Genomic DNA, 72,089 nt, shown 5'->3' on the forward strand with positions numbered 1-72,089 from the left:
CTTAATTCTGTAGCTGTCTACCTGAAGACAACCAGCTTTGTCATCTGTGCTTCTGGCTAGTGAGCTATAAATCAGAGGTTCCCAGGACTTCCTCCTAGGGTTCAATTAGTTTGATCACTGAACTTATGGAATCACTTATTTACATCTACCAATTTATTAAAAGGATATGAGATACAGATGACCAGTGAGATAAAGAGATAGGGTGAGGTCTGGAGGGTCCTGAGCACAGAGGCTTCTGTCCAGGGTGGAATTGGGGTGCATCACCCTCCCAGCAAGTTCACCAACTTGCAAGCTCTCTGACCACCACACTTGGGATTTTAAGACTTTCTCACATAGGTATAATAAAAAACTCCATTTCCAGCTCCTCTCCCCTTTCTGGAGAATGGAGAGTGGGGATCAAAATTCCAAGCTTCTAATCATGGCTTGGTGTTTCTGGTGACCAGTCCCCCACCACCCAGGAGCCCTCCAGAGTCACCTCATTGAATAAAAGATGCTCTTGAATGATCCTCTCACTTAGGAATTTTCAAGGATAAATTCAGGGGCAGAAGCCAATATATATTTTCTATGATCTTACAGCTCTTAACCATTGTTATTCCTCCTTCTTCAAGTTAGATATAATAATTGTACTATACGCATAAAATAAGTCAGACATCAAGTAATTAACTCAAAACCACCCTAGTAAGTTAACTCCAAAACCTGCAGGTTTTTGTTGTTTTCAGAGAAAGGAGAGATAGAAATGATGAGAACCATCGATTGGCCCGCATCCTGCACACCCCACACTGGGGATCGAGTTCACAACTCAGGCATGCACCCTGACAGGAATCAAACCCGGAACCCTTTAGTCCACAGGCCAATGTTCTATCCACTGAGCAAAACTGGCGAGGGCCCTGCAATTTTTATATATCAGAACAGGATAGGGCTTTGCCACTTAATAGCTATAGACCTTGATAAAGTTACTTAACTTTGTCACAGTTTCCTCATCTTTATAATATGGATAATAGAATTTGCCACACAAGAGTAGTTTTGAGGAAATAAGTACAAAGTGCACCTTAGCGCGCATTGAGTGTTAATTTTACTTCCAACCTACCTCTTTTGTTTATAAAACAAAAGATAAACTAATTTGACATCTGTACTACTCTAAGGAAGCAGAAGTAAGCCAGAGGTTAAGAGAATGAAGGCTCAAAAACAGCTGGCTTGGGCCCAAACCCCAGGCATGTGCTCTTTAGAAGCTTAACCTTTACGAATTTCAGGATCATCTCTGATATAAAGGTATTACCTCACAAAGTTATTGCAAAGATTGAATACTTGGTACATGGTATTTAATAAATATTAACTGCTGTGCATCTTTAGCAGCTAGCCCAATGTTTGATGACAACAGTGACAATTAAGGCATCTTTTGTGCTTTTCTTTACTGGTCTCTCCTTTTCTTCCCTGGCATCATCCTAAAAGTTCACAATATCAATCTCTCTCTCCAACTATAAATACCAGAGTAACTAAAGAAAACTGTAACTTTGTTTTTTTAAAAAAATATATATATTTTATTGATTTTTCACAGAGAGGAAGGGAGAGGGACAGAGAGCTAGAAACATCGATGAGAAACATCGACCATCTGCCTCCTGCACACCCCTCACTGGGGATGTGCCCGCAGCCAATGTACATGCCCTTGACCGGAATCGAACCTGGGACCCTTCAGTCTGCAGACCCACTGAGCCAAACCGGTTTTGGCAGAAAACTGTAACTTTGTTATCAATTGAAGTTGGCACTTACCTAGTGGTAATCAGACCAAATTTTCAGCAAACGGAATATACAAACAGCAACCACTGCAAGTCAGCAGTACAGAAGGGGAGATGGAATTTTTTTCCTTATTTCCCACATTCAGGACTATTAGAAAACATCACAATTAATGTAATCAAGGAATATCTCTTTCTACTTTTAACCAAAGTTCCATTTTACTCCTAAGCTTTTACCACACAAAATGTACAAAACCCTTAACATTATAAACCTATTAACAAGTATCCTGGCTCAAGAATTATATTTAGGTAAATGAAATAATGTCAGAACTATTTCATAGGTTATTTTACAAATGACTGCCAAGGTGTATTCTCTTCAATTTATGCGAAAAATTACAAAGTTTGACTTTTGCTCCTTAACTAGGTGTGAAATTTTCCTAGATAATACTTGACAGGTTACTGAAGAACTTTTTTCAGAACCAGCTCTTTTCCCAAGCATCTGCATATAGCCCCCACAGTTCTTGTATGACTTGAACATAAACTAAAGGACAAATAAATTGAGCAGTAACCCAAATGAATTTCCCTGTTGACAAGAATTTTTAAAAGGTTAGGAATTATATATTGAAACAATCACTTCACTAGTCAAAATTAAATTTATTGATATAAAACTTGCAAAAACAAAACTTTACTTAAGCTTAATGCTCTTTTTAACTCCCGCACGAATTCCAGATAGTTCACCACTGTAACGTTGCTCTTCCCTGCGAACTTCGCGAACCTGGCCTCTCCTGCGGATTTTGGCTCTCCTGAACTTCTCCCTGTGTTTCACTCTGGGATTTCGATCAATCTTCTTTCTCCTCGGTGTAAGTCCCTTATTTTTAGCAATCTGATAGGTAATGGCTCTCTTTGCATTTTTATCCTCAAGATCCTGTTCTTCAGTACTGTTTTCTTCTTTCTTTCTCTTCAACGTTTGCCTGTCTTCCATGTCTTTATAGTATTTCAGTGCAGCTTCATCCAAATTGGAATCATCAGAAAGATCTGCAACAGCAGAGGCAGCAGCAGCAGCAGCCTGTGAAACAGATTTTGGTTTGGCCTTGGTGGCTCTTGCTTTTGGAGTTAGTTCTTTCTTTCCAGCACCATCCTTAAGTGTGAGTAGATAACGAATCTCCGAGGACAGCTTCTGATCCACAGCTGACAGCTTGTTGATTAAAGTTCGGTAGGTAACAAGCCTTTCTATAACAGGATGTCCGTGTGCAGGGACCCTCCTAGCTTTCAGGATCAAATAAAAACTGATGTTGGAGCAGTAATTCAAATAGAGGTTGTACTTGGTCCTCAGGTATTGGCTTCCTTTGCCAGGTGGAATGACCCCTTGCTCCACCAATTGCAACAATGGCTCCAGCTCATCTTTCACCTCCGTCAACTTAACTTTCAGGTCTTCTATCAGCTCCAGGAGCTCTGGGGATTCCTTCTTCAGCATCTTCAGCTTCTCTTTCACGGAAACTTTTGCCAAGTCCTTCACGACTCGTGTCTCGGACTCATCTACCTGAGGGGCCTGAGGTTTTGCAAAGGCCTCCACCCAGGTAACCCCAAAATCATCCTCTTGCAAGGCTTGGGCTAGGCGCCTCTGGATGAGCTGTGCCTCCTCCTCCTCCTCTCTTTCCTCCTCCTCTACTTCTTGCTGACTCCGCCGGCCTCGGGACTTGGAACCATAGTCCGTATCGTAGTAAAGTTTTTTCCTCTGACCCCACGACAAACTGGGATCCGCAGAGGCCTCAGCTTCACTCTGCACTGAGCTCCCACCATCATCATCGTCATCCTCCTCCTCCTCCGCACTCTCTTCATCTTCATCGTCCTCATCGGCAACATCGAGGGCTAGGACCTCCTCCTCCTCATCGCCATCCTCCTCCTCGTCCCCACTCTCTACTTCGTTCCAACCCTTAGCCAAGGCGGCTCGAGACCGGGCCTCATGAAAATCATCTACCTTGTCTTGGTAGTAGCTGGAGTCCCCCGGTGAGGGTGGCAACTCAGAATCGTCTTCCGCTTCGTCCGCCGCGCCGCGACCTGCCGAGGCTCTCACCGCTGCCCACTTGGCCGCTCCGCGCCGCCGGGATCTCCCCACCATAGCTCCGCGGTCTCAGGCTGTGCACCGAGGTCCAACCAACGCCGCCTCTGACCTCCGTGCACGAGGCGGGCGCTCCGGCAACACCGTCCTCAGGGAACTGCCACGCGCTCCCCGGCCACGCGAGCTTGCCGCGACTGTAGGAGCTCCTACCTACTTCCGGCCCCCAGGATGCTCTCCGGGGGCGTGGGAACCAGCACTTCCGCTCGGTCCTGTAACGTTAAGAGCACTTCCCTTTCCTCTCTGCTCTTTAATGCCAATAGATTCGCGTTGTTAAAATCTTTCCGTGTAGGAACAATAGGCATAGGAAATTTGGTTCCGCCAAGCTCCTTAAGGAGACTTCGGTTCTTATTCTCGCGAGCCTGGGCGGGGTGGGGCGGGGCGGGGCGGAGGAGCGGAGGGGCGGGTTTAGTGGCGGGACCGCTAGGCGAGCCGCCCGCACCAGTAGAGGGCGCTCTGCCCCCACGCCTTTAATAGTGAGTTGTGCTGCCTGGTAAGAACCCGGTGTCTCCCACTGGGGAGCCGAGTGCGGGTGTTTGTGGTTCCCTGGCTTACCGAAATGGTTTACCTTCTTCGCGTGTTAGTCTGGAAATTAATCTGGTTATTTTTCTCTCCGAAATGTGCAAATACACTTCCGGGCACCATAGCGCGAGGCCCGCCGGCGCCGCTGGACGGGATGGTCGCGGTGTGGGTTCCCGGGGAGGGCACAGGCCGGGCTTCCGCGGGGCCCCAGCCCGCCTCCCGCCCCGGACTCCGCGGGGGTTGGTTGTGCCCCGGAGCGGAGGGGCGGGGACGGGAAGGCAGAGCCCCCGGAGGGTTTGACTCTTCCCGGGAAATTCAAGCTGGCTGCAGAGGGCGCTGCGAGTTCTCCTCTTCAGGATGCAGTGCTTTGGAAGTGAGATATTTTGACTCAGTGGCGTACCCTTTATTTATTAATTTCTTCAGCACGAGTCAGCGTCTTAGGCCTTGGGAGGACAATGGTGGGCAAACTCTCCTGTCCTCACAGTCGTGGAGCTGGTGGTCTGGGGGACAGGCGTTAGCCCATCATGCGAGGCCTGCCAAGTGACACCGGGAATGGGGGCTGTGCTGTTGGAGGCAGGGTGTAAGCTTACAGGGTCCTTGCCTTCGAGGGGGCTAGCAGGGCTGGCCCCCTACCCACACAGTTTCCCCAGACTTGTTTGGGTGGCTGCTATCAGTAGAATGAGAGCAACTTGTCATGGCTTACCAAGAAGTCTGTAACTATTGACTGAGATTTGCTATACCAAGAATTTGTCCTGCTCTGTCTCTCCCTTAGAGGTAAAGAAGAACAAAGAGTACATTCCTCTCGACAGACTTCCTATTCAAGTGTTTGTGTATAAAAGGCATTACACAGTTAATAAAGCTGCTACAGTTGGTCAATGGCTACCTGTAGTCCTGTCTTTCTTTTCTCAATTCCCTAAAAAAATTCTATAAAAAAATCATTTTTAAATATATATATAAAAAAATCAATAATATATATATAGTAATAATATGAACAATAAAGATTGATTTAAAAAAATAGAAGTATTACTAGGGTTAAAAGTCTGAAAGGACAACCCTGTAAGCTTAGAATAGTTCAGGTTTTTTTTTTTTTTTTAATATATTTTTTTGATTTTTTACAGAGAGGAAGGGAGATAGAGAGCCAGAAACGTCGATGAGAGAGAAACATCGACCAGCTGCCTCCTGCACACCCTCTACCGGGGATGTGCCCGCAACCAGCGTACATGCCCTTGACCGGAATGGAACCTGGGACCTTTCAGTCCGCAGACCGACGCTCTACCACTGAGCCAAACCGGTTTCGGCTAATTCAGGTTTTAAGTTTTCAGACATTACATACGATAGGTTCAGGGTTAGTATTTTGATACTTTCAAAGGAAATCGTTGGAAGTTGAATTTTTGATATGTTGCTAAAATTAATAGTGACATACAGTTGTTTTGCAGAAAGTATGTTATTAGTTTAAAAGAAATACACATTTTTGGAAAAGTGATGCTTCAAAGTAACATGCATTTGAAAACCTTTACAAGATTTTAGAAAATACAATTTTATGAAGAAAATTAAAAACCTTACGTTTTGATGGCAAGAGCAGAATAGATTTTTGTCATTCATAAAATATTAACTGTTTACTAACTAGCAGAATGCTACATGCTATATATAATAGATCCAAAGCTATATTAGTTGCAGTCTCCTCCCTCAAGTAGCTTACAATCAGGTAGAAAGGAAGACATGAATTCAGATTACTAAAATACAAGGCAGTGTGTGTTATAAACCCTCTGCTGTGAGAGATTGTTTTTGGGTTTTCATTCTAGAACTATTCCTTAAAAATGTTTCATCTAAATTGGAACTGTAATTATGGCCTTGCTTTAAATGCAATACTGAATATTCATTATATACCTAGACTTAAGTTTTATTTAGGCAGATAAAACAAACCCCCATTTTTCTGTTTATTTTTATTGCAGATATACCCTTCATTTTTACCGAAGTGCTCTACCACTTTTTATTCCTCAAACATTGCTTTGCAATTTCCTCTTCTGTTTCTGTGCTCATCTTCTCAGTGTTCTCATAATTACTTATCAGAAATTTATAAGTATTACAGACGTGTTTTGGGGTAAGAAACAAATTCTCACACCGGTCCATATGGGACTTGTCTGAAGCTATTTGAAAAGCTCTTATTAGTAGCAGGGAGTTGGAGATAACCTGGATGCCCATCCTTGGAAGAGCAGATCAATAAAATGTCATGGATGAATAGCATGGAATTTAGGATCATAGAGAGACTGCATATCTTGGTTTTCCTACAGCCCTGTTTAACCTGTTATTTCAGTGTAATTATTAATAGCACCTCCCATATAATTTACCATGATTTTGATGGTAAATTATATGGCTATTTTAACTACACAGTAATTGGAAATAGTAGATTACATATCCATATAGCAACATGAATGGTTCTTAAAAACAATGTGCTTAAAGAAAAGAGGAAAACATTAGATACCAGTATGTAATACAATACCATTCACATACATTAGAAATACAGCGCTATACAATTTTTATACACAAACAAAATAATGTACATTAAATATGAAAAGACATCCCTGGCCTTTGTTGCTCAGTTGGTTGAGCATAGTCCCAGGTACCAAGAGGTCTCTAGGTCAGGGAACATGCCCAGGATGTGAGCTCAATCCCCAGTAGGGGGAGTACAGGAGGTAGCCAATCGATGTTTCTGTTTCCCCTTCTTCATTCTTCTGTCTCTATAAAATAAAAACAAAAATTAAATAAGAAAGGACAGTTGTTTATGGAGGGACAAAGACTGGAATGAGGTTTGGAGGTTAGAAGGAATAGGAAATGAACTTTCTATGGACAAACAGTGAGAAAGTATCAGGAACTGAATATAACTGTTCAACTAAAATAAGCACACAAAAAATGACTATGCAGCTCCCTAACTTAAAGTTCTTTAAAAGCTTCCCAACATCTATAGGATCAAGTTCACATTCCTTATGAACTGACTCCTGCATACATCATTAATGTTATGTCTTATTGCATTCTCAGTGCCACCATTTAGGGCATAGCATTGCATTTTTTTTTTCATATGCATATATGTTATATTTATAAGGTGGGGCAAAAGTAGGTTTATAGGTACAAGTACATGAAGCACAGAGTTTATTCTTTTTAAAAAAATATATTTTATTGATTTTTTATAGAGAGGAAGGGAGAGGGATAGAAAGTCAGAAACATTGATCAGCCGCTTCTTGCACACCCCCTACCGGGGATGTGCCCGCAACCAAGGTACATGCCCTTGACCGGAATCGAACCTGGGACCCTTGAGTCCGCAGGCCGACGCTCTATCCACTGAGCCAAACCGGTTTCGGCCAGAGTTTATTCTTGAATCATTATTAGTTATTTTTATTATTTTTCAAAGGAACAACTGTTAACCTACCTTTGCCCCACTCTGTATATATAATATAATAGAGGCCTGGTGCACGAAATTCATGCACAGGGTGTGTGTGTGTGTGTGTGTGTGTGTGTCCCTCAGCCCAGCCTGCACCCTCTCTAATCTGGGACCCCTTAAGAGATATCCAACTGCCTATTTAAGCCTGATCCTGAGGGGATTGGACCTAAACAGGTGATCGGACATCACTCTCACAATCCAGGACTGCTGGCTCCCAAGCGCTCGCCTGCCAGCCTGACTTATTGCCCCTAACCACTTCTGGCTGCCAGCCTGATCATCCCCTAACCACGCTCCTTCCAGCCTGGTTGCCCCTAACTGCCCTCCCCTGCAGGCCTGGTCACCCTTAACTGCTCTCCCCTGCAGGCCTGGTCACCCTTAACTGCCCTGCCTGCCCTGCCCTGCAGTCCTGGTCTCTCCCAACTTCCCTCCCCTGTTGGCCTGATTGCCCACAACTGCCCTCTTCTACTGGTGATCTTGTGGTGGCCATCTTTGACCACATGGTGGTGGCCATATTGTGTGTTGGAGTGATGGTCAATTTGCATATTATCTCTTTATTATATAGGATTTTATAGGATTAGGCTAAGATCTAAAGCCTTTATTCTAGAGAATGAGGGCTGACTAAAGAAAAAAGTTTCTTGTGAACTGTGTTTCAGAAGACCTTCACTACCAAAGCTATAATTATCATTGAAGCAATAGTTAATATATAAAAAATTATATCTATAAGATTCCTCATGAATCCTGTGCAGATTGTGCTCTTTCTTGCCTCCTTGCCTTGCACATGTTTTCTTTATACTTTCTAGAGAATTCTTATTCATTCATTAAGACTAATTTTAAATGTCACTTTAAAAGCCTTTCTTGACCTCCTCAGGGTGAAGAACTTATTCTTTTGCAATTTCATGTTTCATACTTATCTTTATTTATACTTACTGTTTTCCTTCCACTAAGTGTATGAGCCCCCATTAAGTCTGGATCCAAGGAGTCATTGAATCTAGGTCAGTGTCAGCATATCAAAATAGTAGCCTTTAACAATGAGTTGCAGTGTCTTTTGTGTTTCTCTAGTCATCAGCACAGTTTTTTTTTTAATTTAAAAGATGGAATATTTAATATGCCTTTTGTGAACTTAAACTAATAGTTAATCCTGTATTTACTTTTTATCCCAGTGTCATAGACTAGGTTTTGATGACTGAAGTTATTGAAGAACTATCTTTTTAAAAAATTTTTATTTTTATTTTTTTATGCTCAGAGAAGTAGTAATTATAAAAAATGCATTCTTGGTGGTAATATTTATTAACTTATTAGGTAATTTAATGTAATCACAGAAATTCCTTGAACTATTTTGGGTGCAAAAAAGAAAGAAGGATTATTTTTAAGTGTAAGAAAGAAAATGGAAGTGATGAAGTATTGTTGCCATCTGCTCACATTTCTGTTAGAAACCACTTACTCTGAAACCAGTAAGTGGTAGATTATTTTTGCAACTAAGATCTGTATTTATTTAAAGACACAAAAATCCTAGAAGTAATTTGGAAGTAAAATACAGAATTTTTACTGAAATATATGATAAACAAGTATAATTTTATAGTTGTCTATATAAAATCACTACTCTACAACCATATCATATAATAATGACGAGTTTACATTCATGTAAAATATTTTCATTTTGCACAGCGCACAGCACCATAGTAGGTGCTTAATTAAGAGTGAATATGTTAAAACATTTAAAATGTATGGTTTCTGGACTTATATTATGATATTGAACATTCATTTCCTTGAATAGTCATATTTTCTCTCAATTCGAAGTTGTCAATGTTATATTCTCTTCTACACCATATTTGTCACTTTTTTGCTTGACTTCTGCTCACCTTTCAGTCTCATCATAGACATTAGTTCCTCTGTGAAGCTTTCCTTGACCCTGCCTAACCCCCTATCCCCCAATGTCCATGCTCTTATGGCATGTTTGTCATCATGTAAATATATATTAGCATTTTCCAATAGATGTAAATGTATCTGATCCAAGGTCATACCTATCTTATTCACTTGTATCCCTGTCACATACAGTAGATGCCAATAGATAGTTATTGAAAGAAAGAATAAATGAATAAATGACCATTTGAATTAAGGTCCTGGTAAGCAACATTAGCCTTACAGGTCACAAAACCATATTTACTGTTATGGCAACTTTATTTCAGTGTCTTAAAGAAAAATTCTTTTTTTAAAAACAACTATTTTATCTATTTATATGGCTCACAGTAAAAATAATGGTACACTTTGGAAATTCACTGGCACAAGGTACACTGCCATACTTGAGGGACATTATATATATATATATATATATATATATATATATATATATATATATATTTAAAAAAGGGAATTAAAAGGAAAAATATCCTCATTTCAAAGCACTGCGTTACATAATTTTACCTGCACAAACATACCATTTACAAATATCAGGGCAATAAACTGCTGACATCCATAAAAATGTAGCTTTCTTACTAAAACGCAAAAATTTAAAAGATAGATATCTAAACAAGAAAAGACAAAAACAAACTGGAATGAAAGCCAAGATATCTAAAATCAGTTTTTGTTTTTTGTTTTTTTGTTTTTGTCTTTTATACTCTTCTCTCCTTTTGCCATATCCTCCTCGAGTTCCAGGGCACATTCCTCTGGGGCCCTGTCCACACACAGGTCCCTCCACCCTTCCATCCCCAAATTATTTTCTTTTATTTTTAAAAAATATATATATTTTATTGATTTTTTACAGAGAGGGAGAGGGATAGAGTTAGAAACATCGATGAGAAACATCAATTCAGCTGCCTCGTGCACACCCCCTACTGGGAATGTGCCTGCAACCAAGGTACATGCCTTTGACCGGAATTGAACGTGGGACCCTTCAGTCTGCAGGCTGATGCTCTATCCACTGAGCCAAACTGGTCAGGGCCCCCCAAATTCTTTTAAATAAAAATATTTCCTTGCCCCACTTATACAAGGAAATTATGAATCAAAAGATAGCTACAGCCGAAACCGGTTTGGCTCAGTGGTAGAGCGTCGGTCTGCGGACTGAAAGGTCCCAGGTTCGATTCCTGTCAGGGGCATGTATGTTGGTCGCGGGCACATCCCCGGTAGGGGGTGTGCAAGAGGCAGCTGGTCAATGTTTCTCTCTCATTGACGTTTCTAGCTCTCTATCTCTCTCCCTTCCTCTCTGTAAAAAATCAATAAAATATATTAAAAAAAAAAGATAGCTACATTAATTTCCTATTGGTGCTATTAATAAATTACCACCAACTTAGTTGCTTATAACAATACAAAGGTATTATCATTCTTACAGTTCTGTAGGTAAGAAGTCTGACATGGTCTTATTGGGCTAACAAAGTGTCAGCATGGCTGTGTTCTTTCTGGAGGCTGTGGGTAAATTCTGTTTCCTTTACTTTTCTAGCTTCTCGATGCTGTTTGCATTCCATGGCTAAGGCTTTTCCCTTCAATTTCAAAGCCAGAGAGCAGAATCTTCAAATGTCTCTCTCACTCTTTCACTAAGTCTCCTGCTTCCCTCTTTCTCTTATAAGGACTCTTAGGATTACATTGGAACCACCTGGATAATTCAGGATACTCTCCCCATTTGAAGGTCAGCTCATTAGCAACCTAATTCCATCTACATTCTTCTTGCCATGTAAAGTAACATATTCACCCATTCTGAGAATCAGACAAGGACATCTTTGATGGGCCAGTTTCCTGCCTGCCATAATAGCTTAGCATTTACATTAGTCTGAAAGAAGATGCCATCTTTTCTCAATGCAAAATAATAATAATAATAATAATAATAATAATAATAGATGATAAAATAATTGGGTGTTTATTTGTTGCTAGAGGCCCAGTGCATGAAATCTGTGCCCTCGTGGGGTCCCTCAGCCCGGCCTGTGCCCTCTGGCAGCCCAGGAGCCCTTGGGGGATGTCTGACTGTAAGACATCATTAGTGCTGCCGCAGAGGGGGGAGAGGCTCCCACCACTGCTGCTGCGCTTGCCAGCCATGAGCCAGGTTTCTGGCTGAGCGGCACTCCCCCTGTGGGAGTGCACTGACCACTAGGGGCAGCTCCTGTGTTGAGTGTATGCCTCCTGGTGGTCAGTGTGTGTCATAGCAACCGGTAATTCTGCTGTTCAGTTGATTTGCATAGTAGCCTTTTATTATATGTTATAGCTATGTTCTAGGTGCTTTACATTTATTCTCATCAATCCTATGAAGTGTGAACTATGCTCATTTCATAGATGAAATTTAGGGAAAGAGAGGTTAAAGAGCTTACCAAGGTTTCATTTGAACCCAGATAATCTGATTCTAGGGCTTTTGCTTTGTTCAGGATGGTAGATGGAGTAGATGCATCTCTTAAGACATATCTTTACAGTGTAAAGTACCATGTTTTAGGTATTGTTAAATATTAGAATATGTAATATGTTTATAATGTTGAAAAATTAGTTGAGAAAAATTATTGCACATCTTTCGGGCTAAAGCAAGTTATTTGGAATTTGAGGAAGATACAAAATACTTATTATGATTCTCTTGAAAGAAGGCATCAAACATTTAAAAAAGATTTGACTGGGTATTTCCCACTATAGCTTTATGCTTTTTCCTTGTTAAAACAGATAGTATGACACTTACATCTGATGTAAAAATCGGGATAGAAGAAGTAGAATAAGAAAAATTCTATTTTATCTCCCATTCTCTTTTGTCGTTTCCTCAGTTCCTTTATTTTTTTGGTGCCAATTGCTAATGCTCTTTATGAACCCCTCTTTGCCACTAGAAAACATTAGAATAAGAGATAATTTTATTCACTTATGAGGAAAAGGGATTAAAAACGTAAAGTAATATGCCAACTGGTGTAAAATTATGTAAAGACCTATACAATTAATTTATTAGCAATGATGAAACAGAGAGTAATGCGGTAAACAGAGTTGGATAGTAAGCAGGGAAACCTTAATACAATAGAATTAGTTTTAACGATTTTTGACAAGTGTTGCAAGAAGGAAAAAAATATTTGTGGTGAGGAAAATGACAAATAAAAAAAGATTCTGAAACAGGAATTAGCTAATCACATACAGGAAGAGGAAAGCAGATATATTTGACTAGGGTAGCGGCCTCCCCTGAAAATAGACGAGAATTTCCTTAGAGCAGTGAGGGACCACACCCCTGGAGTTAATGAGTCAGAAGAGATATTGTTTGAGAGATTTCCTGGGAGCCTTGTTTACTATTGTGTCTCTAGAGAAATTATCATGAAATCTAAACTTGTTTTTCACATGAATGTTTGGAATAGCCCGTCTATAAATTGAGACCTACCCAGAAGGTAGTGTGGTCAGTGGAAAGGGCTCTGCATAATGCTCAAATGGCTGACATGTAATATCCCAAACAGCTGTTCTTTGAAAAGCCCCTGCAGGTGCAAGTTTATTTAAAAAACAGACCACAACACAGGTGCCGTTCTCCTTATAAACAATTAACCACAAAGCACTCCCCTGAAAGTCTATGTGGAAACCGTTGGAAAAAAAGAGAATTCATTTTTTTGTCTTAATTTTTTAATTTTTCAAAGAACAGATAATGCAGTGTCTGCCTCCTGTTTTAAGGGTTTTTTTTTGTGTGAAGTTAGCTGTTGCCTCCTGATATCTTAATATCAATTTTACCTACCCTGATTGGATACAGACACATATTTGAAAAAATTCTGCATTCCAGAACCAAATTGTTCAGGGTTAAAAATGCCAATTAGAAGAAATGTCTCCATGTAGAAGCGAAAGACATAGTAATGGCTTTTGATTTTGTGGGAGGTGAAATGGACTGGAAGTTAGGAGGCCTTGTGCTCCACCTTTAGCTTTAGAATGACTAAGATTGATTACAAAGTTCAAAATAGACTCTAAACTTGTATAATTCACACTTTATAAAGAAGTGCGTAACATCATCTACCACAACTCTCCCCTTCACTCTGCTGAAGCTCCAGGGCCTTCCTCCCTGCTACCCGTCCTGTGCAGACCAACCTCTCTCCTATCTTGGGCCTTTTACTTGCTGCTTCCTTTCTTTTTGGAAATAAAATTTGACTATGTGATAGGCAGAATAATATCCCTCTAAAATATGTGCATGCCCCAATTCCTAGAACTTGTCAATATGTTACCTGTTACATAGCAAAAGAGACTTGGGAGTTGTGATCAAGGGTGTGGGCCTTAAAATGGGAAGATTATCCCTGGTTATCTGAAGGGGCCCAATATAATCACATGAACCCCTAACACACATGAACCCCTTCCAGCTGGAAGCAGGAGAGATGAGGCAAAAGCAGAGGTGAGAGAGGTGTGAAGTGTGTGAAGGACTTGGTCTACTGCTCTAGCTTTGAAGATCAAGGGGGCTATGAGTCAGGGAATGCTGTCAGCATCTAGAAGCCCGGGACAACTTCCATATGGTAGTGGGCAAGGGAAGGGGGATCTCGGCCCTAAAACCACAAGAGACTGAATTCTGCCAACAGCCTGAATGAACTTGGAAGTAGATTGTCTCCCGGAGCCTCAGGATAAGAGCTAAGCTGGTTGGCACCTTGGTTTCCACATTGTGAAAGTGGAGAAAAGGAATTAGCTTAGCTTCCCAGGCTTCTGATTTACAGAATTGTGCAATAATACATTTGTGTTGTTTTAATTCACTCAATATGTAATTTGTAAGGGGAGTATAGAAAACTAATGCAGGCTCCTTTTCTATTCCTTCTATTTAATTTCAACACACACACACACACACACACACACACACGTTACATCCAATATTATTTTGTATTAGTTTCAGGTGTACAGCATAGTGGTTATATAATCATATACTTTATAGAGTGTTCCCCTGACATTTCCAATGTCCACCTGGCACCACACATATGTATTCTAATACTATTGACTATATTCCCTATGCTAGTACAGGCTCCTTTTCATTTGTTCCTGTTTTTGCCTAGATATTACTTTTTCTGAAAGTATGTCTTCTAAAGCAAACTATGTCAACCCTAACCCTGATGCTCTCTAACAGTACCTTGTCTATTTCACTCATTACACTTATCACAAACTCATTATTTTATTTGTTTTCTTATCTGTCTTTCACATCACAGTATAATCGCTGGGAGCTCAGAGCCTGATTAGTCAGGTTATTTATATTTTAGCACCATGATATTTATATCATCAGCATGTCAGATGCATAGTAGTACAACATATATTTGTTGAAAGATAGTTTTTGATTTAATAGTAAATGGGGTAACCCCAAATAGAGTAATAGAGACTTTATGGTGACCATGACATATCAATGTAATGGAATATTATGTAACTATTTCAAAGGTTAACATGGCTTCTATATCAGTTTTTGTAAATTGGTGTGTGAAATGTATATGACAAAAAGGAACACAAAATAGTTTGCAGAAAAAGTACTATTATATAAATGTAGTTACATATGCTTTGAAAGATTAGGAGTTAATTTTGGAAATAAAGTTTAGTATTCTTAATTCTATCCTTAATACTAAGCATTCGTTTAATCTATAATAATATTCAAAATGTGGGCCATTATTTAATTCTTAGCCAATAAATAGATCCAGAGTTAAGATTATGAAAGGGAAGGGATAGACATTCATTGTTTGGAGTGATAATTGGTCTTCTTTGGATAATAACTCAATTTTTAAAAAATTGTTATGAATATACAAGTTGTAATGTAAAGGATAATATAACAAACTCATATAATACACCTTGGTCTAAGAAATAAAGCATGGAAAATACAGTTATAAGCATTTGTATTCTTTTTAAGATTATTACATTTTTGTTGGTAATGATTCTTGATAAATTATGCTTTTCTGGAGTAGGAGAGAGCGTGCTCTTTCAGAGTCTGAGGAAGTACAGAGCAGCATAGCCAGGATCTTGATGGGGAGGAATAAACTGCCAGTCAGACCAACCTTTAGTTCACTTTTGTCACAGAAAATTCCTTCAATCTTTGTGAGTAACTTTATGTACAATGGATTTGTGGAACTTTGAGTGACTACAGGATGTTTTAGGACTTTTAGAATGTTTAAAATTAAACTGATAAAATTACATATTCATTATATTGTGTATATATACACATAAAGTATTTTCCACTTTTGAATGCTTTATCTTGCTTCCCTTCTCTTGGAGGTCATTTTTGCTGTTAGATTTTCTTGGCAGAGATCTTCCCTCCAGTGCTAATAGTACCTCATCTCCATTTATTTTTAAGGTTCAATTCAAAAGTTACTTTTCAATTGTTTAGTGCCTCAAGGGTACAGAAGATAGAGATATGGTATATATGAAGAAGGTGTTAAGACTGTGTTCCGGCACATGAAAACATGCTCAAAGTCACTAATTGTCCAAGAGGTGCAAATCAAAACAACAATGCGGTACCATCTCACACCTGTCAGAATGGCCAACATCAACAAATCAACAAACGACAAGTGTTGGCGAGGTTGTGGAGAAAAAGGAACCCTCGTGCACTGCTGGTGGGAATGCAGACTGGTGCAACCACTGTGGAGAACAGTGTGGAGTTTCCTCAAAAAACTGAAAATGGAACTCCCATTTGACCCAGTAATCCCACTTCTAGGAATATATCCCAAGAAACTAGAAACACCAATCAGAAAGGATATATGCACCCCTATGTTCATAGCAGCACAATCTACAATAGCCAGAATTTGGAAACAGCCTAGGTGCCCGTCAGCAGATGATTGGATCCAAAAACTATGGTACATCTACACAATGGAATACTATGCTGCCATAAAAAAGAAGGAATTCGCATCATTTGCAGCAACCTGGATGGAATTGGAGAACATCATGCTGAGTGAAATAAGCCAATCAGTGAAAGAGAAACACCACATGACCTCACTCATTTGTGGATGATAAAGATCATTATAAATTGATGAACCAAGAGACAGATATAGAGACAGTAAAACAACAGGCAGACTGTTGAATTCAGTGGGGAGGGGAGGAAGATCTGGGGGAGATAATAGATCAACCGAAGGACTTGTGTACATCCATATAGGTACAACCAATGGACATGGATCTCTGGGGAGGGAGGGTGTGTACAGGAGGGAGGGAGGGGGGCAAAAAAAATCAATAAAATATATTAAAAAAGACTGTGTTCCTATTTTTCAAATAAAGTTTAAGGATAAGTGGAAACAGTGAATTGTCATACTAAATGCAAAATTTAATCCATTAAAAGAAAAATCAAGAGAGTTCAGCTTGATTTAAAACTAAGAAGTTCTTTTAAAATATTATCATCTCTTTTAAGTGTTTAGTGGCAAGATGCCAGGATACCAAGGAGCCTTTTATATTATGTAAGACTTTTTTTTTCTTTTATTAAATTATTATCTGTACACATCTTACCATTGTTATGTAAGACTTTTAATGGAGGAAATCATATGATGGTAAAGGTAGAGGCTAAGGAGAGATTGATTCCTTATAATTATTCATGCTATCTTTGTGGACAAAATGAAGAATTACAGTCTGTGTGATAGAATGGTATTATATGAATTAACCTGAAATGAACTGCTATACCCAAAATGTGCTTGTTAATGGACTGGTGTTAGCTTAGAGCTGGGGCTTTTAGATGTATGCCTGAGAAGTCTCCCTTCAGCACTTCCACATTGAACATTTTCCTTAATGACTTAATTGAGGATTCTAATGGCATGATATCAAGTTTGCAGATGCTGTGAAATTGAGAAAAATAGTTTTCAGAATCGTGAGTCAAAAAGAATCTAATTGGTTGTAATGTTGATTTGAGTTTAGCAAGATAAAACTTAGAGACCAATGCTAAATCTCAAATATAAATATCAACTATTTAAATAATAAATGTGGAGAAGTTATTACATTATAGAAATACATTTTTTTTTCGAAAGGGGATTTTAGTTGACTGCACACTTAATAAAAGCTAATAGTGTAATATAGCCCAAAAGAAATATTATCATTTTAAGCAGTATTTATTGAAAAAAAGTTACAGTTCTGCTGTGTTTTGTACTTGGTCAGATAATACTTGGATTATTGTATACATCTAGATACTATATTTAAAAAATGACATAGACAATATGGAATCTGTCTAAAAAAAGAGACTAATATTGTTAGAGGACTTAAAATTAGAGATAATTTTCAACTTCTTGTGAAAATTCCTTCATCTTTTATTCAACCAATATATTTTAGGCATTTCCGAGCTTGGTTCTTGGGAAAAGAAGTGAGCAACAAGACAGTGCCATTCTCAAAGAGACAAATAGTAAATTAACTAAATAAGAATTTCCAACAGTGATATATACTATGAAGAAAATAAAATAGGGCAATATTGCAGTGACTGGCGTTTGCTTAGAATGATTAGCAAATGGGGACATTCTCTCTGAGGCAGTGACATTTGACTTGAGACTTGAATGATGGTGAGGGGCTAGCCATGAAAGGATATGGGAAGTGTTCATGCAGAGGGACTAGAAAGTACAGAGGCCCTGAGCAGAGGTAGGTGGAGAGGGAAAGAGAACCTTGTGGGAAGACAGGCAAGATAATGAATTTGAATTTATTCCAACTGCAATGAGAAGCGAAGATTTAAGTCAAATATGGTCTGAATTTCTGTTTAAAAAGATTGCTGTCTGTTAAGTGGACAGTGGCTTATGGAGGTAAGACTGAATGCAGAGAAGAGTTTAAAGCAGTGAATTGAAATTAAAATTAGATGGATTAATAGACAATATTTACCCTCCTCCTTGAAACAACTAAAAGGAAAACTGACAAAATTTATAAAACAAAGATTTCTAAGACATTGGCCATTAGGCAGTGAAAGATAGTTATCTCTGAGAGATAGAAAACAAATGAGAAGACCTCTGCAATTGCCCTAGCTTGCTGCCTTGGGAGAGTTTCCAGGCGACTAGTATGACTTCCCTGTGAAAGGTGCTAAACATTTATAGAAAAATACTAATTCTACACAAACTCCTCCAGAAAATTGGAGCAGAGGAAATACTTCTACACTCATTCTATTGGGCCAGCATTATCCTGATAACAAAACTAGGCAAAAGTATTACACAGAAAGAACATTGCAGACCAGTATCCTTTATGAACTGAAAAGGAGACATCCTAAATAAAAATTTTAGTAAGTTGAATCCATCAATTTATAAAAAGGATATTACATCATGATTAAGTGAGGTTTATTCCAGGAATGCAAGGTTAGTTTAACATTTAAAATTAATGTGATTCAAAAAAGAAAAGACTAAAATTAATGTGATTCACCATATTAGCCAACTAAATCACCACCAAGCCAGCATTTCCTACAATTTTTGTGATATACTATGTTAGTACAGTTTTGGTAATATTATTATACTTAAAATCCTTTTATTTTTGAAATACTAATGTTCATTGCATGTAATCCTATGTAATAAAGAGGTAATATGCAAATTGACCATCACTCCAGCACACAAGATAGCCACCATCATGTCATCAAAGATGGCTGCTTGCATGTGGACACAAGATGGCCACCACAAGATGGCCAGTAGGGGAGGGCAGTTGTGGGTGATCAGGCAAGCAGGGGAGAGCAGTTGGGAGGAACCAGGTCTGCAAGGGAGGGCAGTTGGGGGCAACCAGGGCTGTAGGGGAGGACAGTTCTGGGAGACCCAGGCTGGCAAGGGAGGGCAGTTAGGGTTGACCAGGCCAGCAGGGGAGGACAGTTAGGGGTAACCAGGCTGGCAGGCGAGGGCAGCAGTTAGGGGCAATCAGGCCAGTGGAGGAGTAGTTAGGCGTCGATTAGGCTGACATGAGAGTGGTTAAGAGGTGATCAGGTTGGCAGGCAGAAGCAGTTAGGGGCAATCAGGCAAGCAGGCAGGCAAGTGGTTGGGAGTCAGCAGTCCTGGATTGTGTGAGAGGAATGTCTGACTGCCCTTTTAGGTCCGACCTCACTGGGCAGTCAGACATCCCTCAAGGTATTTTGAGAGACATCCCCCAACCCCCATGCACTAATTTCATGCACCAGGCCTCTAGTTTTATTATATGTAAGATCATATGGTCATTTAAATATAGAAAAAGCATTTTAAAAATGCAATATCCATTTTTGATTAAAAAGTACTCTCAGTAAACTAGGAACAGAAAAGAAGTCCCTCAAATTGATAAAGGACATTAAAGGAAAAGCCAACATATAACTATATAATTTTAGCCAAACAATATAAATTTTGACTTATATGCTCAATTGTGAATTTATAAGCACCATCCAGGTAATAAACATATCCATCTTCACCCAAAATTTCCTCATATACCCTTGTAATCATTCCCTCCCCTTTTCCTCTCCATCTCCTTGCCTTTCAGGCCATGACTTAACTGTTTCTGTCACTATAGATTTTCTTACATTTTCTAAAATTATCTATCTATTTATCTATATCTATATCTATATCTATATCTATATCTATATCTATATCTATATCTATATCTATATCTATCTATCTATCTATCTATCTATCTATCTATCTATCTATATAAAAGGCTAATATGCAAAGTGTTCCCTTGGGAGTTTGACCAGAAGACTGGGAGTTTGATCACTCACTATGATGTACACTGACCACCAGTGGCGACGTGGAATGAAGGAAGGCCCTGGCCAGCAGCTAGAAGGCCCCGATCGGCCCTGATCATTGGCCAGGTCTAGGGACCCTATCTATGCATGAATTTCATGCACTGGGCCTCTAGTTATATATAATATATGGAATCAAATAGTATGTATTCTCTTTTTAATATTTTGTCTGGCTTCCTTCACTCAGAATAATTATTTTGAGATTCATCCATGTTGTTCATTTACTATTATTGTTGAGTAATGGATATACCACAATATGTTTTTCCAATTTATTTATGGACATTAGGTTATTTCCAGTTTAAAAAAATATATATTTTTATTGATTTCAGAGAGGAAGGGAGAAGGAGAAAAAGATAGAAACATCAATGATGAGAGAGAACCATTGATTGGCTGTTGCCTCCTGCAAGCCCTTTCCTGGGGATTGAACCTACAACCCCTGCATGCACCCTTGATCGGCATAGAATCCGGGACCCTTCAGTCCACAGGCCAATGTCCTATCTATTGAGCCAAACAGGGTAGGGTTATAATATGTTTTTTCTCTGTACATACATAGCTTTTAACTTAAAGGAAGCACTTTGGTTTCTCTTTAGAATATTTGAATTGCCAGCATCACGACTCTTTCACTCTGTGGCCATTATTAAGTAAAATAAGGGTGACTTGAACACAAGCACTGTGATACCATGACAGTAGATCTGATAAACGAGACTGCTACTGTGACTAGCAGAGGAGTAGTGTATACAGCATGGACATGCTGGACAAAGGCATGATTCACATTCAGGTGGGAGAGAGCAGGACTGCAGGAGATTTCATCATGCTACTCAGAACAGTGCAAAATTTAAAACTTATGAGTTGTTTATTTCTAGAATGTTCTATTTAATATTTTCAGACCACCATTGACCATAAGTAACTGAAACCACAGAAAGTGAAACTGCAGATAAAGGGGAACATCTATATATAATTGGTATTAACCATAACCACCATGCTGTACCTTAGAACTCTGGGACTTATGCATCTTATTTTTAAAAAAATTCTTTATCGACTTATAACTGGAGATTTGTAATCTTTGACCAACATCTCCCCACTACCCACACCCCCACCAACAATCACCATTCCACTTTTTTTGTGTCTATGAGTTCAATATTTTTATATTTCACATATAAGTGAGATTATAAAGTATTTGTCTTTCTCTCTCTGACTTATTTCACTTAGTACAATGAACATATTGTCACAGATGGCAGGATTCCATTATTTTTCTAAAATTTATTTTGTATTCATTTATTTTGTTTAATTTTATTTTAAAATTACACTTTATATTCAATATTACTTTATGTTAGTTTCAGGTGTACTGCATAGTAATTAGATAATATTATACTTTATAAAGTGTTCCTCCTGATATTTCCAGTACCCACCTGGCACCATACACATCCTCCTATATAATAAAAGACTAATATGCAAATAGACCGAACGGTGGAACAACTGAACAACTGGTCCCTATGATGTGTGCTGACTGCCAGGGATAATGCATGGAACATGGCAGGTATTAACCACAGGATGGTGGAGCAGGTGAGTGGGGGCGCCAGACCGAGATGGGGCCACAGTTGCTGTCATCAGGGCAAGCCTCTGGTGGTTACTGAAAATTCTTTCCTCCCATGTGCTGCCGGTGCCGGAGCCACTGCTTGCTCCCACTGCCAGCACCCAGAGCCAGTCTTGATCGCTTGGCGCCATCCGAGGGTGCGAGTGGTGGCTGCTGGCCCCAGTCACCCCTCAGGGCTTCTCTACCTCCCCCTGCTTCTGAGGGGAGATTGTGGCTGGCAGCCGCCTCTTGTACCCACTGCCAGCGCTGTCCCCACTCACACCCGCAGCTGGTGCCAGGCCCGCCGCTCACATCTGCTGCCAGTGCCGGGGCTGGTCCTGATCGCTTGGCGCCATCAGTGGGTGCTAGCGGCAGCTGCTGGCCCTGATTGCCCCTGAGGGCATCTCTTCCTCTCCTTGCTCCTGAGGGGTGATTGGGGTAGCAGCTGCCACTCACACCTGCTGCTGGCACTGGCCCCAATTGCTCTGCGCCCCTCCAGCGGGTGGGAGTGAGGTCAGCACTGTCAGTGTGTGGGAGCTGCAGCAGTGGGAGCAGCGCTGCCGGAAGACATGGGACTGGGGGGCCACAGTGGGAGGGGCCAGGTGGGACGGGAGGATGGACAGAGACTCGCCCCTGTGCCTTTCACGGTGCATGAATTTGTACACTGGGCCCTTAGTTTATTATAATATTATCTTATTTAATAAAGAGGAAATACGCTAATTGACCCTCACACCACCACAAAGATGGTGGCGCCCATAGCCAATAAGGAGGGAATATGCTAATTGACTGCCCCGCCCTCAAAGATGGTGGCACCCACAGCCACAAGATGGCAGTGTCTAGTCCTCCCAGCCCCACCTGGGTGGCAGTTGTGCAGCAAGGCATGTCCCTTCCCAAGGTGGGCCTGGCTCCGGAATCCCCCAATCCCCTCAGCCCCCCAGACGCCCAGGGCTGGCCTGAGGGCCAGGCAAGCCTCGGATGTTGACTGCCCAGCCATCCAGGCCAGCTTGAGGAGAGGCGAGCCTCAAATGGCTTCTCAATTTCCCATTTTTTCAGGGTCTCTGATCTCTTTGAGTTATTTTCTTGAATCTCTACCTCACTTGACTTTGAGGAGAGAAGGGCACCCTGTCCTCCCCTCTCCCAATAGTAAAAAGGGGGACTTCTCTTACCACAAGCACTACTATTTCCACAAATTTTTTTTAAAATATATTTTTTTATTGATTTTTCACAGAGAGGAAGAGAGAGGGATAGAGAGTTAGAAACATCGATGAGAGAGAATCATCGATCAGCTGCCTCTTGCACACTCCCTACTGGGGATGTGCCCACAACCAAGGTACATGCCCTTGCCCGGAATCGAACCCGGGACGTTTCAGTGCGCAGGCCGACACTCTATCCACTGAGCCAAACCGGTCCCGGCTATTTCCACAAATTCAATAGCTCCTATGATGGCATTCTCCTTTTTTCTCCTAAATCCTCTAAACTAGGAGTGGGGAAGGTCTGGTCTGGTCTGAGAGCCATATAAGGTCCATGAAATCATTTTGTCTGGCCCTGCCCATGCATTCAGGTGAGTTAATTAAATGTTTGACCAAATATAGCAGGCTAATTTTTAAGTTAATTTAGTGTGGCCCGCGAATGATGTCATAAATATCCAAATGGCCCTTAGCAGAGAAAAGGTTCCGCACTCCCGCTGTAAAGACTGGAGGAGGGAGAGGCGGGTTGGTGGGCGTTGGCACTAAGCTGAGTTCTGTTGCCTTTTGTTAATAAGCCTTGGAGGAAATTGAACTAGAATTTGGGGTACCGTACTTAGCTCTTATTGTTAGTCAGCTATGAGTCCTAATTGCCAATACTGGGGCAAAGGAAAGATCACTTTTTATTGCTGAGGCTGTTGTAGTAGCTTTAAAAAGAGGATGGGGACTTGAACTAGGGTGGCAGTGAAAATGGAGAGAATCAGATGTGTTTGGGATAGATTTTGGAAATAAAATCAACAGGACATGATGGCAAATTAAATGTGGAGAGGAAAAAAGGGAATCAAAGAAGAAGGTTTTGGGTTGAGCAACCGGGTGGATATAGGAGCCATTGGTTGAGGAAGATTGAAAACAAAAAGAGATTGGAATGGTAGGTAGTGTGAGGGTGGCTTTCTCATCAAGATTACTGTTTTTCCTGCTTAGATTTTAGGCAGCCAAGTGGAGATATGAACACAAAGTTGGATATAGGAGTTTGGAGCTCAATGGGCAAGGTAAAGTCTAGAGTTATCCACTTGAAAGTCACAGCATGTCCTATATTCATAGCCATGGGATCAGCTAAAATTAATTAGGGAGAGTTGAGAGAAGAGAGAAGGCTGAGGATAGAGGAAAATTCAGCAGGAGACAGGAATCACCAAAGAGGGGGAAACAAGGAGAGTGTGTTCTCTATTTCCCAAGGGAATGAAGTCTCTGTCATGATTTGAGTATACCGAATATAATAAGCTGTGTCAGAGGAAGTGAAGCATTGACCTATTTCAGGTGGTTCTTAAACAAGTGCTGAACTCAGACTGTCTGCTGCATAGGAAATTGAAACAAAACTTGAGTGGAAGTAAAGAAGGTGAGACTAAATTACCTTAAGGTTTGTTTCAGATATGTCTATCACTGAACCCCTGACTGTAAGAATCTTTTGTATGAATGTAAAAATAAACCATGCCCGGCCGGCATGGCTCAGAGGTCATGGTTCGATTCCCAGTCAGAGCACATGCCTGGGTTGCTGGCTCAATCCCCAGGGTGGGGCGTGCAGGAGACAGCCGATCAATGATTCTCTCTCATCATTCATGATTCTCTCTCTCTCCCCCTCTCCCTTCATCTCTGAAGTCAATAAAAATATTTAAGAAAAAATAAAAATAAACCATTTTGGTGAAAAATTTAGAACACGAAGCCAAGCTTCCAATTGCTTGGCTCCCTTGCTTAGAAAGGGTTATACTATTCAGATTTTACAGTTTTTATGGGAAGAACAAAATCTGGAGATGAAATGGTTTAAAAATTAGACTGGGATCTAATATATATATATATATATATATATATCTCCAATATATAGATATATTTGATTATAATATATCTATATCCTATATAATAAAACTACAATATGCAAATTGACCGAACAGCAGAATGACCAGTCGGTGGGGGGCAGGCTAGGGTGCAGGTGGTGCCAGGCCAGCCGAGGCACGTGCCAGCGGGCAGAGGGAGGGGATAGCAATGGGGGGCGGTGCAGATGGCAGCAACCAGTGGTGGTGTGATGGGGCCGCGCTGTCCAGCGCAATCCCCTGATGGGCTGCCTGGTTGCCTCCAGCAGAGGGAGGCTGGCAGCGGTGGCAGTGGTGGGGTGATGGGGGTGGTGCCTTCACCTGATCAGGCTGGTCGCCTACCAAAGAGTGAAGCCAACAGCAGCAGCAGCAGCAGCAGCAGCAGCGCAGGGGTGGGGTGATGGGGGTGGGGCCATCCCCTGATCTGCCTGCCTGGTTGTCTCCCACAGAGGGAGGCCAGACCGTGGCTTAGGCCCCCTCCCCGCCCCCTTCTCCCCCAGTGCATAAATTTTTGTGCACTGGGCCTCTAGTAACTATACAATAGTCAGTATATACGTAGGTATATTTGCTTAGTGCTAAAAAGATGAAACAATTTGCCTATATCACAGAATTGTAAAAATAAATTTGTTTAACAAATTGCCTTTATTAGCTTCTTGCTCTTCTACCAATTTTCAAATATTAATGTACATAAAGTAAGAATCAACTGGAAGGCTTTCTAATGGTTACGTATTCCAAGGTTACATCTGCAGGAATTCTGGTTGGATGTAGCCAGAAAATCCATATTTTGACTGGATAAGTATTGATAGCTATACTTATAATAATACCCATATTGAATCTTAAAAATCAGTAGTACAGGTGATTCTAGGGACAATGATCTCTTGAACACATTTTGCAAAACCCTGGTCCTGATACTATATTGCAAGTCTAGGTTACTCTTCTGGTGGCAAAAGTGCCACTTGGATCTCACACTTTATTTTTATTAAAATATCTTTGTAGATGCATAGTTTACATAATAGAAAGATAAAACTATAAAACTGAAAGAATATAAACACCAAATATAGTATATTTATAAATCAAGTAATCTTTACTTTAAAAAAATAAGCTTTTCATATCTCTTAATTAATCCTATGCATGTCAGACCATAAAATGTCTCCTTAGTTTCTTTAAATAAAAAATTAGAATTAAAAAAAAAAAAAGCTTTTGTGAAGCTTTATCCCCATGAATTTTTCCAATTGTTTTGGGGAGCTAGACTAGTCTTGTGTTTATTTTCAAGGACATAATAATTTGTAAAAAGTATCAAGCTAACTTGTAATTACTCCTTTTTGGAGTGATGGAATAAATCATTTAGAAACTACAGTTACCGATGAGGAGCTCTTAAGTGGTTAATATTTGTTTTGACACCCTGACCACATTACTAAAATGTGCTTTAGATGTTCCTTTTTCTACTAGATGTAATTGCTCATGTGAATCCAGTATATTTTCTTAACCCCAACTAGTTTCTAAATGCTATGATAGTGGAAATCAAAATGAAAGTAGTTTGACAGTATAGCAATATCGTGTGCTCTAGAGCCCGACACTTGGTTCTTGCTAGACTTTCAACACATATTATTGAAGGAGAACAATGTGCTAGACTTTATAGCTTTCATTCTGCTATTTTCTACTGCCAGCTATTAAATCTGCTTGCCTACTTATGATCCTGAAGTATTTCTTTAGTGCCTCTCAAAATTCTAGGAGACTTAAAAAATGGGAGAACTCAGAAAAGTAACATATATTTGATGTTGCATGTAAATGTAACCAACATGCTCATTTATCCTCTCTTATTTATTGTTCCAAGCCCAACAAATATCATATATATTTGAAAACTTTTTTGTCTAGGGAATAATGTTAACTTTATTTAACTTTAATGGACTCTTTGAAATTATTATTAGTCTTCTGCATTAATTAGAGTAAATGTAAAATAAAAAGTGATTGCATCAAGATGACTTTTGGGGGATGCTTTGGAAGAAAACATAAATCTAAGCCATACATTTCTTTGCAGTGCAGCATGAAAATTTCAGACTTTAGCCGCAGTTGTGATTGGCTTTAGTTTGTTAACCTGGAGCGTTATTTTAAGAAAGCAGAAGCAACATCATTTGCACACTCCTTATAGCGCACACACCTTAACCCTGATGGTTTTAGCTCCAGTTTTCAAAAGAAGTGAAGGCAAGATGAAGAAGCATTTGCTTTTCTGGGGAGTCCTGGCCATTTTTGTTAAGGCTGTTCTTGTGACAGGTATGTGATATTTTGAAAATAAACCCAGATAAAAGGGAAAAAATGCAGCACAGATCTGTTCTTCAGCTCTAAACATTAATGCTTGTGCTTTGGTTGGCCAACTAGCTGGCTACTTTTCTCTAACATGTCTTAATCTTTATATAGGCAGTGATCTTTATGCAGGCAAGACTCATTATAGTTCTTTTTTTTTCATTATAGTTCTTTATCTCTTATTTGTTTGAGTACTATAAACTAGAGAATAAGAAAATATTTATTTCTGGATAAGTAATGATAGCTGAACTTATATAAATATCCATATTGAATCTTAAAAAATCAGTAGTTCTCTTAAGTGTCTTAAATTAGTATTCAGGGAAATGAAGCAATAATTGCTTTAAATACAACATAGACTCCAATGGAATTTTATTTCCCAAGACAGACTAATATTAGTTCAAATAACTTTTCTGGGTCTGGGCCTACAGATTTATTAACAATGTTTAATGTTTTATGGGGCCTATAACTTGATCACCAAACTTTGGTTATTTTATGTATTTACCCTTCAAAGTACTGTAGAAAATGGAGTACATTCTGAATATCGAAGTACAGTTTTTAATAATTAGCACATGATTAGTATGATATAACTTGGCTGAATTGTTTCTAAAACTGACTTTATTCTTATTTCAAGACTGAGTATGATATAATTAAGAATAATCCTTTAAATATATTTCATACTAATTTAGCATTAAAAATAATGAATTTCTAATATTTATAATATAAAGATAGCAGTAAAACATGTATAGTACAGGTATCTATACATATTTATAAACATACCCATACATATACACATATGAGCTGTCATTTATTGAGCACATATTAGGTTCTAGGCATTATGATAACTACTTTACATACACCATTCTATTTAATTCTCACAGCAACCATTTGAGGATAGGTGTTATTGTAATTTCTACATATAGTCGAGCCCATTGAGATTTAGAGAGGCCAAATATCTTACCTAAGCTCACACAGCAAACATTGTAGTAGATAGAACCCAGTCCCTCTGACCCTCTGACCCACACTCTTTAAAAAAATATATTTTATTGATTTTTTCCAGAGAGGAAGAGAGAGGGATAGAGAGTTAGAAACATCGATGAGAGAGAATCATCGATCAGCTGCCTCCTGCACACCCCCCCCTGGGGATGTGTCCGCAACCAAGGTACATGCCCTTGACCAGAATTGAATCCAGGACCTTTCAGTCCGCAGGCTGATGCTCTATCTACTGAGCCAAATCAGTTTTGGCTGACCCATACTCTTAACTACTATCTTATTTTTCCTGTATAAGAGAATCAACTTTTAGTAAATTAATTTGTTCATACGTAGTATGTGTTGTTAAATCTATTTTATTATTAGTTTGAACTGAGTTAAATTAAATTTAACAAATATTTATTGAGCACCTACTATATCTCAGTTGCTCTTCGAATAAAGTAAGGCACAATCCTTAAAAATAGATTTGTTAGGGAAAATGCTACCTGTCAGTGAGAGAGAATGTTGAATCTTATAAGTCTTGGTGAATTGAAAGTATTTGTACATTTTCTAGTAGTTATGTAGGCTGCCTAATATTTTTCTATAACAACAGAAATGTTAGTTTTTTCCTGTGTTTCAGGTAAGAAAATAAACTGTATGGCATAAATAAAATACAGACTACTTAAGACTTAATTGTCAACTCACATATTTGATTTAATTTTTTTTGGTCAGTTATTTCTGGCTCATTTGTATTTTATTGAGAAAGCATTTCGTGAATACAGCGGTAGGGAAAAGGACACCATTTTATTCATCTTACTCTTCAAAATGTTAAGCAGAATTATATGATGATCTTAAATTGACGTCATAATGTTTCTTCTCCAGTGCCATACAGACTTTTATCAGAAGATTTAAGAAGTTATGAGTAATATTATAAAAAATTTAAAACGATTATAAGTATGATAATAATGATCTTAAAATGTTTTTGTAATAATTATTATCACCAAGACTGAAATACTGCAATTAGGTCCTCTCAGCTGTGAGATCATTTCTGGAATAATTAGGCTTCCAGTAACAGAGATATCTATCCTAATCACTTAACCTTTATAACTTTATGTGCTAAATTTTTGTGTTGTTGTTTTTTTCAATTGAGGCTTGATGTGAGGAAATTCCTAAAATTATAGGAATAAAATATATTTAACATTTTTATTTAATTAGCACTATTAAAGCTCTTCAAATATCTGTTAACTGATCAAGTCCATATATTAGTACATTTTCTTTACTTATTCTTTGCAACACTTACCAGACTTCTTTGTCTAATATTTAGATTAGACAATAAATGTTGATACTCAGAGTTAAGGCTTTTATGGTCACCTGTGAATTTATTCATTTATTATTTTTTTTGCATTTGGGCACATTAAATTAAATATATATTTAATCAATATTTTCTGAATTGTTTTTGCAAATTTGTAACATTTTATATCGATATATACTATAACTTTAAAAATAATTCTTATGAGAAATATTAATATAGCACCTGCTATTTTATTTGATTGGATCTTATATCATAATAACCTGATAGTTACTACAAAAAAAAAAAGAATATAATTAAGTTTAAGAAGATTGTAGTGGAGAATACTTAAAAATCGTAAAGTAAGGTTATTTTTGGGGAAAATGTATCTGTGCTCCGCTCTAATGCAATGTAACAAGCTACAATATGTATATAAAGGGGAGTTCAGTGAAGGATGTGGCATTTCACACTGGGTTTACAAAGGCTAATGTTAATTTTTGTTCATTTTTTAATGGAATGCTTTGGTCTGAGAGAAATCCAATCTAGATTTTTGTTTTCTCTTTTATTTTGGCATCTGTTACTCATGTTTACAAGGCTACATCATTCAGAGAGCTCTGCTCTATTAAAGCATTGGATTAAAACCAGAATGCTTAGGTGTCTCTGGCCTGGTCCAAGGGAAGAAGAAAATTCCTTTTGGAGTACATTGGGTGTCCTTCATTACGCTGTGGGATTCTATTCAGCTATTTTAGATTTGGAAGGAGAACAAATGGAGAAAGCTGAAATTGATCAACCATAAAACTGATTTTTTCCCCCCAGCAGGAAATAAGATTAACTCAAACCAAAGTTGTTCAGTAGTTTTTCATTCCTGTTTCTCCTTCTTCTTTTAAAATATGTATTTTTTATTGTTGATAGTATTATGATATCTCCCATTTCCTCCCCTTCTATCTCCCTCCTCCCAGCCCTTACCATCCCCCAGGTCCATTTCTTCTTAACATCTTGTATCTTTCCAGCCCAAGACGAAGATGAAGGGACCGTTCTTGCGAACAACAAATGCAAGTGTGTCCAGGTTAATTCTAGGGTCTACCCTTCTCCCGATGATCCTTCTGAAGACATTGTGGAGAGGAACATCAGGATTATGTATGTGGTATTTTATATTTCATTTCTTCATGTTATAAGCAGAGATACTCTGTCATATCAATCATTGTTTGAAGGTAATAACTATGTCTTGCTCCTCTTTGTGATATGTAGCACCGGACATGAGACTGAATCTAGTTAATGGACCTGAGTCAATTATGCACAAGTTGGGAGCAGGAACAAGGTTCCCACACAATCTAAAACCAGTCAGCTGGATCAGATGATAATAACTGAAGGTTCAGATCTCGTCCTCAATATGCCCTGTGTATATGGAGTTATTTCTGTTTGCTTCGGAACTTTTAGTTGCTCTTGATCAATTCAAAATGAAACTTGAGATAACACTAAAAGCTTTATTTTGTACCACATCTGAACTACAGAGTATGTTACATAGTATTCAAGTGGTGGCATAGAGATAAAGGAAGGCAGACTAATCAAATTGACTAATGTGATTTAGTCTTCACTTGTCCATTGGACTCCAGATATTCATTTCTCTTCACATGTAGTCCAAATTATAAGTTATGAGTCTTGACGTTTAATTTGCCAAAATGCTAATAATATTTAATAAATGAGATTCCTATTGGACCCAATCAGTAAAGTCTTCCTTGTGAACACTTCTGCCTTGAATACTTTCCTAACAATTAGGTACCTCTTTCTGAAACAACGCAATATCCAATAGAATGTTTTTAAAATTTTGTTTAAAGTTCTGGTTGGGTCACTGGTTGTGTTCTTGTATACAAGTTACTTAACTACTCTATAAACTTCAACTTGCTCATCTTTTTTTTTTTAATATATGTTTTTATTGATTCCAGAGAGGATGGGAGAGGGAGAGAGTTAGAAACATCAATGATGAGAGAGTCATCATGGGCTGCCTCATGCACACCCCTCTACTGAGGATCTAGCCTGCAACCCAGGCATGTGCCCTGACCAGGAGCCAAACCTGGAATCCTGCAGCCCACAGGCCAATGCTCTATCCACAGAGCCAAACCGACCAGGGCAACTTGCTCATCTTTAAATAGGGGGAAATAGTATATATCTCATGGAGCTACTCAAAGATAAATTGAGACCTATTATTTTTAGAGAATGAATAGTTCCTGGCAAAGTTTCAAAAAGTATTTGCTTTTATTAATCCACCTAAACTACAGGCCAATTTTCTTTGTTACTATACTTTTTTCTAATTAAAAAATTGATTAAAATTTTACATATGTCTCCTTTTCCGCTGATTGTTATTAAACTTCTTAAAATACCTTGGTTTGCCCAACATTGTTACTGTGATGAATTACAAATGCCTCGGCTTAACCACTGAGCATAACTCTCAAGCTCTTCCATTGACACCTTTTTCCACTTTATGTTTGAAAATCCAGAAATAATGTAGTGCCCTTATTATTCCCCACTCACACTGCTTTCTTCCTCTTCTATTTTTGCATGTTGTTCTTTTGCTTGAAGAACCCTTTCTCCCACACTTCTTAGCCTCGTTAACTTCTCCTCAACCTGCATGTCTTAGCTTAGACATCACTTCCTCTGGCAGGTTTTCTCAAACCATTCAGACTCTATACCACTCAGCTCCCTGTTAGAGAGAGAACAGCTGGAGAAGCATGCAACTTGAAGGGATGGATGGCATTCATTGAAGAGGAGGAGTGTATATCTTATGTTTAAATCTTCAGATTTTTAAAATGGCACTCTATAATTCTCTAATTCATCTTTTTTTTTTCTATGACCATTCTTTTTATATTTTTTTTTCCTGAATTCAGATAATTCAGTTACTTCATCCACTTTGCCTGATGTGTATTAATGGTTCTCTGATCTCATTTCTAAAAGTTCTATTATTATTGCCATGTCATTATTCCCAACTCCATCACTTCCTAGCAATATGACTTTGGGTAAATTACTTGACTAATTTGAGCCTGTCTCCTAAGCTGTAGAAGAGGGATACAGTATATGTATGTAGATATACTAGTATACATGTACTTTATAGAGTTGTGAGAATTAAATGTGATAATATGTAAAAGTGTCTAGAACACTGTTTGACCCAAAGCAGACATTCATACATGTTTATTCCCTATCAATATCCTATCAATATTTAAAGCCCTTTCTCATATTACTAGAACCTTTCAAGCCAATAAAGAATAGATCCATTCATTCATTCAACAAATATTTATTGAGTGCTACTAAATGCCACTGAGGATTAGAGTTGGGGACTGTTGGAGAACTTACAGTCGAGTAGGGAACTGTAAACAGGTAAAAAGGCAATTACAGTACAGCATTGTAAATGCTATGATGACAGGAATAGCCAGAGGATGTTAGAGGGCACCCAGTCCAATCCTTGTAGGCTGGTGGAGAGTGGCAATGGAAATAGGAAGAATGTTTGGAGTAAGTAGTGGCTGCTAGCTGGATGAATGGGAATTAATTGGGTAAATGTTTGGGGGAATGACAGGCTTGATAAGTGAGGAAGGATCATTCTAGGAAAAGGAATCAGAGTTGCTATAAGGAGTACATGAGATCATCATTTAATATATTTAGCATAGTACCAGGTACACTGTAAGTGCTTAGTAAATTTGTTTTTGTTATTAAAACATGATGATGAGAAAAGCCTGGTAAGTTTATGGGATTGTCAGCTGTTGTTCAGAGCTGGCATGTAGTGTAAAGAGGGTGGCATGGTGAGAGATGAGGCTGGAGAGTGACAGCATGCCATTAATGATACCCTGGTATTTCTGGGAGACACTCGGTGCTGTTTTTTTAAAAAAATATATTTTATTGATTTTTTTACAGAGAGGAAGAGAGAGGGATAGAGAGTCAGAAACATCGATGAGAGAGAGCCATCGATCAACTGCCTTTTGTATACCTCCCACTTGGGATGTGCCGCAATCAAGGCACATGCCCTTGACCGGAATCAAACTTGGGATCTTTCAGTTTGCAGGCCAACGTTCTATCCACTGAGCCAAACCAGTTTTGGCGAGACACTCGGTTTTAAGCAGAGAAGGAAATTAGGCTTGTATTTTAGAAAGGCCATTTTGACAATAATGTAGCCAATGCACTTATAGGGGTCAAGATTGAAGGAAGGCATTGCTAGGAGAGAAGAGGCAGTGTCCTGAACCAAGTGGATGGATTTCACAATTGAACTGTGACATGGGATTAAATATAGGTCATGACAGAAAGGGAGGACTCAGGGATGTTATCCAGGTTTTTGCTTAGATATTTATATAAATATTATTGCTAAACACTGAGTTAGAAAACACAGGTTTTTAAAAAAAATCTTTTGGTAGAGATGAGTGCTTGTGAGGAGAATGATGACATAGATAAAAAAATGTACAAGTTGAGAAGATCACCTGAACTAGTTGATTAGCATTATCTAATTTTTCATGGCAATCACCAAATCAAGAGATTTGGATTCCAGCAACAGCTTTACTACTTAGTAGTTGTGTGATCTTGGATAGGTTGCTAAGCTCTCTAATTTATAATTTATGCATTTCAAAATTGTGGATAATAATAGCTGTCCATCTACAAATATTGAACATATTCCACATACTACACATGTAGTGAGGCACTGGGAATACATAACTGTTTTTGCATCAAGGAACTATGTAGTCTAGGGAAGCAGTTATGCCTCAAGCAACTATGATTCGGTGATTGTTATAATAAAGATAGATGCGCTTAATAAGACTGGAGAGGAAGGAGTTTATTGAGGGGTGGAGATGGGATCTAAGTTATCATAGAGGTCATAGAGAGGGTAAAACTTGAGCTCATTGCTGAAGGGAAAAACGGATTTGCCAAGTGAGCAAACATCACTGAGAGAGGAGTTGTTGTGAGGTTTATTTTGAATGGGAAATGCTTAAATTATAGCAAATTACTGTGAAATCTGAGTATGAGCATCAGCATAGACTCTTTTAGAGTGCTAAATTCACTAAATGCCCAAATGAAAATTACTGCCCTAGCAATATACCTATTACCAAAAAATAGCAATATCTGTTAGTTTCATCATTTTGACTTGTTTTTCTCTTTTTTAGTGTTCCTATTAACAACAGGGAGAATATCTCTGATCCCACCTCGCCATTGAGAACCAAATTTGTGTACAATTTGTCTGACGTGTAAGAGATTTTCCTTCATACTACTATACATATATATGCAAGTTAACAACTTTACAAATTAACTTGTTAGTAAGAATGTTTTAGAAAATATTTTTGGGTCTAAACATTTATCAATATAATTTTAATTTTTGAATACATTAATTTCCATGCTAATTATTGGGTACCATAAATTGATAAAATGTAATCGCAGATAAAAGTTAGCTGTAAGTTTATTCTAACAAAGAAATACTTGCCATTAGTACAGGAAGGGCTGATTTGTTTTAATAGTTCAGTTATTGGATTTCAGGCATATTAACATGTAGGTGTTTGTGGTTTTTAAACTACAGAATTCAGTATCAAACAATTTCTTTAAAAATATTCTTCCTTCTTTGTCATCATAAATAACTTATTTAATTCCAATACATAATTGTCAATTAATCTAACAGAGTAGAAATTGTTATACAGTATAGGCAAAGCAATAGTATATTATTAATCATATTACTTACTTTCAATTAATTTTTATATTAAAGGTTGAAAAAAAATCCCATAAACCATTCAACATTGTAGAGCACTGCAAAGAACAGGTTGATTTTGGATACAACATTTGATGGGGATTGCCTAATGCATAGATTTGTTTTTCAGCTGTAAAAAATGTGATACTACAGAAGTGGAGCTGGGAAACCAAGTGTTTACTGCCACCCAGAGCAATATCTGTGATGAAGACAATGAAACCTGCTACGCCTATGACAGAAACAAGTGCTATACAAATAAGGTCCCATTTTCCTATGGTGGTAAGACCGTAATGGTGGAAACAGCCTTGACCCCGGAGTCCTGCTATCCTGACTAATTCATTGTTGACTGCACAGCTTACCTTGAAAGGCTCTCCATTTTGATCCAGAAAGTTAACAAATTTATTACCAAAGAATTTGAAACCACAATATTTTGATAATGTAAAGCTCTAGCCTCCAAGTAATTAAAATAGTCACATTATTTTTATTAGTTAATTACTTCTCAACTCTTAAATATTGTATGTTCACATCTAAGTGTTGAATCTCTTATTGCCCTCGCCTGAAAGGGTCTATGTTAATAAAATCATTTCTAACATTTAAAAAAATAGACAAGGAGAGAAAACAAAACTGAAGGTTAAAAATCAGGATACAGAAGTAAATTTTGTGGGTGTTTTTTGTAGTTTCTTTTATTTTATTTTTTGCTTTGCCTTGGAGAGCCAGAGCTTTTGCACATTCCATGCTATTCTCTTTGAAAAAATGTAAGACGTGTAGAGGAAAGTGATATGCAAACACAAGTCAATTATAACTCTTCATTAAAAAAGTGATTAGGAAACATGTTTTAGAAATATTTAAAAAATAATTAAAATTGAATCTGTAATATTTATGAAACCAGTGAGCTGAAAGTGACATAATTAAATGCAGAATTGAAAAATTTGTTTTGACATAACACAGATTTGGTAGCAGATGATACATTTTTTTTTTCGATAAAATTAAAAAAAAAAACAATCCTGGTAGTGTAAGAAATTCCTATTGGAAATCATCAATGTTGTAACTGGATCTAATGAAATACGTATTCCACAATATGTATTCTCTAGCGTAGTTTGGACAATTAAATAGATTTTTAAGCATATACCTGTGTGAAATAATTTATTGGAAAAGAGTTTGTGTTAACTTTGTTGTAAGTTAAATATAATTGATTACTTATGCATAGTTTATAAGTATGATGTGATTATTCATTGATCACTGACTTCATACATTTACTGAGGTAGCTATGTGATACAAAACTAAAATTAAATAAAAAGGCAAGGTCCCTCACGACAAACACAGTGTTCCTAAGTTTGGTTAACATCTCTCACTTCATACAATTACAAGCAATTCTGTTTCTTGTGATAAGAACTTTCGTGGGGAGAGTTTCTGGAGAGGCTCCTCTCAGTCTCCTCATCTTTGCCTTGTTTTTTTTTTTTTTTTTTTTTTTTTTTTTTTTTTTTGCCTACCTCATAGGAAAAGATTTTGTGACCACATTGCCTCATTAGATGCCAGCTAGAAGAGCACCTCACACATAATCCTGTGACCTTCTTTCAGAAGTTCAGTTAAACTCAAAGATCCTCATATTAATAACAGTTTAGTATTCACCATTAGGTAAGCAAGCATCAATCAATGTTTTAAGTATTAACTCATTCAATACAAATCTAGAGTAGCTGGTGGCTCTTAAATGAGAGTTACTGAAGAAAGATAAAAGCATTCCTGTTAGCTTGTTTTAGTCAATAATTTAGCAAGGAAACACTAAGGAAGCAACGCAGAGGAGGCAGCTCTGAAAGGAGCCTCTTGATTCTTTGCAGGGAGCGTATTTGACCTGTGGCTCTGGTACCCACCACTGTGTGTATATGAGGTAATGGGCTGCTCCCAGCTAATGCTGACTGAGAGGGTACGGATACTAATAGAGACCAAAGCCTGGGAGACCCAGGACTCCTCTGATGGGTGACTGACTTGAGGACTCCCATCAGCTTTACTGAAAATTTCTTAGCACCACACCTTCATTATATATTTATTATCTATGCAATCTTCCTTCCCACCTCCTTTCCTCCACACAGGTTAGACCTGAGTCAGAGTCTGATGGCTCTCTCAGGCTTCTTGGGCTCCTGCCCCATTTTCTTTCACAGTTGTTTTTTCTAATAAATACCTTATACCTTTAAATCTCATCTTGGAGTCTGCTTCTGTAGAACCTGAATGAACATAGTAGCCAATTTGAGGTATCTGATTTAATGATGATGATGTTGATACTGAACATTATTCACTTGTCATGTGATTCCTCTATGTCAGTGGTGGGCAAACTCATTAGTCAACAGAGCCAAATATCAATAGTTCAACAATTGAAATTTCTTTTGAGAGCCACATTTTTTAAACTTAAACTTCTTCTAATGCCACTTTTTCAAAATAGACTCACCCAGGCCGTGGTATTTTGTGGAAGAGCCACACTCAAGGGGCCAAAGAGCTGTATGTGGCTCGTGAACCACAGTTTGCTGACCACGGCTCTATGTCATCTAATTTTATCCTCAGAATGATTCTTCGGGTTACCTTTATGTTGTTATTGAGAAAATGAACTCAGTGCATAATTAACTGTTTGACTGGTTCCCTGGCCTCTTAAATGGCAATGAAAACTCAGTCACTGCCATACTCTCAACAAATATCAATAGAAGCCCTCTGATATTCATTTTTTGCCCACTATAACATTTTCTTTAAGTTTCTGTGACATTTTGAGGTTAATGTGACCAATTTATTAATCTGTTATAAGTCAATTATTTCTGATTTTTTTGTCCTTTTAAAATTTGAGTTAAATGGATGCTGTTTTTAAAGGACAGGTATCAGTGGGTGTTAGTGGTGAGAATGTTTTTCTTCTGCATAGTGCTTAGCTATTATATTACACACTAGTAAGTGAGCACAATCAGCATCAGCCGGAGAAAATTAGAGTAATTAACAATAAGAGTAATGTTCCTTTATGCCAGGCCCTTGAAAACCAGTAGACACAAGTCAAGTATTCACATTAAGACTATGGATAGGAAAATTATCCTTTACTGGTCTTTCCAGGTCTTGGCTTTGGGTGGCTGTGTAGAATGGCCTTGGTGGAATACAGATTCTATACTTGGTTACTAATCACCAAGGCAAGTTCATTCAATCTGATTAAAAATAGGAGTAAAAACAACTCTCTCATAGCTTGTAAAAATAAGGATACATGCCATAATTTATGTGTACCACTTATTACAGCTAGTATAGCATTCAGCAACCTTCTGTAAATTGCAGTTGTCATAGTGTGTTAATTGACTTCTGGCTCTTCTCTCTACCCAGTCAACAAATCAGGAAACAATGTGACCTTATTGGATTACTGTTTCTCAGTCTTTAGCATGCATGAGACTCACCTGGAGGACTCATTGAAACTGATCCCTCCTTCCCAACCCCCATGATGATTAAGTAGTTCTGGGATACAGCAGGAGCAAGTACATTTCTCAAAAAATTCCCAGCTGCTGCTTGGAATCCTGTGAGAACCATTAGAATTATAAGCTTCCGTCTCCTCCTGGTGGTTGATTTGTGAAGTACAATGCATATTCATTTTCATCATGTTTCATTTAATCCTCAACTGCCCTATGAAATAGGTACTATCTTCATTTTACAAATGATGAAACTGAGATGCAAAGAGATGAAGTAATATTCATAGGTTTTACAGATAGTGTATGGAGAAGTGGCAATTGAATCCAAGACTGTCCATTTTCAGTTGAAGCAAAGAAAAGAGGGCGCTGGGTCCTTAGGCAGATGAAATGGACACTGAGTGCAGGGTACCGTGACTGGGGAAGTGATGGGCTTTGAGAGCCGCTTCATCTATTTCACAATCATACATGTGTCAAACTACAACTCAGCTTCCTCCTGCATTTCAAGAATTCTGCTCTGCCAAATGGAATTTGTTTGTTACCGTTTAAATCCTGTTTCTAAATCTTATTGGCCATGATTTCAAAGTGAGAGATGAAGGTCTAGTGGCTGATGTTACAGGACTCAGGGTGAGAGGCAAAGAAGAATGGGTGGACCAGACCAAAAGTTTTGATTTCGTTATGAAATGGCGATTACCTATTCCCATCAGCTTTCTGAGTTTTAATGGGGCAGCTGGTGTGAGTCACAGTGAAACCTCTGAGGTTTTGTGAAGGAGGGTCACAATTGTTGATTTGAACCCACCATTTCTGGTTCCCTTTTTGACTTTTAGAAATGAAGTTTGGCTTCCTGAGGGCAAGGTGAATCTTCTTTAGGGCCCTTCTGATCATTACTTAAGCAGAGAGGGATATGTCAAAGCAAGCAGTAAAAGTAGAAAAAGGTCATGTCTTGTGAATTTCATTTGAAGGAGTATTACGTTAAGACTCTGATGTGAATGATTAAAGTAAAATATGTTCAGGGCATTCAAAAAGCCAGAGGAAGAACCTTCATGATGATGGCTGCTAGACTAAGTGTTCAGAGGTGGCTGGACCCTACACTTATTTATTTATTTAAAAAAATATATTTTATTGATTTTTTACAGAGAGGAAGAGAGAGGAATAGAGAGTTAGAAACATCGATCAGCTGCCTCTTGCACACCCCCTTTTGGGGATGTGCCCCCAACAAAGGTACATGCTCTTGACCTGATCGAACCTGGGACCTTTCAGTCTACAGACCGACGCTCTATCCACTGAGCCAAACCGATTTCAGCGGACCCTACACTTATTATTCTACTTCACTTTCTGCTTAAATTGGAAAATTTCAAGATTTTCCCCAGACAACTGCATCAATGGTCAACTTCCCTTTAAAGAAGTCCATTTCTGGCTGTGAATCAGAAACACTTATAAGTCAGGTATATTAGCTTTCCTGGATTATCTTCTATTTGCCATCCTTGGGTGTTATTGTCTTTCTTTTTTATTTACATTATCATCTAAATATATGGCTAGGATATATCCAGCCATTTAAAAAATCAGCAAGTGATGGCCACAAGACGTAGGAACTTGCCATAGAAATGGGGAAATAGCGGTGGGTTGGGAGTGCTAGAGACAGGAGGGGGTCCCCTCGGAGCCTGCCATCCACTGCATGCACCTTAACTTTAGAGCTGAGTTTAAAAGCTTTATCAATAACTTAACAAGAGCACACAGAATAATTCCTTTACTGCAAGGAATTCAGGCCTGGTATCCAGGTTTGCAAAAGGATATCTGTGCTGACAAAGAGTCATTTTCTACAGGGACATTTCCCCTTTTTATTTTCTCACTATAGTCTCAAATTTAATAGATGTTATTATCCCCATTGTTTACATTACAGAGGTCTCAGATGATAAATTAAGTTTCAGTAACTCATAGATGAAGATTATCAGCATATCTGCCAAAACAAGTGTATGATCCACACGTTTTGATGAAATAGTGAAGTGAAAGAGTATTTTACAATGAAAGACATGCGTATCTAGATTAAAAAACCATTTGAAAAAAGTAGTGAAACATAAAATGTAATTTTATTTTGATGAGGTTAATTCTTAAGAGACAGTTTATTTAGAATAAGTTAATGATTTTGCAATGAGTGATTCAAATATAAAACTGGCGATGGGGGTGGATTTAAGCAACTAGTAAATGGCCTAGACAGTCTACCTCTAAGATCCCTCTTACCCTGAGATTCTATAATGCAAATGTCGCTGAGTACATTAAACTACAGAGTGTGGTGGCTCATTCAGCCTCCCCAATGGTTTAACCCGCAGGAAAAGCACACTGTGGTATTTTCATGGGAGCTTTAATAGGTATCTACTATGTGCCAAAGACACTGAGCCAGGAACGTTAGAAGACTCAAAGGATAAGATTCGTTTCCTCAGGAAGTTTTCAACACTCTATTTTCTCAAATTTTGGAGGTCTCATGAAATCTATCCTGATGGTCAGACCTCAGAAGGAGGGCAAGGGAGGGTGAGAGAGGGGCAGTATGAGATCAAACAAAAGACGTGTATGCATGTATATAAGCATAACCAATGGACACAGACAGTGGGGTGAGGGCCTGTGTTGGGGGGCAGGAGCGGGTTGGGAGAGGTCAACGGAGGAATAAAGGAAACATATGTAATACTTTCAATAATAAAGAATTAAAAACAAAAAAAGGAGTATGACCCAAGAAGAAGAAAAAAAAATTAAAAGAAATCTTTCCCAGGAAATTTCTCCTAAGAATTCCTTAGAGTTAGAAGGTAACTTTCTAGGTAATTCTAATAATTCTTTTTCTCTAGGAAAGAATATATAGATGGTGGGCCAAATGCCATTAATAAAAACAAAATATCTAGATGTATTCTAAGCAAGGCAATGTAAAAATGTCTACTTTACAAAATAATTTACACTATTTAATCAAGATATGAAGAAAGTGTGACTGCAAATAATTTTAGTAGGATATGAAGAATAAAAATCTTTATGTTGCCCTGGCCCATAGTTCTCAGCAGTTAGAGCATCAACCCACACACTGAAGGGCTATGGGTTTGATTCCTGGTCAAGGGCACACATTTGGGTTGCAGATTTGATCCCTGGCCCTAGTCAGTGTGCATGTGGGAGGCAACAAATTGATGTGTTAATCATCAATAGTCCAACACAGCCACCAGCACAGCAAGGGCCTTTCTCACATTGACCTTTCTTCTCTCTCTCTTTCTCTCTCTCTCTCTCTCTCTCTCTCTCTCTCTCTCTCTCTCTCTCTCTCTCTCTCTCTTCCTCCCATCCCCTGCCTCTCTCTGTCTCTCTCCTCTCTCCCTCTCTCTCTTTTTCTTTTCCACTCTCTGAAAACAATGGAAAAAATATCCTCATGTGAGGATTAACAACAACAACAAAGGTCTTTATGTTTCCAGTAGCACACATGGCTAGAACCACTTATACTGTACTATTAAAGAACACTGTTGAGTGTTTCCTTTATTTGATTTAGGGCAGTGTTTCCCAGATGATGAGTTGGTGATGGGATATATCAAGTCCTAGTCTTCTTTGTCTAAGTGTTCAGTCACAGAGTGGCAGTCTGTCCCTACCTACTTCCCTAAGCCTTATCCCCCTGCTGCTTGTTCTGGGTAACAAGCCTGTTCCTCCCCCATACTTCTCCTTGAATGTGTTCCCTTGACTGAGCTGTGTTTACCTGGAAAGACCCTAAGAATATAAAAAATGAAAGTAGGTGTCAGTATCTACTATTTATGAAATATATTCTACAAACATGTTTAGGCTAGGCCAAGAAAAAAAAGTAGGATAGAGTTTAGAGAGTAGTCTTAAGATAAGAAAATGGCACAGTAAAAAGAACGATAAATTGAAGGGAAGAAAGGAGTCAGAGAAGAAAGGGACTGGTTGACAAGTGACGTATTAGGAGACAGAAAAAAGGGGGAAAGAGAGGGAGACAAAAATGAAGAAGGTAGATGTAAAGACTAGTGATGGTTAAAGATAGCTTACTATGTAAGAAGTGATAGAAAGGTGGAAAGGAAAGAAATAGAAAGCTAAATATGGAATGGTTGAGAGAGAATTAAAAGAAGAAAGATAAGAGAGTAAGTAATAAAGATAGAGAAAAAAGAGGTAGTGAAAGAAAAAAGTGTCAAGAGAACATTTCCTAGGGGGAAAAAAAAGAAAACAAAAATGGACAAAGACCAAAAAAAAAGTACAATCATCAGGATTATACTGACACAGATCTCCATACACAAAATGGAAAGTTCATCTGCTTTTCTGTTTTGCAAAACCAGAGCATTTTGCAAGTATGGGACTTTGAGAGAAAAAAGAAGACTCAGCAAGCAAAGGGAAATGAATCCAGACAAGTGGCTTCCAAGTTTCAAGGTAGTGGTGATCATAGTCTTCCTGCCTTTTGTTTGCTTGTTTTTTAAGGTCTGCACTAATAGTGGTAGCACTGGATGTAGTGACTTCAAGAGACCCAACCTTATCAGCACCACGTGGGTCACCACTCCTATTGTTGGAATGGGGGAAAACATAAGGATCACCAAGCAGGTCAGATATTTAATCAAATATTCAGGGGAAAACTTTGAGAACCACTGTAAAACCACCTGTAAAATTTTCAGGTATTTTTCTTCTCCAAAGAATGCTCAGTTGATATAATTTCTAGGCCTGAAGTAGTAAGCAGTCTTGTGGATTGGTCCCTATTTGAAGAGAATCAAATGAAATGTGTTCATCTACATTATAGGGGTCTACCATTATACTCTGAAACTGGGTCCCAGTAGCTAACCCAGCCAATGAGTCAGGAATTTCAGTAGGCATTATTGAATCCCCGTTGAATGGGCTTTCCCTTCCCATGCTAGATGGAGTTCCAGGGCTGGAGGAGTGATACTTTGCTAATTTGGAGCCAAAGCACGGTAACTGTAGAATGCTAGATGGTCTTTGTTGTTGCCTTTCGCCCTCATTTCCTTGCACTTCACTTTGGATTTCTTCTGGCTTGGGGCCTTCATCAGGTGTGCTGATAACAAGCTGCTCTGGAGTAAGGTCAACAGTCCTTTCATTAAGCTGGTTGCCTTCAATTATTGGTTCCAAAGCATTGTTTTCATCTCCTTCAAAGTCATTTTTGAGACAAGGTATATTCTTTGATGGAAGGGAACTGGCTTCAGAAAAGGGCATAATTCCCCTTTGATTCTTTATTGAACACGGTGTGTTCCTCCTCAAAGTGGACACATCATCTCTAAAAGGACTTGGGTTTTGACTTTCTCCAGGCTGTCTTTTCTCTGAGCTGTTTCTTTGGCCAGGTAGGCTGCTTGTCGGGGAGATGGTTTGTTTTGCTTGCTTAGTATGGCTATCTTTTGTATACAGGGAACTGGTGTCTTGGTTCTCCCCTGGTGCAAGACCAAAGGATGGATTGTAGTCTTGTAGAGCAAGTGGATTGTCCTTGTGTCCAACAGAGCCACCAGCACAGCAAGGGCTTCTTTGGTTTTGGTGAAATAAATGTGCTTCTTTTTGACCTGCTGAATAACTTGGAGGAATTAAGTCGCGGAAAGCCAAATGTTCGTTGTCTGGTGAATTTAACCTAGTATTCTGCATTCCATAATTCAAATTCTCACCTTCACGCCATATTGGATTTTTCTGAAGCCCAGCTGGGGAGTTACTGGAATAGTGTGGGTTCTCTTTCTGGTGTGGTGGACTAACAGGGGCTTTATGTAAATTGGTTGGCCGATCCCAGAAATTTCTGTTAAAGTATGGTCTTTCTTTCTGCCCTTGGGTTTCTATCCTCTGGTCCCAGGAGTTCCAAGAAGGAAACAGAGAGCTTTCTTCTTGTCCCACAGGCCTGTTGGCATAATAGCCCCTGTTCTCCACAGGTGGTGGTACCGTGGGAATTGCATTATATGATGGGAAATTCTCATCTGCGTTCCAGGGGTAAAATTCACCATAAGGAAAATCCTCCCTGGGTTTCGACGGATTATCTAAGGAATAGGGAAGGTACTCCTTTGGTCGGTTTGAGGTATACTGTTCATCTTTGTAGTGCCTAACCGTGGCGCCTTCTCTAAAGCGCGACTCCTCCGCACCCCACCTACTTTGTCCTGGGAAAGGTTCATCTCCAGTTGGGTCAATTGGGTCCTCTTCATTATAAGGTACTGTCTCTTTTGGGTCTGGAGTATTCACTGGGTACAGCGGCTCTTCCGGTTGTCCCACATTATTGGGAGAATCATCTCTCTCATCCCATGTATTGCTTCTAATGTATGGTGAGTTTTCCCTGGGGTCGTAGGGGTTATAGTCAGGGTAATACACATCTGCCCTAGAGCCATGGGAAGGATGCGGTAAGTGTTCTTCCTGCCTGCTGGGATCTTCCTTAAAAGGTGGAGAGATGTCTTGGTGGTTCCAAGTATTTCTTCCAGCAGGAAAACGTTCTCCTGCAGGGGAAGGGATGTCCTCAGGGTATGCAGGCTGATAGATACTGTGCTTTAATTCTGGTTGATTAGTTTCTGATTCATACGGGATCCTTCTTGGCTCTAAAATAATCCCTTTGGGCAAATTCTGGCTTTGGGTTTGTCCATCAGCATTTGGGGCTTTTCTGGAATCTCCTCTTGGGTAATAAGAGTTTTCACGTTGATCAATAGAATTAAAATTTGGGGGTAGCACGTTACCCTCGGGTGGAGGCAGTTTATAGTTTGATTTATTAGCTCCATTATCTTGAGAGTTTCTCCAAGGGCCAGTTGGATCTCTTGTAGGAATGACTACTCTTTCTTTTTGACCTAATGGCTTTTCTCTTGGGTTTTGAATTTTTTCATTGCGACCAACAGTACCATGTTTGGGACCCAAAGGGGCAACATTGGTTCCCATAGGCTGTTTATTTGGCACCTGAGGTTTTCTTCTGAAATTTGCTGGATTGGGAGAATTGCCTCTTGCAGTGGAAGCATAAGGTCTGCGATAAATTGGATTTCCTGGATGAACAGCTTGCTTGCCTCCCAAAGCATAGGAGTTCCACCGAGGACCCCTTTGGACTGGGTTTCGGTAAAAAGGCCCATTCTGTCTGGGTCCCATGGCGGTACCAGTGGGACGCCATTGTCTTCCTGCAGGAAAACTTGGAAAGTTAGAATTTGGGTAATTTTCACGAATATTTGGCTGACCTGAGCCCCATGGGATATGACTTCTTGGTGGCCCATGGCCTGAAACGTTAACTGCAGGGGATGGGTTGACCCCATTTTGAGCTGTAGGGTTGTTCCCAGTGTTGGGCCCTTGGCCACTGTTTCCTGTTGGGCTGGTGTCATTACCACCCGGACGCCCCCCGGGATTGGGTGCATTTGGTTGGGTAGAATTAGTCTCAGGAACTGTTGAATTAGATGAGGGTTCAGTGGCTGGACTTTCCGTTTTAGGAGGGTCTTTTTCTTTGGGTTTTTCAAAATCTTGTTCAAACATTTCCTCTGAATAATAGGGAGGACGACCCCCAAATCCCTGATATCCAAAATATCCAAAGTAAGGATTCTGTAGGGAAGAAGATAGACATTGATAATTACTCTCTGCTTCCCACTATGATGGTGCTCAGAATTTTTTTTGGTGCATAGGATAATGCTCAATCAACTGAGCCAATTCAACCAGGGCTAACATAAAAATTTTAATGTCATTATTTTAACTCTCCACTTCCCAGATCTATCAGGTTTCTGCATTTCACTGAGGACATTGCATATATCTAGGAAAAAAAGAGGTGGCAAGCTGTGCCACCATCACGGCAAGGATTTTTTGATGACACTGTGCTGGAATATATTAACAGCCTATCCCTCTGTGACAGTGGTTCTCAACCTTTCTAATGCAGCTACCTTTTAATACAGTTCCTCATGTTGTAGTGACCCCCCAATCATAAAATTGTTTTAGTTGCTACTTCATAACTGTAATTTTGCTACTGTTAATGAATTGTAATGTAAATATTTGTGTTTTCTGATGGCCTTAGGCTCTACACAGCAGCGGTTCTCAACCTGTGGGTCACCTAAGACCATGGGAAAACACAGATATTTACATTACAATTCATAATAGTAGCAAAATTACAGGTTGAGAACCACTGCTCTATGACATGCATTTGGCTCTTCTCCTAGTGTGGTGTCAAAAAAAGTTTTTTGAACTTGTGTCAGAAGACTTGGGTTCTGGGTCCAGTTTATCCACTAACTCAGTAGGTGAAATTAATTAGCAATTTATCTTTGCTGGGCTTTGATATATTTGTACAATGAGGGAGTTATATGATGACTTCTCTTGTGGAGATAACATTCTAAGATGCTTTTACTTCCTTCTCTGTTTTCTAGTTGCTCCATCACTGGAGAGTAGGTTATTAGGTTAGCCTTCTTTGACAGAGCGGGAAAGTAAGAGAGAGGGAGGGAGGGAAGGAGGAAGATTCCAATACATGTAGAAGAGAAATTATGTATCACATTTATTGTATTTTTACTGGCTTGATTTATTTCACTTTTTCTCCCTTATATCATGGGCACTAGAGCTATAGGTTCATGTGTTGGATTTTAGTTTTCTTATTAGGTAGGGATAAATAAAGCAGAGACTGAAAGGTTGTAATTGCTAATGGGGAATATAGCTTTACTTGTACTTACCCCCCCTTCTTCATTGCTGACTGGTGGACGTCCATAACCTGGCGGTACCCTCTGAAAGGTGAAAAACACAATGAACACAAGAGAAAACCACTTCCTATGCTGCTATTTGTTTGTTAGACTGTTTAACTGTCTTAAAATAGTTCCTATCAGTGATTGGTGTCAGCACTGTTAGCTTTTAGCATCTGAGTCATTAGTTCTCACAATCCAGCTATTAATACTTACAACTATAATTATAATCTGACAGTGAATACTGGTAAATACAATTGCTTCAGAAGGATCCTATTCATCCTACTGAAAATATCATATCCTAGCATTCACCTGGCCCCATCACCTCAACACACACACACACACACACACACACACACACACTCACACACACAGATGGGAAGGGTGAAGGAGAGGGAGAAAGTGGGATGAGTTCCATTAGGGTCCAAACATCCATATTAGAACATGCAATGATGAAGATTAAATAATGATGCTATTTTTAGATCATCTACTTCACATTTAGGGTGACAAATTGAATCCTTTCTGCATTATTACTATAATGTTTTTATTTGACCAAGGTTTATTTTTCTACTCAAATTTGAGGGCTGGGTTTCTACTCAGAGGAGGATTAGAAAAGCAGTTCACCTTCCACAGATCTTCCAGAATTTTGTATACATGTGTTTAATAGCTACTTCAGCATGAGACTCATGCTCATCTGCTTTTTAACTATTCATCCGGTACTGCCTTAGTTTCCTTACTTCAATATGCCCAGTGTAAGCGGAAGTAACTTTTTTAAGAAAAAAAGTAAGGCACTCTTATATAAATGAATTGTTCCTTGTTAACAAGAAACCTTCTTGGCTAAAAGTATAATAAATAAGAAAAACCAATGAATGGAGTAATAAAATATTTATTCATTTATGTTACTTTAACAGCAACTGGTCTTTACTATTTCTTTAGTTTAAATAGTTTATTTTGCAATTCGCATTTTTAATGCCTGTGATGCAATTTCAATATTATATTTTACTTTAGTGACTTTAAACCTAAAGGATTCTTGTAAATATTATTTTGTATGTTTTTTAAAATAATAAAATAGCTGTGGCTAGAAATTAGATACAACAATGGAAAAATTTTTGTCTAATCATAGCTTATCTTGTGATTTACAAATTCCATTTTGTTCAAATTTCCCCATTACATTAAATGAGGATAATCTTTGTGTTGTCAAATCTTTTGAGAAGCAGAAAATGGTAATGAAGTAGTACAACTTTTTAAAATTAACTCGTTAACTAAGTTATTAGCAGTTGTTTGATGATTTAGGCTGTGTTCATGCCACCAATTTGAGTAAAAAGTTCACTTAAAAATTCTTTTGTTCTACATCATCACTGATGTAATGATTTTGTCCCATGCGCTCTAGGATTGGCACATAGCATTCTCTTTAGAGTGTACAAACTTATATTAGTTTGAGATACAACATGCTAATATTACTTTTCACTTCTAATACTAAGAAGAAAAAACTCACATGCCACGGTGGCTGTTGATAGGGAAACATCCCATTGCCGAATGGTGGGAATGCCTTGAAAGAAAGAAAGAATTGTCATGATGTGGAAGTGAGAATATATGAAAAATAAAACAAAACTGGTAAATACAATTATTTGAAACTTGGGAGTCTACATCTCCCTTTGCACTAAACTGTGCTTTTTAATTGTAGGGCAGAGATGATAATAACAACAATAATTAGTATTAGTATTATTGAACACATGTCCTAGGTATTGTGTTGAGTATTTTATATTGGTAAGCTTACTTAATCCTCACATATCCAAAGAAAATATGTGCTATTATTATTCCCATTTCATTTAAGACTCTGAGGTCCAGAGAAGTTAGGCACTTGTCCCAAATCTCATAGCTGGTAAATGATTGGAACCAAGAGAGTCTTTTCATTTAATTTTGTTTTCTCTGCATCTATAATAGTGTCTAATGATAAATGCTAACCTTCTAGAAGACAGTCGTTTAAAAGCTCCACATGAGATGAGATCTTGAGAAACCATTTATCAGTTCTCGTGCTTTAAGACAGGACCATCCTGAAGTACTAAAGCAGTACTGCCTCTCAGGACAACATTTTAGGTAATCAAAATGTAGAGCTTGCAAGGGGCTTAAAGATCTTTTTGTTCATTTATGGGGAACCTGGAGTCTAAGAAGGTGTAGTGACTTGCTCATACTACTACCCTCCGGTTGTACTACTGAAGGTAGAACTCAGATCGCTGTGTCTGGACCCTTCCATTAGAGCTCAGATTACTAGACTCTCCTACCTCTGTATTTTAAAGGGCCTTCTTTAAGGTGAATTTTTGAGTAATTTTAACTCAGACAAGAACTGAAATGGACTCACCAGGCAGCTTTGAATAGGAGGTGACTGAATCACCTTGGAAGAAAATGTCAAAACTAAAGATTCTCTTTTGCTCACAGCAGTCCCTGTGCTGAGCAGCAGCACGAAGGAAGTGTGTATGTGTGGGCAGCAAGGCCCTCCGAATCCCTTTGAGGCCATATGACTTGGGTTGAAATTTTGCTGGGCGAGCCTCACCTGAGGTGGCCGGGCTTCCTCTTCGGGCGGAGTTGGGGCAGGCGTTGGCTGCTTCAAAGGTCGCTTTGGTGGTGGCTTTTTCGGTTGAGGCGGGTTGGGCTTCGGGGTCTCTGGGGCTAGGTCCGTCTTGCCCTGGCGTTTGGGTGCTGAAGGAGATGAGGGTTTCTTTGGGCGCCCAGTGTTGGGTGGTGGCTGCGGCCACATGGGCATCTGGTACTGTGGGAAGAGCTGAGGGGGTTGCATACCATACCCATATGAGGGGCCCAACTGTGTCATCTGAAAGGGTAGCAAACAACAGTAAGGTCACACGAGGGTTGAGATTCCGGCTCTCCCCACCCTCTTGTGTCAGTCTCCATAATCAGCCAGGAATCTTAAAAATCCCATGGAACTTAACAATGGAAGCGTCAAGATCTTTAGATAGCATTCCCTTACATGTTATCTCACAGAAATGAATTTCATCAGTCTTCTAGAAAACCAACCAACCAAACAAACAAACAAAGCGAAGGACAAATTGGGCAAGAAAATTCAGTTGAAGAATAAAGCTTCTACAGTTAAGAATTGTGTAAGTCAGGTTATAGAGGAGTTGATGTTAAATTCAAAACCCCTGTGACTTGTTAGAGGCTGGAAGAGGAGGAGGAAAAGCAAAAGGAATAAAGTGAGAGTGTTAAAAAAACAAATGATGAGAGAGAGAGAGAGGGAGAAAGAGAGAGAGAGGGAGAGAGAGAGAGAGAGAGAGAGAGAGAGAGAATTTGTGTAAACACCCTAATGGTGCCTGTGCCTCTTGATTGCAGGTGAATCCTCATTAATTCCATTTTCATTATCAGAATTTCCACAATTTCAAAGTTGATGGGAAAGCAAGAGGAGCAATAATCTGAAAATGCTAATCTAGAGATTGACCTCTTACAACATCAGTTCCCATTCAAATGCTCCTTCTCTGTTTTCACACCAGTTTCTATCTCCAGTCTTCATTAAGTAGTCTCTTGCTGTCTATTGGATGATGTACACACACATATGCAAATGCCATGTAAACTGATGGAAGATAAAATTTCAACTCTTGCATTAAGATGTAGTATTTTATGACAATTAAGTTGGTGAACACATCAAATTATAGGCAAAGTCACTAAAACTGAGAATGACAGTTTAAAAAGAATTAGGTCAATCAATAGTCAAAAGTGAGAAAATGGACAATGATGATAATTTTAGGTGAGGGGCTTTAAAAGAGAATGGCTTGTTTTTTTTTTTTTTTTTTTTTTAAAGTATCTTTATTGCTGAAAGCATTACAGTATCCCCCCTTTTCTCCCATTGACCCCCTCTACCCTGAACACATCTCCCACACCCCAGACCTTCACATTATTGTCTGTCATGGGTTATGCATATTTTATGTAATAAAAGCCTAATATGCTAAGTGTCTGGTCATCCAGTCGGCCATTCAACCAAAGTGTAATATGCTATGATGTGCACTGACCACCAGGGGGCAGATGCTCTGACCAATAGGTCCAGCTGATCTGGACTAAGTAAGATGGGTCCAGGTGATCTAGACTGAGTAAGATGGGATGGACATGCCCTGGCCAACTTCGCATATCCCTCACTAGCCCCAATCGTGCACCAGTGGGATTCCTTGGCTTGTCCTGCGCCCTCTTGAAATCTGGGCTGAGGGACCCCCTCACTCCAAGTGCATGAACTTCATGCACCAGGCCTCTAGTATGCATGTAACTTCTTAGGTTAAAAAGATTAAGGAAAAGCAGACGAAGTCCTTGATTTTCCTCCAAAATGGTTTTTATAATCATGCCACAAGTCAAAAGTGACAAATGATATTGTACTAACACACAATTTTGTCTGAAAAATCATGCCAGAAGACTCAACAGATGCTTGCTTAATTATTAGTCAGTTCTAAGAATTACCACACAGTGATAAGTATAATTAAATTTATTTAAATAGAATGATAATTTATTTCATAATTTTGGCATTATCTTTTAAAAGAATCCAAATGAAATTTACACCACCTCCACTGAATATTTACTATGCTATTTTTTGTTCTCATTATTTGTGAATATATCTTGTGTGATCTTTTCTCAGAAGACATTTATTTTGGATTTAAAGAGCCCTTGTAATTAAAAATGAGTTTTATTTATTTGAAACAACAATATAACTTACATGTGGGGAGTTCATGAAGTTGAATTGACCATACCGCATCATCTGTGACCAAAGGAATCCATTAATGTGGCACAAGTGAAACATTGTCATTCAATCAATCCACAAATCATAGTAAATAAGTTGTATTTCTGATTTTTAAGGTACAAGAGTCATAATATATTTTACTGGTTATTAAAAAAAGTTAAATGCAATAAAAACTTCCATGGCATTTTAATTTTTTACTCAGAATTTTATTTTGAGAAGAATAATAGAGAATAAAAATCTTGACTACTTTGAAGCTATTAAATGTTCACTTCTACTTTTTTTTTGGAATTCAGGGTCTGAGAGTGTGTTAATTCTATAGAAAGATGATTCTTTTTTCTGATGAGTAATGAGTTTGGCTAATGATCCTGGAAAAATGTCATGTGAAAGTTATTTATATACTTAAATGTCTAACAGCCCTTGGTATAAATGGCTACCTTTGCTGGCTTGAAAACTTAGCAAAAAAGCTATAAAATGTAATACAAATTCACATTTATTTTGAGAAGAAATATTGAAATACATAGGTAGGATGGTGCTGAGGAGATGACTACTTTGCCTTAATGTGAGAGTTTAAGTCTTTCAAATCTCACTCCCTCTACCTCTTTCTTAAGACATTTTTATACCAGAAAGTTTTCCAATATTTTCCTTTTTAAATGAACTCTCAGGACAGGGCTCTGGAAAACTTCTCATCAGACACTGAACATACATACCTCCTCACTTTTACTGCTAAACCCAGGCATCCGGGGCATGTGCATCTGAAAGTGAAAGATACCAATGACAAATTCAGAATGTCAGTTGAAATAAGCCCAATAATTTTCTTCAAGCTATGTAACAAAGAGCACACAAAAAAGTCCTAAATTTTAAAAATATACTCACTGGCATAGCAATAGAATTACCAAGCAGACCTAGAAAGACCAGGAGAATCCTCATTTTTCCATTTGGTACCTGAAATAAAAATTTGGATTTTATTTTTGGACTATGAAATACTTAAGCTTGGGGTACTCTGCACTTATTTAGGCACTAGCCCACCTGTCTGTCAAGAGGAGTGCAGAGGCAGATAGTGAGAGGGGCCTCTGCTGCCATTTTAACTTTACATTAAAAAACTGTTAGTTATTACCTGGTAATGTTCTAAGCTGCCCAAAGGATCACAGTATAAAGGAAAGATGAGAGGGAGGAAGTGTGGGAGAGAGGGAGTGATAGAGGGGGAGAGAAAGAGAGAGAGAGAGAGAGATAGAGAGAGAGAGAGAGAGAGAGAGAGAGAGAGAGAGAGAGAGAGAGAGAGAGAGAGAGAATTGATGCTTGAGAAGTTAGAAGATGGTTTATAGTACTGAAATGTAGAAATGAGAAATTAGGAGTTTTCCTGAAAAATATGAATAATGCTGATTTTGAACATCTAGTTGCTAGGCTGGTTTAAAAAGGCATAGTAATTTCTGACTATATTAATTGTTCAGAATATCTCAGTTTCAATCAGGGCATACTCCAAAATCAGTATTTTAAACTACTTTCTAATGTGATATAGACAACATTCCATTATATGGGGGCTAATTAAAAAAACTGGAATATCCCAGAATCCTATCATTTTCTTCATTATTATATTATCTTATCTTTAAAAAGTCATTTCTGCTCAAGGGCTGGTCAGATAAATAGAAAAACATAGGCAAAAACCATAAATTCATCTCTGTTAGATACTTTGATTAAACATATGGAGGAAAACATTGAAACTGAAGACATATATGATGCTTTGAGATTGTTTTCATTTATCCTGCTTTAGCTAATTATGAAAGTCTTGTATAATTAGAACTTGTATTTACATATTTGAACAAGATTTATTCTGAAGCATTTCCTTAGCTAATTCCTTAAGAAAACTGTTCTATTTGCATATACAATTGAGGAAAATAAAGGATTTAGTCAGAATGACTTATTTTCATGGTATAGCAGATACAACACAATTCCTAGCATAGTTACCAGCATAGGGACACCATTTTTATTCCTTTTGTTCCTGCTTTTATCTAGGCATCTAGTAGTGATTTGAGCCAATACTCAGCCTTCTGCTAGCTTCACAGAAATATAATTAAAGGACATTTTAACATTTTCCTAAATTTTAAGTGTAATCAATTCCTTTTTATATATCAGAGAAGTTGGGAGAGTGTAATGAAACAAAGGAAGCAGTAATATGTAAATATATTTTCTCTTAATTAAAGGTTTTCAGAATCATAACATTGTGAAGAATTAAAAATTACAACTGAAACTAGTGTGTTTAGAACAGGAAGCTAATAAAGAGAATATTGGTGAATGCTTTCCCCCCATAAATATACTTTCCAAGATTATGGCCTAAGATTTGGGGAACTTTTGGATGTTTAATTTCTCGCTTGCTTAGTCATCCATTTAATCTCAGTAGTAGCTGTTACTTAGATTTTTTTATGTTATACACTCATGTAGGAAGATGTGGTCTTATATTTTATAAATATAAAATGCCACTCATTTTCTCTTTTGCAAAAATAATATATTATGTTGGATGACTTTTAAGATTACTTCCATTTCTAGAAAGTTTATGATTAGGTGAAAATCTATGATGAGTTATTTTTCGAGCTGAAAATAATACTCATAATTATTGCTATGGAATACAATTATTGCATAAGCTCTTACTTCTTCCATCCCACCTGTCAACTCAAAAATCCTTTGTTTCTTCTGACATATCTAAAGTGTTTTATCCCCTCAAGTATATTTCTGACAAAATTTAGTTTGATATGAAACCTGTGTGTATAAGGAAAATAAATGATAATACTCACCAAGTTATCTAACTTAGGAAAAGAGGTTCCATGTCTGCACTGAAGCAGCAACATTTTTTCACCAAAATTTTCATAAGCCTTTAAGAAAAATACACATTTGGCATGAGAAAAAAACCAATATAGAAATGAAACAAGCAAACGAAATGAATAGTAAAGCTTCAGTTCTATGGCTCACGTGCAATGTTAATTATTTTGCCCAATCATGTCCTCATTAGGGTCTTCAAAAATCAAGCTTATTCTGTTCTTCTAAGGAAATATGAAAATTAAATCAGAGATAAAATGACCCAGGTATTGTACTTGGGATAATTCTAGTGCAGTGTTGACAAAACTTTACTGCTTTATTGGAAATGTACAAAATCACAGTGTTAAAATTAGATTAAGCAGGTTGGAAGAAAACTTATAAGAAAAACAAATATCGCAAATAAACCAAGGAGTTTCAAGTTTTATCAGAAGATCAGTCTGCAAAACATAGTTATATGCAATATGGTAGTCGACCAACATCTCTAACCTAAGTTCCTTTTTTGGCTCTATATTATTTGTGTTGATAGTTTCTAATACATACTCACCCAATTAGAAGCTCCAATATTAAAAAAAAAAATAACTTGTACTTGAACTTTGTTAGTCTGTCTTTGAAATATATTCTTAAATGGTCTGCAGTGGAAATGACTATAAATTGCTGAAGCCAGAGAGATTTCAAGAAGCAAGACACATTTATTTCTTAATAATAAAACAAATTCATCATGAAGATATCATGTTCTGTACCAAAAGGCTTCTCCTCGTCAGAAGAGGTTGGGATAGCAAGGTCACATTTAAGCACTGCTGCAGACCTGCACAACCAATCAGCTTTGAGGAAATAGTCTCGCCAACGCAGAGTTTAAGGTAAAAAAACACATCCAATGTAAAATCTGTAATGTGTTATTACAGGGGCTGTTAAATCAAGTCTATTATTATGTATAATAACAGTCTAGGAAAATGAGCTTGTAGCAGTAAGTTTTAGATGATGCTTTCCTTGATGAATTTGGGGCTTTTCAAGTATAGACACTTTGTTTATACAAAGACATCTAGGAAACAAAGATGAATATTGACTATAATCTGTTGTTATTGATCACTGAACATCATTAAAAGGCAGGTCAATATATGTATTTAATTTAATGTTAAATTAACATATACTTAATATGTAATTAAAATGAACTGAATGCCATGGACAACATAAGGCTACACAGTGTTATTTCTGAACTCAAATATATTTCAGTCACCGGGGATACAGAGTTTTAGAAGCATTAAAGGGCAAAACAGCAAATGGAATCTCAGCTATTCATGACAATACAACTTCTTTAAACTATGAGCTGAGAAACTCACTGAAGGGTTATGGATTTTTTTGGATTTTTTTATGTTATGGATTTTTTTTGAAACCTGACTTACCATAGTAAAGATTTTGTTTCTAAATAAATAAACGATACTTTTCATTGACAGAACAAGCTTTGCGGTCTTTGCTGAGCTTGGATTCTGCTGTTCTTTTACGGCTCCATTTCCAGTGATGATGCTTGCTTATTATAATGCTTGCATTTGACAATTAAGAATGTTTAAATTTGATGCCAAAAGCTGGTTCCTACTCTGTATGATTGTGCATAGCCGTTCACCCAGTGGTTGCCCAGGCCACTGTTCTCCCAAGATATGGAAGGTGCCACGTCTTCTCTTGAGCCTGCTAACAACTATATTTCTTTTTTTTTCTTTCTTTTAAAAAATATTTTTTATTGTTATCAAAGAGTAAGGGAAAGGGAGAGAGAGGTAGAAACATCAATGATGAGAGAGAATCATTGATCGCTGTCTCCTGCATGCGCGCCCCCCCCTTCCCCCCCCCTCCCCCCCCCCCCCCCCCCCCCCGCCCACCACTAGGGATGGAGCCAGCAACCTGGGCACATGCCCTGACCAGGAATTGAACAGCCACCTCCTAGTTCATAGTTTGATGCTCAACCACTGAGCCATGCCGGCTGGGCTAATACTGCATTTCTTAGCCCCATTCCTACACCCTGAATTTAGTACCACAAATTAAAATTGCTCCAGAGTATTTGACATTATTATTATTATTATTATTATTATTATTATTATTATTATTTCAGTTAATAATAATAGCGCCTTAGATAAACCTCATTAGCTACGATACTGCCACTGCGCAAAGCTGAAAGTATTTGACTTTAAATTAAGCTTTAAATATCTTTTAAGTCTGTGGTTCCCAAGGTATATCTGCTCCAAACACCTGGCTATCTTTGTTGGATTTTGTAGATTCTGAGTAGAAATTATGATACTGTACATACTGTATGTACGTTAAGATGAATTTTCAGGTGGTAGGATGTTCAGAGCACAGAGTATTCATGGAGGTGAAATGTCTGCCGACCCAGGCCTCTGCTGTGCCCTTCACACGGGGGCTGGAGTTTTTATTTCGGCCTTAGCCAGATAGGTTTTTGGAAAATGCCACTAAACCTCACTTTTTATCATCTTCTCTAGCCATCCTTTCCCACTGCCCAGGGAAATCTGTTTTAAAAATCTAGCCAAGTTATTGTATGGGTAAACTCTTAGTAGTGGTAGCTTGGATTGAGAGAACAGCCAAGTTTCTTTTTTCTTTAAAAACTTGATATAATATCTTGAAACCAGTCCTTTGTAACATTTCCCTTTCTACACCAGTTATCTCTACTTATTTTATAAATTCTTTTCCCTCCAAACCATTACAACTGTTTGTGAACATGTTTATGATTTGGCTTTTTAAAAAGTTTGTGTATCTGTTTCCTGCCCCTTCTCTCTGTTTGTTATCTTGTCCATAAAACAAGTCTTCCTAACTGGGATCTGTAATCCTTGACATTGTATATAAGTATTCGTGTGTGTGTGTGTGTGTGTGTGTGTGTGTGTGTGTGTAAAAGCACTTTAATTTTTCCCTGAAAGAGAACACATATCCTCTAAGAGTTTGTGACCTCCCTACTTTTCTTTTCCTCCAATTACGGTATTAAGATTTTCTCATTGCTAGAGTTTAAGCTATTGGGAGCAGCAAAGTCTTCTGATCTTTTTACTCTAGCTGTGGTAGAAAGAGGCCAGACTTTGGCATTGCCAGACCTGAGTTTAAACTTTTTGCGTATTATCCAAGTATTCAATTTCTGTTCAGTAAATTAGAGAGTAGCAAGTTTATTCTAAGAAATAAATGAAATAATGTATGTAATGTCTGGTACCTAGTAGGCACTGAGTGATGATTGATGATAATGGATCAATACACAGGTTACTTGTATGGTTCCACATTACACCTTATAATGACTTACTAAGGAGAAATAACAGCAGTCATATTTCTTAGAGCAAATAAATCCTCTCTTGTAAACCAATAAATCCTCTCTTCTAATGTCGAGCTGAAGGTCTTTGGATTAATTTTAGCAGAATACCCCAACACTGCAAACTTACTGAACTTGAGACACTTGAGATAAAGTTGTCTTAAGAATTCATTTTTGGGCCGAAACTGGTTTGGCTCAGTGGATAGAGTTGGTCTGCGGACTGAAGAGTCCCAGGTTCGATTCCTGTCAGGGACATGTATATTGGTTGCGAGCACATTCCCAGTGAGGGGTGTGCAGGAGGCGGCTGGTCGATGTTTCCCTCTCATTGATGTTTCTGGCTCTCTATCCCTCTCTCTTCCTCTCTGTAAAAAATCAATAAAATATATTTAAAAAAAAAGAATTCACTTTTGGTGACCAAATAGTGTTTAAGAGTCCACAAACTTGACTTCTCTCTGGATCCATTCATATAGCATATCCTAAGTCCTAAATTTGAGAAACTCTTCCAGTTAAGAGAAGAAGAGTGTGACTTCATTTCTCACATATTCAATGGTTAGTAATGTTTTATTCCACAGACATATCCCGAGTGGCCACTCATGCAAAGCCCCAGCTTAGGTGCCCACTCAATCTGCACAAGGTATTAAGATAGAAAATTTTCTGAGTCAGAACTCTGAATGGGGCTTCAGTTCTGGCTTCAGACAATGACTAACTTGTTTTCAAATCTTGGTCAAGTGAATTAATCTCATATTCTCAGTTTCCTCACTTGTAAAGTAGAAAATAACAATAGTCTTTTCTTCATTGAATTTTTGAGAATTTAATAGGTAATATTTAAAGTTCTTAGCACATAGTGCAAATGAATATTATAAATAAATCGGTATGTAAAGATTACTTACCTGTGATTGTGTTTAGAGCTTGCTTAGTAGTTGCTTTGACACTGACCAGTGATATATTTCCTAAAGATTCTTAAGGACTGTTTCACCTTATTATGTATATTCATTAAACAAAACAAAACAATAAAAATAAGAAACAAAAGCCACCCAAGGAGCAATAACATGTATATATAATTAGAACCTAGAAAATATTAAGTCATGAAATGTATCAGGTTTATCTAGTTTAAGCCCAGTTTTCACTCTATAAATGCAAGTGTTACCCTGTGGTGTCAGTGAGTTACAGCTGGTGGGTGCTCATTTATTTGGACCACCCTCAGAGGCAGTGTTTACCTCTTGGAGCTCTGAGTAACACTCTCATATATGTACTCAGGATCATCTTTAAAATGATTTAGAATCAAAGAAGACTGTCTTGTTCTCCATTTTCTCTCTTCACCCCAAAAAGAAAATGTTACCCAATGATTAGGAACACAGATCTTGAGGTTTGAAATACTGAGTAATGGTGTTCACTGTGCTTGGAACAGTGCCCAACTCATACAGGAGCTTCACATGGGTTAGATGTTTTTAACCTTCAAATACTTCGTATAAGCTGGTTGTAATGGAGACAATATATTTATTGACCATTTCCTATAAGGATGCTGCTCTAAGCATCCACTTATTATAGATTGAAGAGCCCTATGAGGTTTTATCACAGTGTAATATTCCATATTCTATTATTATCCACATTTTATTATATGAAAACCCAGACACAAAAATTAAGCAGGGTTTAATGAGGGTTTAATGTTTACTAGCTGTTAAATAGCTAGTAACATCAGGTAGTTTGGCTCCAGAATCCCCATTCTGTTCTTCCTCTACTTCATGCTGTCTTGGCCTACAATGAAGTGAAGAGGTTAATACACAGCTTACCTAGCTTTTCCTTTCATAACAATGGTTGCTATTGTCTTGATTTTAACTGTGGGGGGAAAAATCACAGGGAGTCAGAGTATCTTTCTGGCTTTGCATCATTGGGTCACCTGTAGAATGAGTAAGTATTGAGAGCTAGGCATGGGAAGTAGGAATATTTCTAGGAGCCATTCCTACAAGAGAATACCTTAGTAATATTTTAACTATACACAGAAGTTGACTGTGAATCACATAAATATATCGAGCTACACCCAAATAAAATGTCTCCCTATTTCAACTTTCTCAAAATGCCCATGGCTATTTCAACACCATAGGCATTTGGGAGAAGCAGGATGGAGGGACTATAGAAGTGGTAAGAGACAGTAGTCTTCACCAATTGTAGGCAAATTTTACCAAACCTCATGGCCATGTGAACACTGAGGGTGAAGAAGGGTTCTGTGCTTCGTTAGTTTCATTGTGACTCGACCTTGGACTCCACATTGAGACTGTCTGTGAACTTCCTCTCTGCGTGCCTACCTTCTAATTTTATCTGTGTTACTACTACTTCTTGCTGTGAACTGTCTAAAATTACTTTTTGAAAAGAGATAGATATAAAATATTTAATTAATAACATAAAATGGTGACAATAAGCCTTGCCATTATTGTTTTCTTGTAGTAATAGCACCTTGAAATGGAGAACAGTAATACCTTCATTTACTATGTGCTGGGCACTATGCTGTGTGCGTTAGATGACTTACCTTATTTAATATTCACAAAAAACCCTATAAGATAGGTGTGATAATTCCCCTCACCAACATTTTACCTTTGAAAAAAAAAAAAAAAAAGGAACCTGAGTGAAGATAAATTGCTGAAGGCTAAAAAGTAGAATGAGGATTTGAAACTAGATCTGCCTGTGGTTAACCATTTCACTCTAAAGAGTGTAGCCATGTACAAAATGTTTTTGTCAGGGGTGTCAGGACACCACGACAAAGATTTTATAAAGGACTTCTCTGTAAATATGAAGTGGATGTGAACTTAAAGGAGATTGCTTTGTGGAACTTCAACTCCAAATACTGACATGGCTTATAATTTTTTAAAGTTTAATGGAAAGTTAAAAAAATGTCTTGCTCATCTTGACAACAAGAGGCTCTCTTGGTATTTGGAGTGCAGTGCATGCTGGGCAAGATGAATCAACTTTAAATAAACAGTTATAGCAGACTAGATAATTGAGTAAGTTGAAGCTTGGTGAGTCTATCACATCATTTCTTACCAGACATCGTCTAATCACTTTTTTCAGAATTGCTAACATCTACGCTGACACATCGACAGTGAAACGATGCACACATTTGGTTCAAGCTCCTCTTCCTAAACCGGTCCATACACATGGAGTGCAGCCCTCTGTTGTGTGCGTTCCCTTTCCCACCCGTCACTACCCAAATTTCCACCCGTGAAGGGACTTTACAGGTAATGGATCTCATAAGCCCACACTTGAGATGTTGGGCAAATGTGTCCTTGGATTCCAAGAGGCTATACCCATTTGAATAGAATGTGACCTAGGGAAAGAGGTGTGTACTTCAATATATGTTGTTTTTTCCCCCTCAGAATTCTGAATAGCAGATAGGTTTGAAGAATCTGACTTGGCATATTTGGGCTTTGGGCGGATATACCAGAAAGCTTTAAAGATTCAAGACAAAGAGGCAGTCTCTAACAGGATTTCTTTCTTTTTAAATTTTCATTGGTTTTCAAGGAAAGAGAGAAAGAGATGAGAGAGAGAGAGAGAGAGAGAGAGAGAGAGAGAGAGAGAGAGAGAGAGAGAGAGAGAGAGAGGAAAGAAACCAATGGAGTTACCCAGCCAGGCCAAGCTCTTTCTTTTTTTCTTCTTTTTTTTTTTTACAAGGTTGCAGAAATGCTGTAGTTTCTGCCATTTGGAATTCAGTCCTCCTTGTTTCATGGAGGTAGCCCAGCCCAGACAGTCATATAGAAATGATGTTCAAAATGTGCTAGACACATAACCCCAGACTGACCTTTTCTATGTCAGATTTTCAAGCACATCTTTAACACCCAGACAGTTCTAGTTTGTAAGTAAATTAGAATGTAAATCCCCATCTACTCTGAAACTCTCACAATCATTTCCTTCACTGTGCTCACTACAGCTTATTTTTAAGTCATTATCAAACCGGTTGTTAAGTGGGTCTCTTGGTAGAAAGCTGCTGAACCCTGGGGAAAGATGAAAGTGCAGGAAGAGAGCTGAAAGCATCAGCAAAAGGTATTACGACAAACAGCTTCATAATGATCACTTCTCAAAGCTAGGGATTGTGCTTCTAATGTCTGCCTCTGCGGAGTGTGGTTGTTGGTACGTGGACCCTCCCTCCCTCCAGTCTCTAATGTTCCTGGACAAAAGGAATGATCTAAACGGATGGTTTGATCTCCCTCTTTGGAAAATGCAGCACAGTCTGTCCGTTGATATTATTTGCTATCACATGTTGTCTATATGGGTCAACCTGTCTCTGCTGAGCATTTTTTTTTTTTTTTTTGAGAGAGAGAGAGAGATAGATTTGGATTCCATTTACTTATGCATTCATTGGTTGATTCATGTATGTGTCCTGACTTGTGCCCTTACTGGGGATCAAACCTGCAACCTTGGAGTATTGGGAAGATGCGTTAACCAACTGAACTACCCTGGCCAAGACTCATGCTGAACCATTTTGGATGAAAGAGGAACACACTTAGAAACTCAAAGCTTTTATGTGTTTGAGGCTTATTTTCCTAAAGAGAGTGTTTTCAAGTTCCAAAAAAATTCAGACTGTGAGTCTTGGTCACTTTGAATATTCCCACTATAACCTGTATTATTCACTTAATATTTTGTATAATACCATATACTTGTGGGTATTTGAATGATTAAACTTTAGCCATTCTGAGTAAACACTGTTATTGTTGGTAGAATTTTGTGTTCTTTGCATTTACCTTTAAAAAAGAGATTATTCCTAGCTTTAATTAAGTTCTTGAGAGAGTGCTTGACAGCTGTGGTGGTTTTGTGTAGGACAGTGCTGAACAGGAAATCCAAAGGCCTGGGTTTTTCACCCTCTAATAACAATCAGAGCTTGAAAAAAGATAGCACTCTTCCGAGCATTAGTCTTCTTACCCATAAATGAGAAGATTGAATTAAATCAAATTTTCTTAAACTTTGTTCTCGTTCATAATCATGTATGTACTGCCTTTTTGATTGCTGCCATTTCTCACTATAACCTGTACTATAATATTCACTTAATATTTTTTAAACAATTCAATTTAAATGGATCTCATTTTTGCCTGGCTGGTGTGGTTCTGTGGTTGAGTGTCGACTATGAACCAGGAGATCACAGTTTGATTCCTGGTCAGAGTACATGTCCAGGTTGTGGGCTTGATCCCCAGTGTGGGGCAATGCAGGAGGAAGCCAATCAATGATCCTCTCTCATCATTGATATTTCTTTTTTATTTTTTGTTCTTTTCTTTATTAAGGTATTACATATGTGTCTTATCCCCTCATTAACCCCTCACCCCCCACTCATGCCCTCACCCCGCTTGGGGTCTGTGTCCATTATATGCAAGTATACAGTTCTTTGGTTGATCTCTCCCCTGTACCTCCACCCTCCCCTACCTTCCCTCCGAGGTTTGACAATCTGATTGATGCTTCTCTGTCTCTGGATCTGTTTTTGTTCATCAGTTTATGTTGTTCATTATATTTCACAAATGAGTGAGATCATGTGATATTTGTCTTTCCCTGGCTTATTTTGCTTAGCATAATGCTATCCAGTTCCATCCATGCTGTTGCAAAAGGTAAGAATTCCTTCTGTTTTACTGTAGTATAGTATTCCATTGTGTAGATGTACTAGAGTTTCATAATCCCCTTATCTGCTGATGGGCTCTTAGGCTGTTTTCAAATCTTAGTTATTGAAAGTTGTGCTGCTATGAACATAGAGATGCATATATCCTTTCTGATTAGTGTTTCTAGTTTCTTGGGATATATTCCTAGAAGTGGGATTACTGGGTCAAATGAAAGTTCAATTTTTTAGTTTTTTGAGGAAACACCATGCTGTTCTCCACAGTGGCAGCACCAGTCTGCATTTCCACCAGCAGTGCACTAGGGTTCCTTTTTCTCCACATCCTCACCAGCACTTGTCGTTTGTTGATTTGTGGATATGCAAATTGTCATTTTGATTTGCATTTCTGGGATGATTAGTGACTTTGAGCGTGTTTTCATATGTCTCTTGGGCATCATTTATATTTCTCTCTCTCCCTTTCCCTTCCTCTCTGAAATCAATAAAAATATATTAAAAAATAAAAGGACCTCATTTTTGTCTCTGCAAATGGAAAACCATCATCACTTGATATAAGTAAAAATAAGATTAATCAAGTACTATATAAAAATATATACCTGTGAGACACACAGGATAATGGATCTATTAAGTTTACTACTCCAGAGTCACTCCCATCCTTCTCCACCCAGAAGGGCCCAGAAAGACTTTCTTCAGTAAGGCATTAGGAAGAGCTCCATGGTTTTATCCTTTAGAGATCAGATACGGTGATGGACGTTGCTGCTTTGGATTTTCAGTGGGAAAAATAAGGTTCTGAAACAGAGGCCAGATTGTGGGGCTTAGCTCTCAGAGACAAGGAGGATATAGTAAGACACATGTAATATGGTGGTGACAAGTAAATCATGGGTTTCTAGAAAAAAAAAATAGATGGGCACCTTGTTAAGGTACTACTTGACATAAAAACTCAAAAAAAATTCTAGGTTCACTGAGCCTAACTCGAGTCACCTTAGTGGGATTCCAGTTTCTTATCCAGTTCCCACACCTAGAGACCCTCAGCTCAGAGGAGACCAGGTCCCTGGAAGAAAAGACTGAATTTGACCACATCTATATTCCATGGGAATCTCCGTAAGCTTTCTCCAGAGGGACCTGAAACAGTTTACTAGAGTGACTATGTAGAGTGGGTGGGGAAAGGAAATACCCAAACTTTCTGGAGGTTATTAGACCATGTTTGAACTTGAAAAGCCTTCATTGTTTACCCGTGAAAGCTTACAGAAGTCAGATGAGAGATGCGATCTTGGTTCACATTTATGTAACAATGGGCCTGATGCATCTATTTCCCCAGTTCCAGACATAAGTGAAACTAGAGATATCTAATAACTGGCAGAATCCCACCTTGATTCCTGCACCAGCAAAATGAAAGCTGTCTGGTAGGAGGAACCAAGTGGAGGAAGCTCTAAAACCGTATACTCTCCCCACCCCCAACAAGTTGGTAACTCCTGTAAGAATTGTAGAGCTCAGTAGCACCTTTGAAGATTTGAAAAATACTGGGAAGTTGTCCTATCATGTCCCCATTTAACTCAGCTGTTCAGCTGATACAAAAGCTGGGTGGGTCATGGGTAATTGCAATGGATTACTGCAAACTTAGTAAGGTGGTGATGCCAGTTGTAGTTGTTCTAAATGTGGTGAGTTTATTGGAGCAAATCAGCATAGCCCATGGCAACAAATATGTGATTATGGACTGGCAGATGCTTTCTTTCTGTTCCAATCAGTAAGAAAAAAATCAGGACAAACACAAACTTAAACTGTCTTGCCCCAGAATTGTGTAACCTCTTCTGTGGTTTTTCATATTGTCCTACAGATCCTTGATCATCTTTATATTCTATAGGACACTGCAATGGTCCCTTACACTGAAGACAGATGCAGTAGGTTTCCAAACAACAAGCCAGAGGGTGAAAGATAAATGGTGCAAAAATTCATTGGGCTGCTAGAACTCTGGACACATCAGGATAGCTAAAGGGAAAGGCGGTATAAGAAGAGAGAACCACAGTGCTTTTTGGACTTCTTTGTGTTTTGAACTCAACATATACTACATACTGTATAATTTGAAAGGCTGACAGTTTTGAGTAGGACTTAGGGCAAAAAAGGGGTTTGCACTATAGCATATGCTTCCCTTTCACTTCGGCATTATGACACAGGGACCAAAATTTACTGGAACTATCTACGGCTGCATGGAACCTCTGGCAAGCACTGATAGAATAACACCACAGAACCTTAAGGCTTTCTTTGTGAGAGGTAGTTTTTGCCTTGCTAATGAACCCTAATGCAGACTGTGTGCCTGATTATGGCATGTCAACTGATATGCTGTTTGAGTTGTCCATGTTGAATTAGGTGATAGATGATTCACTGGGCCATAAAATTGAATACAAACATTGCATTTTAAGCTAAAATGATACATATGAAACCAGTCTGGAAGGCTCTAGTAAGTTGCACAAACAAGAGGTCCAGATTTTAATGTACTTCTTCTTTATAACTTCGATGCCTTCCCCTCATTTTACACATTTGACTTCATGGGGAATTGCTAGAATAATCAGATGGCCAGCTTTTCCTTAGGTATCACTGTTTTATACCTGTTCAACATTCATTTATCACTCACAACACCACTTTTCATTGGCAAAAGTGTCCCAATTTGGAAAATCAATTATAGGGCTACTCTGCCTTTAATCAATTAATGGAGAGGAAAGAGTGTGCATCTGATTCATGGGTTTCTGTATGGTATTCTGGCATTAACTGGAAGTGGACAGTTAATGTACCACACCCCACTCAGTGGGCAGAACTTTAAATGACACATCTGGTTGTCTACTTTGTGTGGAAGGAGAGATAGCTTGAGGTGAATACTTACACTGACTCAGTGGCTAGCTATTCAGGGATTTTGAAAGAATAAAATCGATAGGCTAGTAATAAGGAGGTCCAGAAAGTAGGCTATTTGTATAGATCTCTCAGAATGGCGTATGATATGAAGATATTTGTTTCTCATGTAAATGCCTGGTACACGGATGTCCCAATGAAAAAAATTCTCAATAATTAAGATCTTCCCACTCCTTGGGTGATATTTAGACACTTTTCCTAGTTAGTGTTTACTGTGTGGATCAGTATTTAAAGTGTATTGATAGACAGGGACAGAGGTGATTTAAGGACTCAACAACATGGTATCTCTCCTTGTCAAGGGTGATCTAACTATTAATGCTATTAAGTGCCAGGCCTGCCAATAGCTGAAGCCAACTTTGAGACCTTGATATGACAACATTTATCAGGAAACCAGCATGTGTGATCTCACAAGTGCATGTTCCAAATTACCAAGAAGGATCAGAAGGGCAGTGTGTGGCATGTGACTAGGAAAGCACAAGTTCATTGATAAAGGGAACAGTTCCATTCTTCCATTGTTACTGCTGCTGTTTTGCTAGAATGTCTTTACAAAAAGGATCATTACGAAAAAAGGAAAACTACTATGATTCAGCAATTTTATTTGTGTACTTTATCTCATTTTGTCCTCACAATGACCTTGTGAGGTGGGTTGGGTTGTAGCTCCACCATAAATTTGAAGACACAGGAGCAGAGAGGTTAAGTCTCACTTCCAAAGACTCAGACTCATAGAGATTAGATGTTAAGGTTTCAGCCCAGATCTGTCGGTATGTCTTTTAGCAGACTGCTTTCTAGGGGAGTGCATGGAGTGCTAAGGTGGGTCTCAGTGGGGTCTCAGAGTAGGTCATTCTCCTACCCTTGCACCTTTGCAAGTCACTATGAGATGCAAACTGCATTTTAAACTCCTGCATGTCTTTTTAAGCTCCAGCCCAAGAGTGGGGTGAGCAGGGCTCTGCCTGAAGATAAAGAGAAACAATAGGTGGCTGTATGCTTCTGCTGAGGCTCCTGAAGTATCCCAGATTGGGGTTTTTTTTCCTGTGTCCCCAGGATATTTATAGAGGATGAAAGGGAGTCTGAGTTCTGTGGAATCTGATCTGGGCAACTTGGGAGGAAGTGGACAGAATGGGGCAGGAGGCTACTTTTCAGGGATGACCAAATCTGGCCTTGGAAACTCTTAATTTGGGCAAATAGTCTTCACTGATATATATCTAGTTTGGTGACTAGTAGTGATTATTTTTTCCTTGTTTTATTTCACAGGGTCGAGCCAATTCTCACATGGTACTTGGCCTTTTCATAGTACTTTTCACATGTGTGGTGGATTTGGAAATGTATCTATTTTCCAATGGTGTTGTGAGATAATATATGTAAAGTACTTGAGCTTGGTCCATATGGGCTGTTTTTGCTATTGTGGTTATCTGTCTACTTGTCAAAAATCTCTATTGTAAGTTCTCAGGGAAGGGACTATGTTACTGTTGCCTAGTACAGTACCTAGGACATGGATATGTGCTCAATACAATTTCTATGAAAGAGTGAGAATGAATTGAATAAAATGGGTTAAAGACAGCAAAGGTAGGGGATGAGTATGCTTTTCTTAACCATTTAAATATCCTATATAATAAAAGGCTAATATGCAAATTTATTGATGGATTTGCTTATGTTGTGCACTGACTACCAGGAAACAGATGCTCAATGCAGGAGCTGCCCCCTGGTGGTCAGTGCGCTCCCACAGGGAGAGCGCCACTCAGCCAGAAGCCCTGAGCTGGGCTCACAGCAGGTAAGCCCAGTGGCAGTGTGGGGAGCCTCTCCTAATTCCATAGCAGTGCTAATGGCTAAGGATGTCTGTCTGCCAGCTTAGGACCGCTCGCTCCCCCCCGGGGGGGGGGGGGGAGGGGGAGAGGGGGAGCGAGCGGTCCTAAGCCATCAATCAGCTATCACTCAAGGGCTCCCAGACTGCAAGAGGGCCAGGCCAGGCTGTGGGCCCTCCCACCCCCAGTGCACAAATTTCGTGCACTGGGCCTCTAGTATGTAAATAATAAACATATACTTCTTGATCTTTTCAGTGAACAAATTCTTTATTTAAAATAGGCTAGATGTTTTTACTAGATTAAATAAAAATACTCTACAATTGAGAATTTAAAATCCAACATACCAAACCCAGTAATACCAGTTAGGGGTTGTCCACTGATCCCCATTTAATAACATTTGAATGCTTACAATTCTAAGAATATGTGCCTTTGCTTAGAGAAGGATACCCAAAGCAGTGTCACATTTTCTGGATACAACAGTGTCACGCTAGTAAGAGACATCCTATAAATGCCTAAGACAGCTAAGAAACAGTGACTTTCAGATGCAGAGATCAACAGTATTTCTAAGTCACAGAGACCGTCGACACCTTTTATTTCAACAAGAGAATGAAAGCAAGAAGGGAACCTACACTATTTCTAACCACTTGTGTTTATTAATATGTGTTTGCTGCAGAGGGCAAACATGTTTTAGGGAAAAGTTAGGCCATGGTTCAAAGCTGGGGAGCTTATGCAAACACAACGTAGCTGATATCACAAGGCTCTCAGGGCTCTTGGAAATGCCACCCGTTGTGCATAATATGGGGCTGCTGGACATTGTTTCCTGGCATCGATGTTTGCTCTGTGTCTGGGGTCACTGTGGTATCCAAGGTCGTTTCTCCCAAGGGTGTGGTCGTATCAGCAGCATAGGGCTCATAAACATCCGCTAATCCAGGGGTCATCAGTGGGTCAGCGGCTGCTGGGGTAACCCTGGGAGATCCCTTGCTGTGCCCTGCAGGGCCCCTGACCAGGTTGGGAAGATTGTCCTTTGGGAGAGCAAGAAGCCCTCCAAGGGCACCAGGCATTGCTACCTCTGGGAGGAGAGCTGGGTTTTCTGGATTGGCTAGGTTGGCCTCTGGCAAGGGGGAGCCTTGCACAGGTCCTTCTCCCTTCTCTGGGCCTTTGGTTGCAGCGACTGGGGAGTCAAATTCCATAGTAAAGTCCCCACCCTTGCCTAGATTGGGAGACATCCCTCCAAGGCTCGGCCTCATGCCTCCAAATCCTGGGAAAATGGCTCCATAGGCCATGGGGCCTCCTCTGCCTCCCTGGAAAAAACAAAACAAAACAGAAACAAAAAACATTTACTATAGACACCATCATCACCTATTATTACTATACCACGCTATTATATCTGGTCAGATTCACGGGGAAGCCACACAAAACGGACAGGGATATAAAGTCCTTGAGAACAGGGCATTTATGTTGCCTCTCTGGTATCTTTTGATGCATCTAGCTCTCAGAAGGCACTCAATGTTGAAATGCAATTTTTCTTTCAGTGTTAGCATATGGGTGTATTTATTAATTTGATAAGATCTGTAGTTGCTGATGATTTGTTAATTCAGTATGGTTCTGTTTTTCTTTGTGCTCCAACAGATGCAACAAGAAATTTTCAAAGGAAAAAGTCAAATTGTGTGAGTCTATTGATTCACCTGTTAATGCTGTAATATGAGTGGATAATGACAGAATAAGACTATAATTGAATTAACTTATTAATGTCTTTTCAATTTTATAGTAATAAAATTTTAAGCTTGATTACTTTTTCTCAGTTTTGAGGTCTAAATGATTTGTGGGCTGTTGAATTTGTTTTGAGGGGTTAAATGGTCCGAGAAGGAACAGGAGCTTTGTGTGAACCGTGTGTATTGTTTTTGGTTTGAAGCATTTGCCCTTCATTGAAGTCTTTTCAAGAGAGATTTCTCCTCTCCTCATTGCCAAGAAATGGAGCAGAACCCTAGGCTCAAGAAAGTCCATCATCTCTCAGAAATGCCTGTATGGGAAATACGATGAAATCTTTGCACACTGCTTCAGGATCAAGCTTTGGTTTTGGAGCGGAACAATCTGAGTCACATGCTGTCTGTTTGGCTGCATTCACAGCCAATGCCTCTTGCAGCCAGTCATCTGTGACTGTTCTCCCTGCATATTATTTTAAGAGAGTTTGAAGATATTACTCACCGCCATTTCTTCTGAGCTCATGATGCCAAGTGTGGTAGGAGCATTCTGTGGAAAAAGAAACACTGCTGACCCCTATTGTAGCAACTCAATACTAAATTAAAGGTCATTTAGTTCCTCCTTAAATCTCAATATTAATGATGTGTCCAGAGGCAGAGTAAAGTGGGAGAGATGAGGATAATTGAAGAAATGTAGCCAATTTGGAAAATTCAGATCAGATAGCAAATTTACTTTTTCTTTAATGTGTTGTGTGTGTCCAGAATTATCCAAATAGAAAGTGTGTCTCTTTTCTATTTCAGTTGCTAATTTAGTCATTCAGAGAACATAGAATCTATTGTGTGAGGACAGGATTTTGTAATTTTAGCTCTTGAGGTAGCATTTATTTTTATTTATTTATTATTTATTTTATATGTGTTTTTATTGATTTCAAAGAGGAAGAGAGAGGGAGAGATAGAAACATCAGTGATGAGAGAGAATCATTGGTTGGTTGCCTCCTACTTGGGATATAGCCTGCAATGAGGACATGTGCCCTTGACCGTAATCGAACCTGAGACCCTTCAATCTGCAGCCTGACTCTCTAACCACTGAGCACACCAGCAAGGGCATTAAAGTGATATTTAATTAAAAATAATACTTTTCATAAAATATAGACTTACCAATTGATTTGCTCCATAGGACATGTAAAACATTCCTGGATAAAGCTAAATATAAATACAATAATAATCACTAAATGCATTTTCCCAGGGAAAATCTTTGAAATGAAAGTGGTATTTAAAAAAAACTTACTGAAGATGGTTTATTTTGGGCCAGCGGTCCTTGAGATATCAAACGGGCTATTGAGAATATCTTTAAGTGGTAGAAAAAAGGATAAGTAATTCAGATTTGCTATAATACAGGCAAACCTCCTTTATAGCCATTTCTAACACTTATGTGAAACACATTTTCAGATATATTCATATGACAACAAAGTATTTAATATTTAAGAAAACAAAGGAACTCATACTTCATATTCCTAACAAATGGGGCAATTTAAATTTTTTACTCTTCTTTCTTAAAGAAAGGATAGAGATATTTCCCTCCCTCCCCCCAAGAAAGTCTCATTGAGATGTATACTCACGGATGGACCTTGTGGGTCAGCAAAATTTATTCCTGGTAGCTGCATCACAGATAAACAGTAACATTACTAAACTATCAAAATAGACAACCAAACTTATGAATATGATAAAACAATCTCAAAGAAGTGCTCAGATTTTTTACTTTCATTAGTCTTGGGGTAACAGACTAAGACTGCAATTGTCTTTTATTGACACGACTCCAGTGCAAGGGCAAGGATGCAGATGCATTCATATGACAATGACATACTTAATATTTAAGAAAACAAAGGAACTCATAATTCATATTCCTAACAAATGGGGCAATTAAAAATTTTTATTCATCTTTCTTAAAGGAAGGATAGAGATATTTTCCCAAGAAAGTCTCATTGAGATGTGTACTTACGGATGGTCCTTGTG

The 72,089-nt window shown here is 38.6% G+C and overlaps 4 protein-coding genes across 4 annotated transcripts in view; 1 reads left to right on the plus strand and 3 right to left on the minus strand.

Moving 5' to 3' along the window:
- Positions 1-1,526: 1,526 nt before the first annotated feature.
- UTP3 (UTP3 small subunit processome component) lies at positions 1,527-4,152 on the minus strand. The gene is made up of 2 exons (XM_084890236.1): positions 2,400-4,152; positions 1,527-2,363 (listed from the first exon to the last, which is right to left on the minus strand). The coding sequence occupies exon 1, from the start codon at positions 3,847-3,849 to the stop codon at positions 2,416-2,418; it is 1,434 nt and encodes a 477-aa protein (XP_084746362.1). The 5' UTR covers positions 3,850-4,152; the 3' UTR covers positions 1,527-2,363; positions 2,400-2,415.
- A 22,826-nt stretch (positions 4,153-26,978) lies between these two features.
- On the plus strand, positions 26,979-36,367 carry JCHAIN (joining chain of multimeric IgA and IgM). Its single transcript, XM_084890457.1, has 4 exons — positions 26,979-27,250; positions 30,545-30,671; positions 34,670-34,750; positions 35,372-36,367. The coding sequence occupies exons 1-4, from the start codon at positions 27,148-27,150 to the stop codon at positions 35,574-35,576; spliced, it is 516 nt and encodes a 171-aa protein (XP_084746583.1). The 5' UTR covers positions 26,979-27,147; the 3' UTR covers positions 35,577-36,367.
- Positions 36,368-43,328: 6,961 nt separating this feature from the next.
- ENAM (enamelin) lies at positions 43,329-54,835 on the minus strand (the record flags this gene model as incomplete). The annotated part of the gene is made up of 8 exons (XM_084877348.1): positions 43,329-46,154; positions 47,261-47,311; positions 48,762-48,815; positions 49,818-50,093; positions 51,972-52,013; positions 52,703-52,747; positions 52,869-52,937; positions 54,782-54,835. The coding sequence occupies 8 exons, from the start codon at positions 54,833-54,835 to the stop codon at positions 43,329-43,331; spliced, it is 3,417 nt and encodes a 1,138-aa protein (XP_084733474.1).
- A 14,175-nt stretch (positions 54,836-69,010) lies between these two features.
- AMBN (ameloblastin) overlaps positions 69,011-72,089 on the minus strand; it is a gene marked incomplete at its 5' end in the record, with an annotated part of 16,213 nt that continues 13,134 nt past the window's right edge. The window contains 6 exons of the mRNA XM_084881087.1: positions 69,011-69,677; positions 70,582-70,626; positions 71,235-71,279; positions 71,365-71,424; positions 71,696-71,734; positions 72,076-72,089. The exon at positions 72,076-72,089 is cut by the window's right edge and continues 25 nt beyond it. Coding sequence (XP_084737213.1) covers positions 69,138-69,677; positions 70,582-70,626; positions 71,235-71,279; positions 71,365-71,424; positions 71,696-71,734; positions 72,076-72,089 — 743 coding nt within the window. The 3' untranslated portion in view covers positions 69,011-69,137. The remainder of the gene's footprint in view (positions 69,678-70,581; positions 70,627-71,234; positions 71,280-71,364; positions 71,425-71,695; positions 71,735-72,075) is intronic.

The sequence above is a fragment of the Pipistrellus hanaki genome, assembly GCF_964339955.1.
Source record: "Pipistrellus hanaki genome assembly, chromosome: 1".
Classification (NCBI taxonomy): domain Eukaryota; kingdom Metazoa; phylum Chordata; class Mammalia; order Chiroptera; family Vespertilionidae; genus Pipistrellus; species Pipistrellus hanaki.

Excerpts from the sequence above, each read along its gene's own strand:
- UTP3 (XM_084890236.1), bottom strand. The coding sequence starts at position 3,849 with ATGGTGGGGAGATCCCGGCGGCGCGGAGCGGCCAAGTGGGCAGCGGTG.
- JCHAIN (XM_084890457.1), top strand. The coding sequence starts at position 27,148 with ATGGTTTTAGCTCCAGTTTTCAAAAGAAGTGAAGGCAAGATGAAGAAG. Across the intron at positions 27,251-30,544 it reads TAAGGCTGTTCTTGTGACAG|CCCAAGACGAAGATGAAGGG; the intron begins GTATGTGATATT and ends GTATCTTTCCAG. Across the intron at positions 30,672-34,669 it reads GAGAGGAACATCAGGATTAT|TGTTCCTATTAACAACAGGG; the intron begins GTATGTGGTATT and ends TCTCTTTTTTAG.